General features: G+C 45.3%; 6 protein-coding genes and 1 non-coding gene across 9 annotated transcripts; 2 read left to right on the top strand and 5 right to left on the bottom strand.

Moving 5' to 3' along the window:
* Window positions 1-2522: 2522 nt before the first annotated feature.
* Window positions 2523-3676, bottom strand: LOC128304246 (phosphatidylinositol-glycan biosynthesis class F protein). Its single transcript, XM_053041405.1, has 2 exons — window positions 3614-3676; window positions 2523-3551 (listed from the first exon to the last, which is right to left on the bottom strand). The coding sequence occupies exon 2, from the start codon at window positions 3527-3529 to the stop codon at window positions 2792-2794; it is 738 nt and encodes a 245-aa protein (XP_052897365.1). The 5' UTR covers window positions 3530-3551; window positions 3614-3676; the 3' UTR covers window positions 2523-2791.
* A 1465-nt stretch (window positions 3677-5141) lies between these two features.
* Window positions 5142-16381, bottom strand: LOC128300991 (protein lingerer). 2 transcript variants are annotated; one of them, XM_053037270.1, is made up of 12 exons: window positions 16344-16381; window positions 11384-12813; window positions 10046-11299; window positions 9788-9963; window positions 9270-9457; window positions 8913-9050; window positions 7904-8002; window positions 7141-7241; window positions 6628-7055; window positions 5961-6227; window positions 5719-5880; window positions 5142-5623 (listed from the first exon to the last, which is right to left on the bottom strand). In XM_053037270.1, exons 2-12 carry the CDS (start codon window positions 12777-12779, stop codon window positions 5519-5521), a joined length of 4314 nt encoding a protein of 1437 aa, XP_052893230.1. In that variant the 5' UTR covers window positions 12780-12813; window positions 16344-16381; the 3' UTR covers window positions 5142-5518. The 2 variants fall into 2 exon arrangements, with proteins under 2 accessions (XP_052893230.1, XP_052893231.1); XM_053037271.1 differs by lacking the exon at window positions 7904-8002.
* Window positions 16382-16748: 367 nt separating this feature from the next.
* On the bottom strand, window positions 16749-18220 carry LOC128303011 (uncharacterized). Its single transcript, XM_053039864.1, has 6 exons — window positions 18104-18220; window positions 17906-18032; window positions 17447-17842; window positions 17149-17377; window positions 16982-17090; window positions 16749-16910 (listed from the first exon to the last, which is right to left on the bottom strand). Exons 1-6 carry the CDS (start codon window positions 18218-18220, stop codon window positions 16749-16751), a joined length of 1140 nt encoding a protein of 379 aa, XP_052895824.1.
* Window positions 18221-18753: 533 nt separating this feature from the next.
* Window positions 18754-19832, top strand: LOC128305985 (probable 28S ribosomal protein S16, mitochondrial). The gene is made up of 3 exons (XM_053043643.1): window positions 18754-18908; window positions 18975-19134; window positions 19209-19832. The coding sequence occupies exons 1-3, from the start codon at window positions 18792-18794 to the stop codon at window positions 19343-19345; spliced, it is 414 nt and encodes a 137-aa protein (XP_052899603.1). The 5' UTR covers window positions 18754-18791; the 3' UTR covers window positions 19346-19832.
* A 101-nt stretch (window positions 19833-19933) lies between these two features.
* On the bottom strand, window positions 19934-30597 carry LOC128305984 (receptor expression-enhancing protein 5). 2 transcript variants are annotated; one of them, XM_053043640.1, is made up of 5 exons: window positions 30495-30597; window positions 29650-29804; window positions 20965-21197; window positions 20796-20895; window positions 19934-20703 (listed from the first exon to the last, which is right to left on the bottom strand). In XM_053043640.1, the coding sequence occupies exons 2-5, from the start codon at window positions 29777-29779 to the stop codon at window positions 20621-20623; spliced, it is 546 nt and encodes a 181-aa protein (XP_052899600.1). In that variant the 5' UTR covers window positions 29780-29804; window positions 30495-30597; the 3' UTR covers window positions 19934-20620. The 2 variants fall into 2 exon arrangements, with proteins under 2 accessions (XP_052899600.1, XP_052899602.1); XM_053043642.1 differs by lacking the exons at window positions 29650-29804; window positions 30495-30597 and adding an exon at window positions 22165-22495.
* A 494-nt stretch (window positions 30598-31091) lies between these two features.
* Window positions 31092-41251, top strand: LOC128304162 (RNA 3'-terminal phosphate cyclase). Its single transcript, XM_053041314.1, has 7 exons — window positions 31092-31238; window positions 31303-31547; window positions 31623-31947; window positions 32014-32138; window positions 32203-32461; window positions 32525-32658; window positions 40831-41251. The coding sequence occupies exons 1-6, from the start codon at window positions 31092-31094 to the stop codon at window positions 32627-32629; spliced, it is 1206 nt and encodes a 401-aa protein (XP_052897274.1). The 3' UTR covers window positions 32630-32658; window positions 40831-41251.
* Trnak-cuu (transfer RNA lysine (anticodon CUU)) lies at window positions 36929-37001 on the bottom strand. Its single transcript has one exon. It is a non-coding gene; the product is annotated as a tRNA-Lys (tRNA).
* Window positions 41252-60948: the final 19697 nt, after the last annotated feature.

Here is a 60948-nt window from a genome sequence, read left to right as displayed (position 1 = left end):
AGTAAACAAATACAGAGTAAACAGGACTGGATTACGCCATCACTGGACATTATTATCACCGGACACGTGCGTAGTTTACATTTCGTTTAACGTTGTCGCATTTCGTTGTCAACTGCGGCAGGATGAAATAAGACATGTGTGCAGATAACAATACCATTTCTTTTTACCATTCGGACACAACAACTGGCACACGGCACGTGAATCTGTTTTGTCCGCGGTACGCTTCATTTGTCTTTGAGGATGTAACCTTTTCCCCAAAACCGTGTCACCGAAACAAATGACCACCCATTTTGTTTCCCCCCTTGGTTTTTGTGGGGGTAGTGGATGAAGGATGAAGGATGAAGTTCCAGGCCCTGTACGCTGCGGGGGTTACACATAACGGGCATGGCTTTTCTCTTCCCCCCCACCTGTTGATGCGGTAATCGTAGCGCAAATGCATCGAAAGAAAAGAATTGGCCCTTATCTGATTGCGGTGCGATCGTCGTGCGATCGTCGGCACAATCGGAGCACGCGGACCCGGTCCGGCGTTACCGTTAGTGCGAACAATGTTGATTAGCAACACGTCCTCTCTGGCTTCTTTCCCTTTCCCACCCAATGTTTGCAGGCAATGGGCCGAATCCCTTCGAGTGTGCACGGCCCAACGCTGTGGCCAGTCTGACGCACGCGAAGTTCCCGGGTGTGAGCATGCCCAGCGAGCATACGGCGGGCACACTTATGTAAGCACCTGCGACCCGCGACAGAAAAGGTAACTAAAGATAAAGATTTACGCGACAACAGGCACTCCCCTCCCCTTCCGTGGCGGAGAAAGCTGGCGGGAATGGGGCGGGTAATGTGAGTCACGACCGGACGGGCGGGAGGTTAGTGTCACGTAGTTCGTGAATGAGTTCATTCCATTTTTGTTCCACACTTGGCAACGGCGGGCTGTGTGGGATGACGATGGTTCGGAGAAGATGTGTGTATATTATGTCCCGCCGATGGTCGATTGTAAAAATCCTGTCCTGAGTGCGGAGAAGCGCCGGTACAATCAGATGTAACTGATCTTCGGCAAACAAAGGGCAACACTGTTCATGGTCATCGATCGGACGCGCTCGCCCGGCAGGAAATTCCAATATCATCCCATCATTGCAAAATTCAATAAAGGCCCAACATTCCGAAAGTTCACCGAATGATGAATGAAACGCCCGAAGACCTGACCTACGGTGGTAAAACGATACTAATAAAACAAGCTGGGAGTGTAACTGCGTTCGGTCGGACGTGTAGTTACCTGATCATTACCTAATACAGTCAGTTGCGAACCAATCGCTGCGGTGCGTAACAAGCATTAAACTTAACGGCAATTATCCCCCAGTTCTGGTGGTCAACACCACCCTTGAGGCACGTACAATTTTACATAAACTCCGATAACTCCAATGTCCATGTGCGAGTTGGCGTAGCAATTGCTGTAACTTATTCAATCAAGTCACATGTTTGTATCTCCAGAAGTTCCAGAAGCGTCCCTAATAGCCCGTGGCTGCGATAGACATCTGGAGTGCACGCTCATGCAATCGGATATATATCTTTATTTATGATATCGCAGCAGCGAGAGTCGGAACTGATGCTCCAAAGTGCTCCAACCCAATAGGTTGCTCAGTCAGATAAGGTCATGGGGTCGTAGAGGAGTTTGGCTACCTTGGTACGATCGTAACTGCGAAAAACAACGTAAACAGCGTAATCCGGAGGCGAATTGGGGACTCCATAGTCCCCTACTTTCCAGAAGACTCCCACAAGACATCTTAATACAGCATATATCATACCCTGATACGTTCGGTAGACCTCTATGGCCTTGAGTCTTGGACGATACAAGGGCGCAGGACGCTAACACTCTCGCCATTTTCCTGAAGTACCTACTTAAAGCGAGATCTTCTAGCATTGACGATACCCAAGCGGCCACAGGAATAGAACCACAGACATTATCACCATTCATTAATCAATTTACCGGCAGCTAATAACAACCGCATGATAGTTTACAAACATGCAATAAATAATACCACTAGTTTCACTCAACTTCGATAAATTTCCACTTAAAATCCCCACAAAATTATAATGCAAATTTTTGAAATCGTTTTGCTAACATTTGTTTTCAACCACCCTGTAGTCCTGCGGTTAAATATCACCTCTTGATTTGGATGCTCTCTTGTTACATGAAACGCAGCGCTGGTGCAATTTTTGTACGCGTGAACTCAAACTTTCAAGTTCCATACAAACGAGCCGATTTTCGATTTCCAACACCAAGAGAGCATGACATCATGAGAGGTGACATCAATTCCCCTCCAGCGAGCGTGACAGACGATCCTCTAATACATTGGCTACCACCGCTATCGCATACAATCAAACTTGTGAGAGCGATCGCTAGTGCAAGTGAGATAGATGACACGCCTTCTTTCCATAAGGTTCTCCAAGTGCTGATAAGCACGCACACGATAATAACATACAGGAGATGAACTGTTACAGGGTGGTTATTACAATCCGTTATCAGCTAACTATTTTATTATCTCTACGTTTTTAATAATAGTGAAAGAATACAAGTTTTATTAGTCAATAACTCCACTAAAGAGCGGATGACTTTTTATCCACATCTTCGCATGACCTTCTCAAGCACGTGATTTGCGGAATAGCATATCATCTACTTTATCGGACTATGGCAATCTTCTTTTACATTTCATACAATACTTCTTATAGTTGGTATGAATTAAGGTTTATTTTGGCTTACACGACTAGATATGCATCCCTGTTTGGTACGAATACTGGAGCGTTACTGAGTTTTGGTCCGCCGATTACGATACATGCTAATGTACGCCGTGCTCAGCAGATTAAACACACTCATCCCGAACAGTCCTCCTATCGAGCCGACCACATTCGGGATGGGGTAGACCTGCCACGGTCGATCCCAATCCAGCGGAGCAACCACCGACGCACCCCAAGCACCCAAAATAACACCTATGCAGTTGTTCTTAAGCAAATTTAGATAACTATTCGCAAGCGGGCTCTTCAGTTCCAGCGTTTCCGAGAGCAGCAGTTGATAGGTTTGTGATTGCCCAAGAAGCAGCATGATCGGAAAGATGGTTACCGTCGTCAGTGTCACTGCCAGGGATAGCGTTTCTTCATACTGATCCAGTGGTGCGCCAACAACAACGCATATGAATGCATAGAACAGTGTGGCCAGGGCAAACAGCACTCCTGAACCGAACCATTCACTCCAGCGTGCTTTGGTGGCTTTCGCATTCGCCGCTCCCGAGCCTCTTCCCGTCGAAGACTGTACGGTGGATTTCGGCCCGGTTTCTAGTTGAAATGTCCTTTTTACGTAGAGATGTTTTAATATCTCCGACAGTGGCAAAATTAACAGCACGAACGATGAACAACACCTTCCCACATCGTAAAGCCGGTTACTGTACAGCAAATAACCAAAAAACGACGAGTTCAGCGCAATCGACAGAACGCTGATGTTGATAAACATCTTCGACGCTATAATGCTTTGCTGTAGTGCATCCATGTTCTTTACAAACTACTAAACTCTGAAATATAGACACCATAGTTAATGAAACATGAAACTTTTAATGAAAAATCAAGATCTTACTTGCACTACATTCGGAAAAAGTGTATCAGCAAAGTGTAGAATTTCCAGCTCACAAAACTTTTGTTTATGTTTTAGCGTCTGACGTTTCTGAATTTGTGTACCGAAACGTCTTACGTCTGATGGGTAGAAAATGTCGCACCCAAGCAGCAAACCTTAGGCTGTGACTACACAGCACAACAGGGTTTGCAAAAAATGCAGGGCTCGCTGTTGAAGCGAAAACATGAAACCAGCCCTATTCTCGACTTCTAGCGATTAAAAATAAATTCTATCGCTATAACCTATTGCAAACTGTTAGTATACTCATTCTCTTACTAATGCTAAACCGAGGCGATAAATGGTGATATATTGCAAATACAAACTGCATACCCACCTTTCGACTAGTGTACCGCGCAAACATTTGATTACCAACCATCCGCGTGACCAGCCAGCCTCTTTATTTAGTTCGTACAGGGGGGAAAAGAAACACTCAATTAGATAGATTTCATTGATTCAGTCTGTATTGTAGCGCCAATTTCATTATTTGATTCGTCATTATTCTATCATTAGTCATTCAGATTATACGTCATTCCTTACTCCCAAACACAAAGATGGATAGTGTGTAGCATTCGAATCGATTCGCTCCATTCCGCATTCCAGAGATCACGTAGTGTGTATATATATAGTTGTGTGTGTCTGTGTGTGTGGAGGGGCGGGGTGCTTTTGTGTGCAAGCGCGATATGATATCGCTTCCCTTTTTCATCTTGCCATATGCATATTGTGCATTTATATCAATTTACAGCAAGCACACATTGCATTTGTAAGTCGTTGATGCGTCCGATGTAGAGTGGGTATGTTGTCGGTTTTTACTATCGTCTGACAACGGTTATCAGTTATCAGTGAAAGGAAAACGAAAACGTTTACAGAAAATTTCCCAAATACGTACAACACACACACTTAAACATAAAAAAGAGAGGCAATGATCCTCTACGGTGACGCGTTTGACAATTACACCAGTTCAACCTGCGAGGAGTGTCATTCTATTCCGTGGGTAATGAACTATGTCAGATCTCATCACCAGTAGCCCAATGTACTGTCACAAAGACAAGCCCTGTGATGGATTTCCATTATTAGTGACGAGTACCGATGTCAACATGATACCGACAACTGTATCCGCAGGACACAGAGATAAAAAAAACGACAAAAGAAAAACAGAACCAACTTCTCTCGTCAGCCTGTTGCTTGGAACCATATACTTAAGGCTCTTTGTTACCGGACACACTTGATCTACTCTTGTCTCTCTCTCTATCTCTCGCTCTCGTACAAACAACAAAAATGGCCATTCGCTCTTGGTGTGGTTTGAATTAAGTATTTTAAATTTGTATTTGTTTGCTTCTTCCGCTTGTCTTTATGTATGAAAAATGTGTTTATTTTTTATGTACGATACTATCTCGAGTTCATGTATCATGCATATGCCGTATGGTATGTTATGCGCGAGTTATAAACGTAAAATGGAACCATTCCTTCCGTATAAGAGATCAACGGACACCGATGATCAGCTGACACTAAATATATTATGTCCTGCTTCCTCTGGCCTCTCGCTATATCCTTCTCTGTCACCTTCATGCTCTCTTTCGCTCATACATACTGTTTTTAATCGCTTCGATCTGCTGCGGTTTTGCCATCTTTCTCTTTTTTGTTGTCCTTTCCATCGGTCCGTATGTATGTTCGTTTGTTTGGTTGTATGTGAGTGTATGTGTGATTTTTTCAGTTGTGTTTTGTTTTTTGGATGTGTGAATGTGTGGTTGTGTTTTGTTTATTTTTGGAAAGAATCTATCGAAAACACACTACCACATGTTTTTTTACATTATTATAGCGCTCTCTCTCTCTCTGTTCTAGCTCGTGCTATTTTCCCTTTCCCTTACGACTTTAATTCTGCCCAGTCCAATAAGTAGACGACGAATAGGCTTGCTGCTTGCTGCCAGTCTTTCCCTGGTTGTTAGTCTGTGGTCTTTGACCACTGCTGTTGGAATCCTTGGATTGGAAAAGAAAAGGTTTGCATTATGCCCATTGAGTTGGGAGTGCTCCTTATGCGGAGAAACGCAACACGGTCATTTGCGTCACTTTACCTGATGCATGTTTTGATGCATATTGATATTGTGATGCGTAGCCATCGTTGGTATGTACGCCAGATGCTGCCCGTAGGGTTGTGCGGAAGTAGTTCCAGCCGTCTGTGTTCCGGCAATGTTGTACGGCGGCGGTGTTCCAGAATGGAACGATTGTTTGTCATACTGGAAAATGAAGCAGAACGCAAAACAATAATCAATTGAAATCCGACATGGGTACCTTCCGCCCACAAAACTCTACTCACATTGACTTTGTTAATTGCCACATGATTTTTCCCATACATGGACGGTGCCATGTCGGATCCACTGCCAGTGCCGGATTGTGGATTGGCCACCGTTTGACCCTTCGATTGCTGCTGTCCAACGATCGACGCTTGGTATGCATTCTTGTTGTAGTCCTGCCCCGACTGGCCGAGTGTATCGTACCCGGTTGCCGAACCATATCCTCCCGTATTATACGCAGGCTTCTGGAACTGACCGCCGGATGTTGCCGCGTTTGTGGGCATCTGTTGCTGTTGGTGAGGATGATGTTTATGGATGATGGATGGTAATTTGTTTTTGACAGATAGGTGTAATTTTGGTGTGTGCAATTCGAATCGATTTTACGGTCGGGATAAGGAAGTTCGGAAGATTTCGTAATAGGTTGGTTTGGAGGAGTTTGAGGTTGCGTTTTTGATGGTTTTTTGGTAGGATAGAGTATACGGTTCCATCATATCCGGATTGATGGCGGGCATCACATTCGTTGATATACGGAGGGCGTTTTTCCGTTGGCGGTGTTGGTTGGCAGAGATGAATTGGTAGGAAGTTGTTTGGTGGATGATGGAGAAACATGCAAAAAAGATACAAAACGGTCAACATTTCTACATTCATATGCGCAATAGCGTACGTTACTATGAGCTAAATACTACTAACAGGATAGACAGGTGTGCCATATTGGAAGCTGCTGGCCGGCATCATATTGCCGCCGTAAAAATAAGCGTATGGCAGGTTCAACATAGGACCACCAGACCCTGTTTGTTGGGACAAGGAACTGGGAACATTACTAACAGGTGACGAGTTGTTGTCGGTTCGCGTGAACCGACCATCGGACATGGTCGAGTACGCGACGGAACCGAGGTTCGCATCGCGTACACCGGCCGCGCCGAGACTCGTAGGCGTCTGGTAGTTGATGTCGTAAAAGCCAGGCACATGCGGCAGACGCTGCTGCATTAGCTGCAGATCCTCGTACGAATAGACGGCGGCCTGCTGATAGAATGGCATTCCCGGTGCCTGAATGTACGGATTAACCAACGGCATGTTGGTGACCACACCGGTCCCGCTAGTGCTACTGCTGCTTTTCGCTGCAGAAAGAAAGGAAAGCAAAAGGGTTAGACATTGTACTCCGCACGGCGTGCAGGGCGCTGTTAAACTATTCCTCACACTTACTTGTCGTGGATACCACGGAACTGATGGGCAGCGAAGACGAACTGGTTACATTATTGTTGGAATTATTCGTACTACTGTTCGAAACCGTACTGGACGCCACACTGCAACAAGAAAGTTCAAAACAAAACACATGAGAAACAAGTTTTCTATTCAGTTACGACCATGTCACACATATACTAACGTCCAGGGAACATAACTACTAACAACAAATAAAAAAGGTCTTTATAAAAAATACAGTAAAAACGTTTGAAGAAGCTATATAAATTAAACACAAATTATTTCTCTATTATCTATAATTAAGCAACATAAATTATTTGTAAAGAAAACGCTTAATTTTTAAATCAATCAAGCGCGCTTCAGCTGTAGGTATTCGACTTCGGCAATATTTGACAATTCGTGCAGATTGTTGCCTAATTTTTAACATATTTAAATATATGGAAAGTATGGGACATTGCGCAAAAACGACACGCAACAAAAGTCTTACCCTATATCGGTAGAACAAAACATAAATTAAAACAAATAAACGGAAAAGGAACCGAAGAATGATGGTTTTTGGATAGCAAATGATGAATGTAAGTGAAATAAAAGCGTCTTACAGATAGTATATGTGTTATACATTGGTGAACAGCGTAAAACATTGTTTTAAAGCCGAAAATCAACGAGAAACGAGAGAAAACAAAATGCACCCACATGAATGGTAATAGCACATTAATATAAAAATAAGGAAACCATATGATACGAAGTGACAACAACACAAACCTACCTTTCGAATGGCGTTGAAACCACCGGCGTGTCCTTCAGTTTCGACGAGCTAAAATTACTACCATACTGGCCGGATGTAGTGTTTGTGCTTCCGGAATACCTAGAGGGGGGGTTCGAGTGGTTGTAGTGAAGGAAGCGATTATGTTTTCGTAGGGGAAGTCAAAGCATTTGGAACGGATTTGTGTTTCGTTGCGTTTTGCAAACGTATTTAAATGTTTAGAAATTTTGATCTTTTTTCTCTTTCTCTCAATATTATAAAAGGCATGATAGCAAAAGCAATCGAAATATTTTGTGTGTTTGCCAATCACAAAAGTGAAAACGACCATGACACGATACATGACCAACAAATAAATAAAGGATCAATGGCTGTGCGTTAAACATGGACATAATAAAAAATCTATGGTTAATGCGAAAGATGATGAATGATAAATGTTGCAAAGATATCCCCTTCCTTCGACGGTTATGATGGTGGCGGTGTGTTTAAAACAAAACACGCTCCAAACAGGTTACAAAGCATAAAATATATAATAACAAATGGCATCCAATGTAAATCGATCACGCGAAATATGCTGTATGGATCAGTTTGTTTAAATGCCACACTTTTAAACTAATACAGCAAAGTAACGTTTGTGCGAAAATACATGTTCAGCACGACACGGAATAGGGATGTAACTACTAACAGCAAAACGTTTAGAATAATTCTTTGCCTATTAATTGACATCCATCTTCGCCTGATCGACTGGTTACCAGCATATAGGCAACAAATAGAAGGATAAATAATATATATACATCCGCAAACTTAGGGGCGTAGGTTGATCAACCGGGAAAGCTATTTACACACACACAAACAGGCATACCATACCGTGTTCGAGACTTATCCAAAGAGTAAGAAAAGTAGCGAGTGCTTAACAGTATGATTTAACCCACATCACATCTTCACAAAGCAACACACAAAACAAAGCTCGTTTAGTTCCTACACGCCACCAATAACTTAAAGCTACCCAACTTACCCTGTGTTGCCGCTGAGTCCGGCATTACCGTACACGTTCTGCGAACTGTTCTGATAGTTCTGCTGTGACGGGAAGGCAGACGACGTCTGGCTCACAGGATACTGGCTGGACAGGTAGCCACCGGAATTATTGTTCGAGCTGCTCGACCAGAAACGACGCCGGCGACGCACATTCACAAATAAAACATTGAATAAGAGGATTGCATTTTTGTTAGATTCAAACAGTAGGATTTTCCATTCGTTTCGTTGTTTAGAAAAAGGGGCAGAAGGGGCTTAAGTTTGGAGGGCACTGATGTCAAACTGCTAGCGACACGCAAGGGGGGGAAACGATCGATCGAGTCTCTTAACTCGCACTCACCTGCTGTTCACGGCGTTGTTGTTGACCGGCAGGTTCGATTGATTCGACACACCGCCGACGGAGTTGCCCGTGTTGTTGTTCGGTACAACGTTGTTGGTCACGCTGCTGTTGGGCGGCTGGTAAGCATTCACATTACCCTGGTTGTACGAACCGTAGTTATTCGTCGATGGAGGATAGGCGTTTGTAACCTGAAACGTTTACAGGGAAACAAAAACACACGTGCTTGTTAATAGATGATAACAGAACCTAACCTCTTTTATAATTAAAAATTATTTACACGACAGTTTCAAAGATTTTTTTCAATAAATTGCTCCAGGCGAGGTTGTTTAGCATAACAGTCTTCAAACTGATACATAATGGTTCCAATTCCTTGCACAACATTTGCTCGATTAAGGAATCTAAATCAAACTCAACCCGATTATTCCTTTTGACCTCTTAAATTCCTGTTGTTTAAAAGTTTTTCGAGTTTGGTGCATGACGCAAAAAAAAAAAATCGTTAATAGTTGTACTGTTCTTACCTGGTTACTAGAATAACTCATGTTGTTGTACGCTTGTGGCGCACCGGTAGGAGGATATGACTGCGCTTTATTCGTTTGTGTTGACGAGTAAGGTGCGTTCTGGTATCCACCGGTCAGGGCCGTATTTGTACCCGCCGATTGACCGTACGGATCCGATTTCGTCAGCTGATCTAACGCTGTTAAAATAAAAAAGGACAATATTTTTATAAATTCCCGATTGTTGGTTGAATTATAATCGTATGTCAGATGGATTCTTACCCGCAGCCGCATTGCTCATGGAGTTTACACCCGCACTAACGGACGTGGACACCGATCCGGCTGCATTGTTACGCTGCGAATAACTGTTGGTAAGCGCATCGTTCTGAGCCGAAAGCGCTTCCGCTGCACCCTGTCCAGGCATAATCTGTGACGATGCCAAACCGGGAGCCACGGGCAGGTTGGACGGTTTGGGCTGCAAATTGTTCGGCACAACAACGCTACCCGTTACTACACCGCCACCAACCTTCGATTGGTAATCGTTCACATCCGGCTGCTGGACGGCTTGCTGCGGAGTTTGTGAGACGACTTGTTGCTGTTGCTGCTGCTGCTGCTGCAACTGGCTTTGTGTTGGTTGAGGCTGCACGCCGACCGTTGCCTGCGGTACCTGCGTTCCTTGCTGCTGCTGTTGCTGCACTGTCTGTGTTTGGGACGCCTGTGGCTGACCAACGGATTGCGTCGCTTGCGACACCACTGAAGTTTGGCCAGTTGAAGACGATTGATCCATCACACCACCGCCACCGCTGCCTCCCGTGGAATTGAACTTATCCGACACCACCGCGTCGAACGAATCGTCCGCACCGAAATCGAGACCACCGAACTGCACATCCAGGTAACCAATATTGTTCATATTGTCGCCTGGCATTTCGACAGCACTGGATGGGATCTTCGATGGTGGCGGTACCCTTGCCCGTTGCTGCCGCCGCACTGGCGGTTGCTGGGTAGCCGCAGCCGCGTAACTTGTCGGCGCCCCGGCAGCCGCTTCGTTCGTTCCCCCAACGTAAGTGGTCGGATATTGCACGGAATTAGATTGGGGCGGCTGGGCCTGTTGCGCTTGCGGGACCGACGTAGGTTGCTGCTGGGACGGTACCGCTCCTGTCTGCGACTGTTGCTGGAAACCGACGGCGCTCGACGTTGGCTGGAGATTGGAATTCTGAGATGATAATGTGCTAAAATACTGACTTTGTTCTGCCGAAAGGGATGAGGACGTGTTCATCGGTGGCATGTCGAGCGCCTGCCGCAAGTGCTGTGCGGCCGTTGACGCGTTCGGAGTGCCGGCGTGCAGATCCGAATACTGAGGCACAACGCCAGCGACACCAGTGCCGGTAGCGGCACCACCACCGGCTGCAACCGCAGCAGTGGCCGTACTCGATACGACGGTCGTGCTGTACTGCTGCACTAGCTCCGTATCCTTAGGCGGCGGTGGATTTAGTACTTGCTGCTCCAGCCCCGGAGGTGCCGCCAGTTCCGTAACATCTAAAAAAAAAGAGAGAATTGATCATATATTTCGTTATACGACAATCGCCTATATTATTAATATGCAAACATTGCGCCACTCACTGGAACCCGCCGTTGATACACCGGTCTGCGTGGATTGCTGCGACTGCTGCTGCTGTGCGCCTGTCGCAGTAGACGGGCCCGTTCCCGCAGTGCTGCTTGCGGTAAAAACTTTGGTATCCGACAACGAACCCGTATACTCCTCGTTGTCCCAGTCGCCCCACGTATCGGTGAACGCCGAACATTCTTCCGGTTTGAGATCGTTTGCGTTTGCCGGTGTCGTGACCGGTTCCCACGAGTCGATCTCCTGATGATCGTTATTCATCATCCGCGAGCCTCGATTCTGGTCCCGCGAGCCAGGTCCGCGAGTGCCAAGTCTTGGGCCACCACCACGACCACCCCGCGATCCGTAGTTGCCGCGACCTGGACCACCCGGTCCGCCACCATCGCGACCACCCCGCATACGACCACCGTCGCCTCCGGTTCGGTTACGATAGCCGCCTCCCTCGCCGCCCTTATCGTACCCATTACGGTCACGGTCCCTATCACGATCGCCACCGCCGTCACGATAGCCTCCCGCGCGCCCACCACGACCTGGCCCACCGGCAGAACGTTGGTTGCCCGGACCGCCCCGATTGCCGCCACGGCGCTGTTGCTCCTTCAGATCCACATTGATGCCGCCGAGCTGAACACCGCTGCCACCGCCACCAGCAACCGGTCCAACCGTATCCCAATCACCGTTGTCATCGCCATCTTTCTGTGCCGCCGCCTGAGATTTGCTCTTTTTCTTTTTGGACGTAGTCGCGAACGCACCGACTGGCAGCGTCTCTAGCAGAAAGATGACGGCCCGATCGAGATCGCTGTCACACTCCTGCAGCGCGCAGCACACCTCCTCCTCCGACCGTTGGGTCGTTTCCATCAGGCTTTGGATTTTTTCCTGAATCTTCGGATCATCCATGCCGCTCTTGATGTCTGTGATCTGAGCAATGCGGATCTGTTCGGCGGTCGGTTGCTTTGCCTTGACCGCAGTGTGAGTAGCGGATGCACCGCCGGTACCGGTCCCAGCACCACCACCACCACCGGAGGCTGCTCCTGTAGGTCCGCCGGATTTTTCGTTGTTGGTGCCAGCAGTGCCACCGCCACCGCCAGTTTCCTTCTGCTGCTTTTCCTTCACATCAACAACCTTCGGTGCCGCGTTGTCTGTGCCCTTGTGGCCTCCGCTGCCCTTCTGTTTATGATGGTCGCCTGCTTTGCCGCCGCCAACCGCAACCCCAGTTCCAGCTGACCCATCATTTCCACTGACATTGTTCGCTGCCGAACCACCACCTTTCGGATACTGCTGTGACTGGTTCTGTCCTTCGTCCTTGGCCAGATTTTCCTTGTTTTCATGATGTTTGGCCTTGGACTTGTTACGGCCGCCGCCACCGCCGCCACCTCCAGAACGGGTTTGTGTACTCATCTCGCTATATGTACAGTATGTATTTACAAAGTAGCTGAAAAGTTGTAACAAAAGAGAAAGAAAAACATTTTCATTACATTATTTGTGAACTCTTTTCTTGGTTTGCTACTCTGCAAGCAAACTCATGATTTGCTGCGGTATTGGTTAACGGGATTTAATCTCTGGTGGAGTACACACGCTCGAACGAACACCACGACACGACGTCCGGAAGTATATAGCAACAAAAACACACACCTGATGAATTTCCCTATGTTGCTATGATGAGCATAGAATATTTATGTAGCAAACTATCCTAAGCAGCCTATTGTTCGCAAAAAATGTTTTAATGTTGTTTCACATCATACCCATCCCCACATGTGTTTTCCCCTTCCCGCTTTTTATCAATGATTACAGTAGTTGTAACTGTTGCTTGAAAACACACCAGCAACACCAACCTCTCAGCCAGCGCCGCACACACGCCGTCGTAACGCCGTGCCTTTGTCTGTTTGATGACGAATACGTCTCCGTACGAAACGTCGAAACTTGCTAGCCTCGTCAAAGATTGCAACAAAGTGCACCCAACTGTACAGACGGCTGCTCTCGCGCAAAATATTAATGCACACAACGCACTCTCATTGCTTCTCGCGCGGCGATGATGATGATGATAATGATGGTGATGATGTATTCCACTGCGCGCTGCTCCACTTCATGTGTTTTTCCTTTCTCTCATGCGAGATAACACACACAACATGTATCCATTTTGCTCCACATTATGTACGTCCAACTTTAAACTGCTGCTTTCATCGTAAAGCCTTAAGAGCAACAGATTTTATGACAATTTTGGAGAAAAGAAGAGAACAAAGATAATGGCAAGAATTGAGCAGTCTGCTTGTCCTCGTGGTTGATAGGTCTGAAGCTACCTTTTAACAGCGTCAAACCCCCACGCTACGTTGGGCGTCTAGTTTCTGATAACTAAATTGCCTTGGCGATACAGACAACAAACTCTACGCAATGCTATGCTCCTAAAGCCCAAATAAATAAATAAAATGCAATCCAGGAAATTAAACTCTTTGCCCTAAATGACTGTGCAAAAAAAGCAACAAAAATCATCACTCTGGCATATAAAAGCTCGCCTACTTTCATTGCATTTCTTGTTTTCCTTTCCATACACTGGTGTGAGGAAAATGTTGTACCATTTGCAAGAAAGTTAACGCAACGCGTACCGGGGTAAGGCACAACTCACGCATACGCGCTGACTCGTTCATTCTACAATGGCTACAATGTGTACTAACTTAATGACGGCAAACTTTCTTGTTAGTAAAAAGAGAACAAATCCCAAGGTAGCAGCGCTTGAGTGTTGGGACTTGGAAATGTTAACACAGCGAATGGCCCTTTAAAGTTTGGGGGGAGCACAATGAAGACGGTTAGTCCGTAACGCGACCTTTAAAAAAACAGCTTCCGTCCGAAATTTCATCCAAATCGTACGCAAATCTCATTATTGCGTGCCGCAACACTTCTGTCTGTTCGGTTCGTTGCCTTCTTCTGCCGTGTACGGAAGCGTTTATCAATTGATACTGGAAGAGTAGGCTGGATCGATCCGGAGATGGTGCGTTAGGCTAAACCGTTTCCTTGGTGACACACAACTAGCGTTGAGCTGAACAAACATCAATATCTCGTTGTCATTGCATCCGTTTCATAGACCACTTTTCGCTGCCGCGTTAATTATCGATTGGTATAGGAGAATCCATAGCACTCGATCACCACCGGAAAGATGGATAAATGTCGGAACCGGACGGGGACCAAGACCAAATCGAACGCATCAACATGTCTCTCCATTGTTGCGCTCCATCCATTCTCGAACTGACAATCATCTTGACACGCACACACTCTTGCACTCCCGTAACAGCGTAACATACTCTCGCAGTGCCGTTGCAGAGTCGGACGTCCAGTCTAGGAGAGCCCCGCACGTTCTCCAATGGGCCAATTTTCCACCACAGTTCGTCGTAATGTTGCATGAAGAAGAAAGCAAACTGGGTCCATTCATTATCACACGCACGTAACCCGGTGAATGAGGTTGAAATTTTGGGCGTAAAAAGACGGTCCCAAACAATCGGGTTCTCCCCTTTGTATTTTCACACCACATTACAGCCATGGAAAAACCATTTTTTCTTCGTAGCAGGCTAACAAAGATTTTCCACACTCATGCACACACCACTCCTACTTGTAACACCGGAACACACCATCGCGCACACGGTCAGCTTGGCATCTTGGCAAAAGGTTAATGAGAGCAGGCAACGTAAAACCGGTCACTTCCGCCTTTTGCAGCTTGTTTCTCATTGCATCTTCCAAAATCGATGTGTTTCCGGTAGGGAGCGTTTTGCAGCATGTATTACCGACTGCCAGCAACGCCCGGGTGCGGAAGAGGAAGCGCGGATCTCCAAGACGGGGAAGGCAGAAAAGGCACGACCGACGTGATTCACACATCTTTTATCACGACGTATTCCACGAAATCCAACTCGGTGGAGGTTTTTCCCTTGCCAAGCGACCATTAAAAACGGACGCTTCACATTGTCGCTAACACAAGGAGGGAACAAAATGAAGAACCATGTGCCAAATTTCGCTTACTGCTGCCTGCTGCTGCTGCTGCTTTTGCTGCTCACACCACTAATGCGTACGCTCTACTACCTCCGGCCGTCTGCTTCGGCGAACTAAAAACTATCCTTGTCGTTGTACAGGTTCAACGTCGCTCAAAAACCAGACGCCATTTGTAGAAATTTAAGTATGCGAAGTATCTCCTGCCCATTCGCGTGTGTGTGCGTGAGCTTTGGTTGCCGCTTCAATGTAGAAGTGTGTGTCTGTGTGTGTGCGTGTGTTTTGTGGGGGGCGAAACTACATTCTTAATACTTTGGCTCTCTCGCAGCGCAGCTAGAGGCGCCGCATGTTGCAAATCTCCAAATTTTGCCGGACTCAGCACCGAACATCACTCAACAACCGCCCTCATTAACGTCATTGATTTATGCCGCCTGGTCGGAGGTCAACGGCATCGCCTAGGGCGGAATAAGTGCGTACTGTTTTACCGTTAAAATGCAGTCAACCATTCGACATAGCCGCTTTCGCTTAAAATCCGCAGTAATATCTCGTTCTACCCGCTACTCTCAAAAAAAACCCCAACGCGTTGGCTTCGTACACACGCACACAATCGCACAGACGCATACTACACCCGGCAGACGACGCGCAGCCTGCACCAACTCACTCACACTCTCGCTCGATAGGTGCCCCACCGTGTATACATTTTAACGCACACACACACACTATTAATGGCTAGCGCGCGCACATCGTGTTACAGGGCACGAGAGAGAAAGAGAGCCGTTCGGCTAGAGCAAAAATCGTTCGCTCGTAACAGGGAGAGAAAAGAACAAGAAGCCAAGAAGACATCCGAATGGAGGCAGTCCGAAACCAAATCGTTCGCTTAAAAACGGCGTTGCGAAACGTGGACAAACGTAAAGTAATCAACGCTCGATACGCATCGATTCGTCGCTAACTTCCACCAGATTCTAAATTCCTTCCAATACCGATTTTTCTCACCGTTCACGCGCACTAGATCTTCTTGCTTGGATTGGGATTGAACCTGAAAACGCTGGTAGGTAAGGAAAACTTGCAGCCGTCAGTTTGACAGTTCTGCAAAAAAAAAACCGACACCACTTCAAGATAGGGAAGGTCCTGTCATCGTGGTGTACGCACGCCATGTTAAACTTTCATTTGACAGTACTAAGAAGCATTATTTCAAATTCATTTGTATTCCGTTGAGGCAGTTCGTTAGACAAGCAGTGTTAATGCAATCTTGATTGTGTTAAAGTTTACTCTGTCTGCGGACAGTCTTTCAAATCAAATCCATATCATTTCAACGTCTTTTAAATTTTAAAATATAATACAGCAAAAGCCGTCGTATTGCACGAATTAAATAGATTAACAAATACGAACTAGTTAAAATCACTGGCTTGGATATATTTGCGCAGAAATCATCAGCTTATCTATGATGGACTTCTGAATGTTGGAATACGATTTATTCCCATCAACATGTATCGTGACACAAGAAAGTTGTTGCTGCAGTGCTTCAAGCATTGGTTGATGATGAATATCGTAGAATTTTAGCTAAAAAGCAAGAAGATACTAGTAATGTCCAATAACTCAATACAGGATCATGAAGAAATGGAAATGATTACCTCGGTTTCGAACATCATTCTTTGCCAACAGTCGTTCATTTGGCCACATTTCCTTTGTGATAATTTCCTACGCCGACATACGGGTTCTTCGGTGTCCATGAACAGGGCACTGCAATTTCGCATTAATTATAATTAAATTGCTTTCAGGACAGTGCTAAAATACTCACATTTTGGGTGATATCAACAGCTGGTACAAATTTTTCACATCATCAGCGTTGTTGGGAAAGTCTACTAATATCCAACCACCTTTAAGACAATCCGGTTGAAGTAGTCGATGTTGTACAATGGATGTTACTAGCTCGGATGTGTGCACATTTTCTAGCGACCCGCAGCTGAGAGCTTTACCGAAGCAATCCCAATTTCGCTCATGTTGTGCAACTAGATCAGATACAGATACTGCAATTTTGAGTAACAATGAATGAAGAGGTTAATCCCCAAAACTCGCAAATTTATACCAAACTGTACCTAAACAAACGTTCAATTTCGTTGCTAGCCATTTCGCCACTCGATGTTTACCACAGCCAGGGCGACCTAGCAGCACAATGCGATGCGCGTGTTTGATAACCGAATGATGTGGTTCCATCAGAAGTAATTTAGTGCGTTCGATGATATGTGTATGCAACTTTTGAATGGGTTTGATATTGGTACCACGCAAAGTCTGATGAAAATAGAAGTGTTTTTTCGCTTCACTCAAATGTTTTCTATCGCCCAGCATGATTATATTTTTATCATGCAAATTAAGATGTTTGAGTCGATCGTTAAGCGTTTTAATAAATGTTTTCGTTTTTAGTGATTCTTCCAAATTGATAACGGGATAGTATCGTTCACTTCGTTGAAATGTGCGGAGAAAGCTTTCGGTATCTGTAAATCAAGTTTGAAAATGATTAATATCAGGAATCATCTTATCTCTTCGAGACGGCTTACCAGCATTATCCGCAAGGCTTACGTACGTATTAATTTGGCAATATTTCTTGGATATGGCGACAATATGTTCGGCAGCATATTCTTCAATGTTGGCTGGGCGGTCCTTTTGCAACATAATCAACAAATCCTAGATGAAAGGAAAATCCATAATGATGGGTGCTTATGTCTACCATTTCACAAATCTTTCCGTATACTCACAAAAATGATTTCAAAGATGTGATGTTTTTCGAAGTACAGCATCAATTCTGTAGAATAGTACGTCAATCGGTACGAGTTACCGGTTTCGTCCAAAAATTTATCAATTAAAATATCCATTTTGCAGAGGAGTGTAACCTAAAAGGCAGCTGAAGGAAAATTATTCTAATGCATACGGTATCAATGCCTCCTCATTTATGAAACATACCTAAACGGCCACTAGTTTTTCCGTCGCCAACAGTCCACTAATGATTGTTTAGCTGCAACTCTTTGCCGGAGATCAGCGTTTTTTATTTCTATCATCAGTTTCTCTTGTTTCTCCAGTATCCGAGAGTTTCGTTTGCTTTCTGTTCGAATTTTGTTGGCAAAATGTTGTTCACCGCGGACGGATTTCATGCTTGCTGGTTAGTTTTCAACTTTTCATTGAAACTACGACAAATGCCCGTTTGAATCACGACAGGCAACGTTCACTAGGATCATTCACGTTGCATGCATTCGAGTGCACGTCAAACGCAAAATTGTCATCCATGCGATTGTATTCATTTCGCTTTCGTAACTACAAATTGCGTCGATGACGCAACGAGCGTGACTGTCATTTCAATGTTGTTTTCCTTGCCGGCACACGGATAGTTTCCAGGATAAAAACAACACGAAAAATTGTGCAAAAAATCCCTAATTCCTCCAAGTAAAAATGTCGCTAGCTCCAGCCAGTGGTACGGGAAGGTTTTGGGCTCGATCGGCGAAAATAATACGCTTTGTTCGTCAAGGATGCACCAACAGACCGTTTTTCCACATCGTGGTAATGGAGGTAAGAGCTAGCGCGCATTTCACTAATCCGCTACAGAACTTCGCTCAACGACAACCATATTTACAGCGCCGCAAAGACCAATATCAACCGGTTATCGAACAAGTGGGCACCTATGATCCGATTCCGAACGAGCATGATGAACAGTTGGTATCGTTTAATTACGAGCGCATTCGACATTGGATTGGTAGTGGAGCGCTCATTTCAAAACCGGTGGCGGAATTGTTAGGTAACAAAACACAGACGCAAACATCGTCGACGTTTAGTTCCAGTCAATGAAACATTCTGTTACTTTTGTTTTAGGAATTGCTGGTTTGCTTCCAGTGCACCCACACACCTACATGACTGCATGGAGAAACAGACAAATGGCTGAAAAGCTGGCACAGATTGAAGCAGTTAAAAATGCAGAACAAACAGAAAACAAGACTACCAGCAGTTGAACATGATTTTGTTCAAAATCTACGTATTATTGCGCCTGTAGACAAATTTGTACCAAACAATTTGTTGGATCTTTCGTGAAGACAACGTGTGGCAACATTTGAATAGTGCGAAGCGTTAAAATTGCACAGTACTTGAACCAGCACTTGAATGGATCCAACTTAGAATTTGACGTTCAAGTCCTCACGTGTCCTCATTCATTAGTAATAAACGAATATTAAAATATTTGAATGTGCTATTCGTATTAGTTCCATCATTAAAAGAAACCAACAGTGGCTCTTGTTTCATAATCCCTGGTTGGACAATCGCAAACGGTTTGTTGAGATAACGTCCGTAACCCGTGAGATACGCTTTCATGTTTCGGGCAACAGAAATTTTCGTCAATTTCATGTTAAGCGTGCCAGATTTCATTTCGGATCTATGTAGAGACCGACTGTTGTGAGAATACAAATTTGCATAGTGAGATATCTCAAAACATCAAAAAATTACTCACGCTTCCACCTTCAATTATCCACGTTACAGCATCAACGATTCACAAAGTATTACTCTTTTGTAATTGTTTGTTAGTTAGTACACAACTAAAAATATCGTACTATTCTCTATCAAGCGACAGAGATCGATTCATATTTGATTCATCAACATCCAACACCTGTAATAACAATAATGCAATCAATAAAAACGTGTTCTTTTTTTGTTGTTTTGCTTGGTGATAAAATTCCATTCTTTTTCATGTTTTCTCTAATTTGCTGTTCATAGCTATTGAACACTTAAAAAATAATTCTTGCAACTCGTCTTTCTGCCTCTCCTTCTCTCTCTACTATCATTTCACTATCAATACACAATAAAGCTGCTGGGCAAGCAAATAGGGGATCGGTTTAAAAGCAAAATTTAAAATTAATTTCACAAATCGTTTTGGGGCCGTTTGTTTGGGTTCGCCTCCGAATTACCAACAGAAACGGGTGTAGCAGAGAATTCAGCTAGGACAATGTTTCGTTCGCGTTATAGTAAATCAAAAACTACAATGTTGGTGGTTTACGATGGCGAATGACTTGTATAATTTTTCGTCTTTCTCAATACCCCAACTACGTCCATTTGCTAACAGTTTTCTTTTGCTAATGCATGTCGCAAAGTTCGATCGTCCGTCATCGAAAGAGGGTTGTGTTAGAAGAGGTCGGGAGGGTCCTTTATATCTATATGTGTTGGTGTGTATTTGCGTGTGTGCTTAGTGTGTGATTGTTGTGTGTGAGTGTTGTTGGGGGTAGTGCAAGATATGCAAGTTAGGTCGATTTGACTTTCGAGATCACTTCTCCAGCCGTCTGCTTCAGCTTGTCCGTAGCGTCGCTGATGAAGTTGTCGGCAACTGCGGGGTAGAAAAGAGAAAAAATGCACAATTAAAACAATGTAAAAACTAAACAACCAACGAACACACGTCCAACAATAAAATGTACGCACCGCTTTCGTATTTCTTGAAGTATGGCTGAATAACCTTATGGTACATGATGGTGGAACCGTTGTTTTCCATCGGAACCATACACCATATGTGGAACAAGCACTGTAATAAAACACGAGAACTATCAGCATGTGTGTTTCGGAACTGGGGGAAATTTTGTATACGGTGTACCTTCAGCAACCAGTAGAACGGGATGATCTGAACCAGGAAGAAGGAAAAGTGCTCAAACACCGAAAGCACCCCAAACGTTACCCAGTACGTTAGCCATTTGGTGTCGTCCTCTTTAGTGCGGGTTTCAATGGCTTTCATCGAGATGTAGGCGGGATAGGCAACTCCAATCACGTTGCAGAGGATCTGTGCTCCATAGCCGAAGGCAAGGTACAGAATAACGACGGCCACGCCACCTAGAGAAAAGGCGAAACGATAACAGAAAGACATCGACATTATATTTTCGTTCCAAACATTGTTCTTTCTACACACGCCATCTTTATTTAATTTTTAAAATGTTATATCGTTATCGAAATGTGTGTTGCGCTAAAGAGTGAAAAATTGGGTCAGTATTTCTAAAAGTTATTGTACACAAACACTTCTCGACTGAAACAGTAATCCCATACTTGAGAGAAGCTCGTATTTCTCATTGCGAAAGCGAATCATTATATTTTAAGATCAATTTTCATCTTCACGTGACAGGGATGATGATATCCAATAGCAGCAGATTCGATTCAACGCAACCAAATCAAGCGTCTCGTTGCGGTTGTGCAATTTCTACGGCTTTATTCAGATCATTGCACCAAGCACGGTCTTGCCCATCCCAAATCGTGACATTTACACACACAAACGATGTAGGAAAACGATGGAAAAATCTCTCACACATCCAGAATTTGTTTTAATTTTCTCGACATTCATGTATGCGCCAAATTTTAAGTATATCCGAAAAATATGCGAATAGTATGCATGCGACATGAGGGCGCACTGCAACAGGATTGGGGATCAATTCGAGCAGCAAACTCATTAGAGACAACACCGGACACGGATCAACGCGTGCGTCCCGATCTAATAAACTCCAATGTCCCGCGGTCGAACGGACCAAACCCCAAACGGTTATAAATAGTACGTCCTGGGTACCCTGGCTGCCCCGTCATATAAAGCATCACATCAAGCGCGTTGAGTGAGTGTTGTCTGCCAGCCCGGACCGGGATATAATGTGGGGCGATGAGTGAGGAAATACGAAGCGAAGTGTGTGACCGGACCGCGCAGAACAAAAAGCAAATCGTTTTATCCTTGATCTTGCTAAATATCTCACACAGCAGCAGGACGGTTGAACTGATTGATGGAAGATCTATCATCTATGACACCGAATTGGTTGATTACCTAGTGCAATGTAGCCCGAGTTATCCTTCTGCGCGCCAGCCTCTGCTCCTTCATCGCGGCGTCCACTTTGGGCTGGCATGTTCACTCGTTTATTCCAACCAACTAACCACTAAATTACCGAGATCTATCGACCCAGTACCGATTCCAAAAGGTGCTTAAACGATATCGCCGCAAATGCCGGGGAGTTTACCGTACTATTCTTTATCTATTTTAGAAGATCACAATTTTTCCTGAGTTGAGGGAAAACATTTAGTACCGAAAAAACCCACTACAACCGTGTATAGAATGCTCCCGATCACTAAATGCTTTCCCGCTCGATCAGTCTTAGAGGTCGCCGTTGAATGCTGGGGGGGCTGGCTTTGTTTTAGGTTTGAACAAGTGATTTTAATTTTACTGACGACATGCGCATGATTACGCTACCACAACCCCCGCTACACATCATACAAACGGTTAGAGCTAAGTACACCGGACCCGGTTCACGAGGTTCTCTTCATGGGGCCGCCGGTTTTTTCCTTGTGTTGCATTTTACTATTCTACGCCACGCTTGACAACACATACCAGAAACAGATACAACCGACAAGAAGGAAACAAGCCGAGCTGGTGGTAACAAACCATCGTCCACACACCAGAAGGAAACGTGTCAAAAGACAAGCATTTGCTGATCATTAAAGCCAGTTGGCGACTGGTGCGCCTTCTTTGCCTAACCAGATTTCAAAGGCAAAAAGATTGGTTTCGCACAGCTGCTCTGCAGTTTGTCAGAAAAAAATTAAACATACCATTATGAGCAGAACCACATTAGCGGTAAGGTGAGCAGGCACTGTTGTAGACACGATTTGGTGGATTCTAATAATACAGTGACCTATGATCATAAGGCAAAATCTGTCTCTTTGCTAGAAAATTATGCCTTTGGGTAAGCTGAGGGAACTTAACGAAGATCTGCTCATGATCTGCTAACGATAATTGTTGTAATGGAAGAAGATATACAGAATTATAGACGAGAAGGTCGTCTTCGAGGACGTTATTCAAATATAGCAACCGTCAAGGATAAGAAGATCATTTGAACAAGATCACTAATGAGCAAGGGGATGGAGGACATTATAATAAAGTCTCATTCAATGTCTATACTTTGGTAGGAATTTGTAGCTCTACATTTGAAGACTAGCTTCCACACAGACTCGACCTTCTTCAGGATCACCACATGACTGGGATTAAAATTGTACTTTATTAAAGGCAAATATTAGTTATTTGAGCCCTGATGGCTTCATTCGTCTCTTACTCCATTTGTTTATAAACCTTTTAGACAGACTGGCGGTATATGTGCAATTTCTTCAGCATATTAGGTTTTATCGCAACAATAGGCTAAAGTTGTGTTCCTCGAACTGAGTATTGGAAACAGGGAGTCAAGTCAAATCGTTCTAACTTTTCGACAATCACATACAGACATTTTAGAACTCTTGGTGCGAGTGTTGCATTGACACGACTCTTCGTACCTTCGAAAACATTAACCAACATGTGATGAGTCGACCCATCGGATAACTCAAGTGTTCCTACTATCGTTCGAATGGCATTGTTTCGTTTTCCCGGCGCCATTACATGTACTTCGTCATTCATATGAATCTTTAATGAAGAGTCATTCAAATCAAGAATCGACTCTCAAAAAAATCATGAATTCCATGGGGTTGTTGGGGGACATTCCCGACTCTTAGAGGATTCATAAATCTTTAAAATAGAGATTCAGATTCATTCAGATTCACGATTCAGAATCAGATTCATCCAACACTGGACACGGCCTACATGGGGTAGTCCATAACCAAATGGACACCTGTTTTTTTTTAATTTATCTCAAATCCGTAATAGATAGATAAAATCAATGTTAAAATATCTTGATTGAAATTCCATCTTACATCTTTCCATAATAGTTTTCTCATTCCGAGCATTATTTATTGCAACCTCAGCGGTTCCCATCAGGAAGGAATATTCATGAAGAAAGCTTTTAATTTATTCCTTTCGTGCCACATCTACATATGAAACACGGTTGGAAAGCCTTTCACTGAGTTTGTTTGTTGAATAAAAATACCACCACAGTACATTTTGTTTCTCTAGTTACAACCCAACACACATGATGCCGCGTTGGAAGAGGGAAAATATTACCCTTCTCCACCGCACGGCAGCGAGGATCAGATGTTGTGTGCTTTGGATTCGATACAGCTCTACAAGTTTAATTTTATTAACGCCCGAATGATTTTCGACGTCCTACAGTGCGACGAAACGGACCGAAGCCCTGTTTTACATCAGTAACGATCTATCTACTAATTAGCAAAAACTTTGCTACACACTGCTCAGCTGTACTGTATGGTAGAGTATTTGTTTAATAAAAATTACCCTTATGCGCTTAAAAATTAATCCTGATTTATATACACACACACACCTTCGTCAGCATACGTGTGTGTGTGTCGACGGAAGATCATTGAGTGCAACGCGGATCACCCAACGATCCGCGTCCAAGCAGGAATGTAAGCGTCTCCTATTTTCATTCGGCAAAAGGCCGCTTTTTCTTTTCATTACCCATCACAGCACCAGCGACAGAGCATTTGGCATTATAATCGAGGCATATGCACTGAGAAACAGTAACACGCCTAAAAATAGCGCTCCTCATAAATCACTGCCGAATGAATGGCCGGTAAATTATGCACCGCGTTCGGCGAAAATTTTCGGGGGTTTCTTTTTGTTTGCAGAACGGCGCACACCGAGAATTGATGAAAAAGACCTCACATCTGCATTTTTTTTATCAAAAGCTTATACACCTAATACAACAGCACCCGCAGCAATCTACTATTATCTAATAATGGCTTGCACACTTGAACTTGAAATTCACAGACAGACCCTCCTCTCCTCGCCGTATTAATCACGCGCACCACACGTCCGATCGTTCCGTGATCCGAAAGCAACAAAAGATGCATCGCCAAGCGCATAGGGCTCTAAAGGTTCATTAAGAAGCCACTCATCCCACAGCTGATTAAGACTGTGCCCTATCAACGCCACACTACTTTGCTACGCCCCATGCGACCCCATCTTGCTCATTATCAATTGCAGTGCACTTTGGCGATAAGCGATCATGAATCGAGTGGTACTACTGTTTGCCTTCGAACGCTGCATCGGACACAACATTTCACTTTTAATTGGACGCGCACAACACAGGCGCCACACCACCACACATAGCTCACACTCAAGGCGGAAACACGGTTAAATGCTCCAGTTCTTTTCCTTTTAGTTGTGCCATTTTTTTGGGGTTGTGATTTATATAAGTTAAAGTTTATTTTTCATGTTACGTGGCTATCGGCGGGGTGGAAAGTTTTCATTTTTGTTTTGTTTGTTCATCTTTGAGACGTTCGTTTGGAAAGTGATTCCTATACGGTGCAATGCGCTTGAAATGGAAAAAAGATTGTTTTACGCCCGGTACGATGGTTAGTTACCGAAGCGTACAAATTGGGTCGCGTTTCATTCACTGTTTGGCAAGATGTTTCAAAAACTTTCATTTAAATTCCAGATTCGTAATAGGAAATGGTGTGTGAAGAGCTGCTTAACTCAGGTTGCAGATAACAAAACGATGATAACATACACAGTAACACCGGACCGAATTTGATAAATTCCCTCCAGTTTTGCTCGTGTTACTCTGTCTCACTTTGTAAAATCTTGACACACTTTGCGACACTACAGATCGTCTAATTCCCGCACTGTAACGTGGCCAATTGATCGGTTATCCAACGGAATAGTTTTCCCCGCGTGTTTGAGCACAATTTTTGATAAACTAAACCTTAGATTGGCAACTGTTTGCGTTCACGGCATAAAATCAACAAAGAACCTCTGCCGTCAATCCGTATCGGTCAGATGCCCCCGTTACACAGAGCCCCGCACGAAGCCACGTTTACACACACGGTGAAGCATGTTTGGTTGGGGACGGGTTGATTCACTCTGCGCATTTGGGCTCCAGCTATTAGCTCTGCGAACGAATTCTTGCTGGCGTTCTAGCGCGATCCACGATCGACTGGGGGGTGAGGAGCCTGTGGCTGCTAGCGGTAATTACAGTCGGTTCCATGGACAAAAAACCAAACCGGTCCGGTATCAGCGCACAACGGAATGGCCGAGAGGATCACTGACTGCCGCGTGCCTTTTGCTAGCCACGGACACTACACACATCAACAAACATAACCTCGAAGCTAAGGGAGTTTGCGTGTTGGCCGCCCTGTGAATCGTGCTGGGTTTATCAATATAGATGATATTTTATCAACAACCAATACACAAATGTTTCTTCAAAGAATGAAAGTGATATTGTTAAAACAGTAAATTCCTTTCCTTCACAATCGATTGATGGGGAAGAAACAAAATTAAAGTTTCTTTGATAAAATTCGGGAATTATATGGTCATATTTCCAAAGTAGAATACACCCTAGGGTATAGGAGGATGTAGCACAGTATCTCCGTACGATTGAGACCCTCAATTGTAGTACCCTGAAGTAAAGATTACGCACACAAATGCTTCCAAGACTGGGGAACGATCATTTTATTCACGCGATCACAAGCAACGTTCATTGTTTAGCGAGCTTTGTGTCGCATTGTTTTGCCCCGAGGTGGGTAAAATGTTTCCCAGCTACGTCACTGTTTTCCGTAGCTAGCTTGCGAAAAGTTCCAAGCTATACGTACGCACCGAGCGAATGCATCTGTACACACATACACCATCGGTTTCAGCGACCCGCCTTGTTGTCAAGTGCAAACGCGGCATAATTCAGGAACCACCCTCGAGGCCTAAAAGTGAGCTTGAAAAGTGAAAAAGGCAATAAGGAGAATAAGAATTTTACAGCACAGCTATAACTGAAATTGATTCAGCTTCCCTGTGACGGCTTTGTCGGTGGTAAACCAGATCGATTGATCGATTTGGCATACACACGATGTGTATCGTCGTCACCATCGTCTCGTTGGCACAACGGATTTAGCTATGTGCTTATCAAGGTTATTTCCTATCGGTGAGTTGGCTCCGCACCACGTCACAGGCCCAGGCGGAAAGCGTGAGTAGCATACAGCAACGGAGCAAAAATGGAGTGCCTATACTGTGCGGTATCACCGGCAAGCCGATCGCAGTTAATTACGCTGATGACTAACATGAGACGCACACCTTGTACCAGTTGTGTATCGCGATTAAAACCGGAGCAAAAAAAGCAATTCCTAAAACGGCATTTAGGACCGAATGTGTGTTTTATGCATCACTAAAACGGGGAAAACAAAGACGATCGGAACGGCGCCATTGGAAGCTTCATTAGCAAAGGTCAAAAGGGTTGGAAAACCTTCAATTAAAATATTATTTAACACGGCCATTGCGTTCGGAACCATTGCACGGCTTAAATTTAATTAAACAACTAACAACAAAAGCATTTTGTTTGGAGAGAACTTGATTATTGGTATTTAGCAACATGTTTAGATTCTAAAGGAACTCGTGATGTAAGTACAATTATAATAAAATTTGCGGCAAAGTCTGCCTCTCTAGTATTCATAAGGCCGTAATGTTATACAGGGCTTCCAAGCCTTTGGTGAAACCGATCGATTCTAAGTGCCTACAGACGGTAACGATAGGTAGACAGCCAGCCAGCATAGTGACGCCAGACAGCAAGTCGCCTCTATTCGCATTTAAAAATGTATCAACTTTGGATGGTGTATTATTGCTACTAACTAGTACTACTGCTCATTCTGGTATTCTCTGATCTTGCATTAAATGTCTCTATACAATGCAAGTTCATATAGCACTCTTTAAATACTTTGCAGTTCTTACGCAGCAGATGCATTGTTCTATTACTCATTGACGTGTCATCAGAATGCAAATTTTAACTAAGCACCCTAATGGTGACTACTGGCAATAAAAGCCAATTATTGACGAATACTTCTTTGAACAACGATAGCATTATCATGCACATTTCAGTCTAAAGACATCCCACAAAACTTGTCTACGCCCCTGACACGAATGACAGCATCCCACAATCACAAGAACACATCATTAACAAGATTAAGCAGGTTTTTGCTGTAACGCAGGGTAGGAACCATGACATGGGCAAATTGAACGATTAGGTACAACGATGTTATGAAATACGGTTGCTTTCAATCCCTCTAGCCTCTTAACAGGGAACAAGAATTTGGTTGAACGGTGTGTACCTTCAACGACAGTAAAAGCACCAGGAGTGGTTCGCGCAAGGTTCTAGAAGATTACCCTTATCGTTGAATTACCCCCGAAAGATTAGATAATGAGGAAAGTTTGCAGCGCGAGATCCGTCTCTAACGGAAATGCAACACTGCTCAGTCAAGTTGGAACATTGGTATTCATATTCTACACATTAATGAAACGAAATCACAATGTCAAGGACGAAACGTGTAGCATGGTCAAGTGCAAGTATTCTTCTTCTTTTTGATAAGCTTAACAGTTGTACAGGTCGTGCTGACATGGTCAGACTACAAATACGACTCCAGGAAAGTCGATTCAAGACTGCTCTTCCCAATCTCGGACTGCATCTGCTCCCGGGCTGATTTTGTGGCTACTTTAAGCTGTTAGTATCGATCAATTCAACATTTTTGAAACGATCTAGAAAAAGAGCATGATTTGCACCGTTGCATACAAAAAAAAATCTCGTAGAATAGCTTAAACACCTTTACACGACCGTGCGCATTTTGTGAAGTGTGTGCGACAAAAAAGCCATTAATATAATTTGCACGCGGAGTGAGCACCGTTTTTTTTTTTTGTATGGCATCTACCCGTTGTTGATTGTCCATCCGTCTGTACCGTCATTCGCATATACGTACGGAATGATGATAGCAGAACATGGATGCATGTGAGCGGCGGTACACAGAGACAATTTTCATCGGTTGTGTAACACACAATCCGGATGTATGCACCCCTTATGGTAGCCGTGTGTGTGACGATAATAATAATGATTATAAAGTCAAACAGGTACTGCTCCTAGACACAATACACCACCGCTACAGAGGCGGTGATGCGTTGTTGCTTCTGTTACTGCTACCGATCGATCCCCACACGATGTGAGCATCTGGATTGATTATTCTATTTCTATCATATCAAACAGCATTAGGGTGGTGCGATGATTTAAGTGGATGAATCTCTTCGCTTTGCCATGTGCGTGCCCCGTTGCTACTAGTGCTGCATCTCGTACCCCGGAAAAATGCCATGTTAAACACTTTTGTTTTCCGGTAAACCGGTGTTCAACTAGCACACAGTGTGCTGGCTCGCGTCCTAAAAATATCTTCAGAAATTCTGCTCCACCTCAAGGTACGTCATCCGGGCGACGGGCGACCGACGCACCCGCCCGTTTTGCCATTTGTGGGACGGGTTTTTAGCTTGCGGTGAGTACCCCGGTCACGGAGAGGGATTTACCCCGATGGGGAGGGATTTTTTTCGACGAGAATTCGCTTCATTACTACCACTACTTACCCAGAAATATGTATAGCCGGGGGACGTTCGTTTTCTCCTCGGCGAGCTTGAAGAACTGCGTCCATGGTTTCGACTCATCCTTCAGTGATGTCTCGATCGATCCTCGGATTTCTTCCACTTTGCTTGCCATGGTGAATATTTATGTGCTTTTCTTACTGCATTCGAGAAGGTCCGGCGGTGCGCGGTGGCCGTTTGTGAGGCACGAATTTCCCGCAAAGATGATGTAATGACATTTATTGTCAATTTTTCCCCAACGTATCGTATCGGATTCGAAGCACCGGCGAATTAACGTTGTCATCGTAACACCGATACCGGGGCAATGGGATGTTGATAGATACATACGAAAATGGGAAAAGAAAGCAACAAAAAAGGACGTTACTGGAGAGCGTCAGTGAGTGAAAAAGAATGTGTAAAATATAAATTAAGACCCCTTTCGATATGGCGTCACATAGACTCCATATGCAAGGAATGCATGTTCGAAGCACATTATGCGACAAAAATGCTACATGGTAGCATGTAAACGGATCAAACGTTTTTTAAATCTTTAAATAGCCAGTATCCATTCCATAATTTAAAAATGCATCCCACACTCCCAAATGCAACACCGCCAATGGGACGTGGCTGCGCGGCTAGGCATTATACAATGGAACCACAGCAACGCTCCTTCAAGGACACGGCTTGACAAGACGTTAACACTGACGCATCGCGCCGCAAAGGACTCGCAGCGCGTAAATAACTAAATTTAGACTGCCAGGAACGCACTCTAGCCAGGGATTGGTGAACATTACAACGTCAAGTAACAATAGGATGCACCGTAAGGTAATTCGTTGGATAAATTTACGCACTTGAGAAATTTCCCGCCGGCAAGACTGACACCGTTTCACTACTGGCGCGCACACGAGAAAATGCGACCGCAACGGGATGGATTGATTCACGAAAATGGCGAATTTGTTGCCGATGTTGACAGCCGCACACATTTGACAGCGGCGCTTCGTTTCGGGTTGGGCCATACCGGGATGGGATACAGTTTGGTTCACTCGGAACAATTCTCTCGCTATGGAATGGTGAAGAAAATTATCGATATTGGCAGACAACTATATTATAAAATTATTCGTTTCAGTTAAATTGAGCAATTTCAAACATGAGCATATCAAAATGGGTTCTTGAGGGACGGTTTATAGCCGTTTGGAATCAATCTGTCAAATGGCACACGGCCTTTGATTGTCACATTGGGAAAAACGGACGCAGCCTATTTTTTCAAGTTGGCGGTATTTGAGTGCAGTTTTTAACTACATTCGTAATTTATATGCCGTAATATTTCTAATGATAAATGTATAACCTTTTTAACTTATGTTTTTCTGGGTTTTCAAGATATTTGTTCAATAAACTGTCACCGGTAGAGTGTCCAAAATTGCGCAGACCGATTGATGTGCACAGCCGGTATGTTTTGTTGTGGTTATGGAGCATTGAAAACATTAAGCACAGCTTGGAAATACTTTTGCAGCAGAAATCTCTCAGCCAGCATTAAACGGATGAACCGATTAACAGAAAACCATCTATTCGATATAGATGGAAGCGTTCTGGAAGGGGTGAGTTATAATGTTTTCTATGTGTTTTGGTTTGGATGTTTAAAAATATACACTTCATTTACAGGGCGGTCAAATCTTGCGGATGGCATTATGCTTCAGTGTGCTCACCAAAACGCCGGTACGCATACGAAACATTCGGCAAGGCCGTAAAAAACCTGGACTAGCAGCACAACATCTGGCCGGCGTGGAGCTGATGCGAGACATCTGCCAAGGTCGGGTGCACCAAGCTGCACTGGGGTCAACGGAGATCGAGTTTTACCCGGGGCACATCGGACATGGAAGATTTGTCGGACACATACAGACCGCAGGGTAAAAAAAATACGATCAAGAGCAAAGAGAGGCCCAAATTTGCCTTAATACGTTCGTATTCGTTAACCATTTCAGAAGTATAGCCTTGTTGCTACAAGCTACACTACCCGTGGCCATATTTAGCGCAGGTCCAGTAACGCTGGATTTGCGTGGAGGTACAAACACGGATCTGGCACCGCAGGTGGATTTCTTGACGGAAATATTTCGTCCCAATATGGAGCGATTTGGTGCCAGCTTTGATTTTGATTTGATGCGCAGAGGTTATTTCCCAAAAGGTGGAGGACAGTGTGTGGTGGAAGTAAGACCAGTACAATCACTACGTCCCATCAGTTTGGTAGAGGTGGGCACAGTGAGCAGATTCTTTGGATGGAGTTTCGTCGCTGGTGTGTTACCGTTGAAGGTGATTTGAAGTTCAAAATGTTACAATTTTGTTTGATTAAGATAAAGCTCTATCTCTTTTTTCCAGATTGCACATGAAATGTCCAGTGGCGCAAAATCGATCCTCAACCAAATTACCGGCAGCAGAGCAGATATTGAAGTTTATAAAGAAAGTGTAGACATGGCACCGGAGGGAAATTGTTCGGGTATCATGTGGGTAAATTGTCCGTCCATCGTTCAACATTTGTATGTAACCCGGTGTTTTTTGTATATGTAGCGTCGGCTGTGAAACGAGCACCGGAGCCATCCTAGGCGGTTCCGCACTCGGTGAGGCAAGGAAGAAAAGTTCTCAAAGTGGCGAAGAAGCAGCTCGTGAAATTCATAGCGCCCTGTCGGTTGGTGCCTGTGTGGACCGGCACGTGCAAGACATGATGATTGTTCTAATGGCCCTGGCGGACGGAACAAGTCGCATCCGCACCGAACCACTGACATTGCACACCAAAACTGCAATCTATGTGACGGAGTTAATGACGAAGGTACGTACGCAATGTGTAATCTGTTGGATTGGACTGTATGACAATGTAATCGTATGGTTTCAGGCTAAATTTAACATAATTGAAGGAGACGGCCGAAATGTAATCATCGAATGTGCTGGCATAGGTCTGCGCAATGTAAATCTTCTTAACACCTCAAGGACGCACTGAGGTTCCAATTTCCAATGATTCCAATTCGGGTAAGTGTTGAGTAATACAATATGGTCGAATGGAATGGTAGTTGGGTTAAAATTGGCTGCTCTTAGGTGCTTTTACGTGTCCTTAAGAGGATCCTGTAAGCAGGTTAATACGCTTTTTACAATGTTACATCATTATCAAACTTAAATCTTGAATACGTGTTAGTTTTGTGACAATTTTGTCCTCAATAGCTCTTCTACTGTCGACTGTTGATATAATCATTAAAGATTACCACTTACATTATGATCAGCTGGTTTGCCTCCTCACAATCTGTTCGAACTACGGAATGCCCGTTGTTATATCTAGAAATTTGACTTTTGAATCTATGCAGAGATTTGAGGGCCAAGCAATGAAGTTTATAATTTACAGCCTTGTTCTTACTAAACACTTTCACAAACCTTAGTCTTTTGAATAACAAATTAAAATGTCAATTTCTCAGAATGTTTGGAACTTTCTGACCTTTGCGAGTAATTAGAACAGATTGCCTCTTGGGACAGTGTGTCCAGCTTTCCGGTGTTTTACTCAATACCAAGCTTACCGTCAAGTTACGGCTCGGTTAGCTAATGAGAGCGATCGTTAATACACCCCGTAAACCTTGCGGTCTGCTTTAAATATTCAGATCCTGATGCACACTACCTCGATCCTTATTTTGATACTGGATGATGATCCTTTTATTGGATGTTCTATTATACACTAGGATCTTCTACCCCCGAAGAAAGATATCTTGGCATATGCATGGGAAATTTGCATGTCTATCACATGATTGGAGTATAAATATGAGACTTTTGATTGTTATATTTGATGCACATTTCTTCTGTACTTGCGCATGTTGCATCTACTGGTCCTTAGCCGTGGACTTGTGCCCATTGATATATAAATGCTCTTCGTCCTAACCCATGAGGTCATTCGATCAGTGTCTTGTCGTCCCACTGGTCCTTTCGGACCTTTGCACATAAAAAAATCTATCGATGCAACCGATGCAAGCAGCAAAATGTTGGTGTGGATGTCTTGTTCTCTCTCTTTCACTCCCTCTCCTATTTCAACGTCCGGTCCTCAAACCATCGCGGTCGAACTTTCATCTCGTCGCTAAACATGATCGACCGTCGAGCCGTCAACATGTCGCCCCGACACGGCTTCATTGACCGAATCGGACGAAAAAAAAATACACTCATCGTTCAGTGCCAGTCGCCATTGTCCGTAACGTCCCACCGGGGATTTGGATCCCGTGCGGGGGATTCTCCAACATCCGTCAAGAGCATCCACTTAAGATGCCCTTAAATTTCACGCCACCGTCTTCCACCGTGTCCGTGGCGAAGGGGGTTGGTTGGGAAGGGGAAGGGCACACTCCCCTCCCCCAACCCCAGCAGCACCCTTCGTGGGTGAACATAGCGCGTGCGCATCGGGCCGTGGCCACGCTGGCCTGGCTTGATGGCAGCGTTGGGGTTTCGCTGTGAATGTGTGGTTTTACACGAATCCGCCCGAATAAGTATGCGAGACCGAAACACTTACGTAGGTGGATTCTCCATGAAAGGCGGCCTGTGGTGTTGCACGCCACCTTCTGGGTTCACCTTCCCATCCGATCCGTTACTAATAATAACACATCGCGCATCTCGCTCATCCGGACCAGTCCCTTTTCCCTTGCTCTCCGGATTGCGTTTGTGTGTGGGCTTTGGCTTGTCATGGCATCCGTGTATGCGTGTGTGTGTGTGTGTGTTTTTTTTTCGCTTCTTTCGACGACCCACCCTGTAGGATACAGTCCACATGTTTCCCTCCACCCCCGGATACCGTTTGCAAACCGGGCAAAGCGTTCCTATTTCCTGTCGCCCACGATGGCCCGGCATCGGTTCGTTCGGTCCCGGCATTCAACGCCGCACTACCAGTCGGAAGTGGAGGTGTTTTTTCCTCCCTCGTCCTCCAGCATTGCCGTTCAATAACATCCACCACACCGAACGGCCCACACGCGACACAAACAGCGGCCGTATCGTCTGTTAATCAACCCCCAAATCACGCCCGCCATCGCTTCCGCCCGACGGTGTGCTTTGGCGTTTGCATCAATGCATCGGGTGATATTTTTAGCGTTCGAATAAAAGCCATTTTTACTACGCGTGACAACCCTACCCATACCCGAACGGGTGGGTGACCCATAATTGAAAGTGCCCCCGGTGCATTGACAGTGTTTCGGGGCAGCTTGTTTATCCGCACTCGGCACTATCGTTGGATTTGCTAATCACAAAAGGTTCATTCTTGCATTTCTTTCGTTTGTGATTTGGGGTTGAATGAAGCCGGGGGTTTTGGTTTTTTTGTTTGTTTTATTTTCGACAGCAGTGTTCGTTACGTCCCCTTTACCCGGCGACACTTTTCATAGGTTAGTTTCGATCTCGATGGAGATGATCATCTCATTAACGTTTTGTGTATGTTTTTCTTACCATATTTACTGCTAAAGGGGGTATAATACTGTAGCGGCTTAAAAAAAATGTGGCTTTTGGGATATTTTTAAGTTAAAGTATAAAAATAATTAATATTGTAAGCAATAATATTGTAAGTATTACCATGGCCCACCAAACTTTGAAGTCATGTGTGAGCAGCAGTTTTGCGTAGCGTTTAGGTAAATTTGATTCAGATTCATGAATCTTAGCGAATCTTTAAACTGAATGAATGAATCTGAATCGCTATTCCAATCCTCAAAGATTAATGAATCTTCGGAGGATCATAAACCTCTAGAGATTCAGATTACAAACTTCAGAAGTAAAACGAATACAAATAAGCCTACAATCATGCTTCCGGAAAGATTCTTGAATCCTTGAGGATTCAATCAATCTATGAGAATTTACGAAAATATAAAAAAATTAATTCATTAATCTTTTTAAAGTCGAATTCTGATTGTTGGAATGACTCTTCACTAAAGATTCTTTAAGCACAAATTAAGCCTAAAATCATGTTTCCGTAGAGATTCACGAATCTTTGAAGATTCATACATCTTTGAAGAAGAATGAATCATTTTATAGCCGACTCCTGATTTGAATGACTCTTAACAAATGATTCATTACAGTACGTATTGAGCTGTTATGAATCCTGGCTCGGATACTTACCATTTACTTTTACTTCCAGAGTGTACTAACCGCCCTCGAAAACACAGTCGAGATGGGGGCTGAACGCCCCTAGTACATGTGTATCTAATTCGTTCTCTCACTGTCTCTTTCAACGTTTGCTGTCATTCATACTTAAAATGGTTGATAGGTGGATCCGGATGTTTCTTATTTTACCATCATCTGCATCTGCTCCAGCCACGATCTCTGTCTTTGCTGCCCGGTCTTAAAGTATGCGTCTCACATGTGTGTGACGGGTTTGTGGAGCATCTTCTGCGTAGTTTTGCTGTACCTCCCAAACAAGCGGTACGAACAAGCGGTTTTTTTCTTCTTTCTTTCTTCAATTCCACCCTCATACACCACACACGCACATCAGAGGACGTTTCCGTTTGCTAGTACTAAACCCCCCAGCGCACAGGTCGCAGGTGAATTCAGATGCGTAGAGTAGCCGAGAGTAAAAGCATAGAGCAGCGATCATGCACCGCAGCGAACAGGGTTGGTAGTAGGAGCACAAAACCTTCCAAACGTTAAAACACAAAACTGGACTGTGAAGACAGCAGCCGTTTTATGTGTCGCACGCGGAATGAACGAGTAAACGGAGAGATGATCGTGTAGCCATTGAATGCAGCTTCAATTCATGGCAAGTGAAGAAAAACATCAGGCTCGTCTAAACTCACCATTCACTCCCCTTTTTTTCCGGTGGCTGATGCTACTTTTGCCATTGAGAAGTTTTGTTTCCCTTTTTTTCGCTCTGCGTGCGTGTGTGTGTGTGTGTCCGGGAAGAATATACAACACGCGTTATTTATAAATATCGTTGCATCGGAAAATCTGCCTTGGTAGTAGCATATACGAGACCGGAAAAAGTCATTCCGATGTACCGCGGGACCCTCTGAGATGTTCCAAAAGGAGTGCGATGAAATATGGACACGAGCATGTGCCCCATGTGCGCCCCGACAGTGTTCCACCCCTTAACAAACACACACACACACCAACTGACTGTTGTGTTCGTGTTGATCAAATGGGGTGTGTGTTTAGCTAAAAAGCGTTTGTTCACTCGATAGACGTCCTTTGGTCAATCGGAAATCATCTAATTCTGGTGAGAGGATAGATAGGGAAAAGAAACATGATAAATGGAATTATACTTTCAGATTGCTGCGGGAAAAAGATGCTGAAAAAAGAAAGTGCGCGCCCAACGTGGGGCTCGAACCCACGACCCTGAGATTAAGAGTCTCATGCTCTACCGACTGAGCTAGCCGGGCGTTGCTGAGGGGTGGCGTGATCGTGACGGTTTGCCTCGCGCGATCATACGCTTTCCGTTCGTTGGGGGTTGTGTTTTTCACCACCCAAAGAAAAGTTTGCTGTTAGTTATGATTGTGCGTTTTCTTTGCACTTGCAAATCTCCCATTTTTTTTCGCGTGAGGAAATGTTTCGATCTGTAAAAAGATCGAGAAAGCTAAGCGTTCTGCCTGTGTATCATATGGTCCAACACCATATGGCGTTGGATGTACATATTTGCTTTAAGATATGATTTCCTCCCCCTACTACCCCCCTCCGTTCTCCTAATATAATGCCACCCACGATCTGTCACCATAGTCACGAAGCAACCTGTGCAAAGCAGTGTGAAATATTTCATTGAACTCCTACATACACATCCTACCACATCCTGTTTTTGTTTTTTTTGTTGAGAAGGTTGGGAGCTGTGGGAGGGGGTTGTATTTCGAGAAACGTCGTCGAAACGCGGTTTCAACTTCATTCACGTTTCCACACGCTGCCTGACTCTGGTAAACGGCCTCCCTCTCCTGCCCGTTTCCTTCACCCTGTAGAAAAAAAAACCACTCATAATGGGGGTAGTAGTAGTAGGCTTCGGAAAAGGAAACTGTTTGTAACCGTGGTGGTATGGTAGGGGTTGTTACGGGTGGAAAAATTGACAGCATTCGTTCAGTTTCTCATAGCCTGACTGTGTAGACCACAGGAAAGGTGTACGTAAGTCGTTCAAACAAACGGTCACAACCCACACACACACGCACACACACAGACGAAGGCGTGCACACGTACTCGCGTCTTCATCCCCATTCATCTCTCGTTTCTGACCAAAACGCTCTTCAATTCATCTACCCCCAACAAACTCCCATTCAACCCCTATCCTCCCTTTACTGTACCATTCAACCACTGTCATCCGTTCCAATTGAGAAGATGTAAATTTCAATGAAGGCACACCGCTCGTTTCGCCCTACCTCCCTCTGGTTTCTCCCCTACACAGTATGAACACCGATCGCGGAGTAGCTGCCGACACGGGGACGGGCCCTAGTAACACTTTGTTGGCGTAGAAAAGACGTCTTCGACCGCCCTTGTGCTGATTTCTGCCATTTGCTCTCTCACTCTCTCGCTCTGTCTCTTTTACCCTGTTATAATGTTCCCTTTCCTCACTCACTGTCTCTCTTTCTCTCCTCTCGTTCATTCTCATCTCAGCTCACGAGATGTCATTTTAGGAGGCTACCCCTGACTGAATACTCGCCCCTTTTAATCGAGCCGTTTTGTGGCCGTGTGTGTTTCGGGTCCCCCTTCTTCTTCCCCACCCCCCGCATTTACGCACGTGAAACAAATGGCCTGTCGCACCAAAAACGTTCATCCGGTTGGTGGGGCGAGAAAAAAAAACACACACACAGAAAAAAACGCGATCGCGAACGGCGGCCGGCGCAACGTTTCGCGCAGCTTGCGGCTTGGCGTAGTTGCGCCAACGTAATCATGAATGAATCGAGCCATATACTATAATACACAGCGACACGACGGCACACACAACCCCCCCCCCCCCCCTCTCCCCCATCTACAAGCCCCTTAAAGCACCTTTGGCAAATATCGGCCCCACCATCTACCCCCTCCCACACATCCCCCGACAAGCCCTCTGCCCGGGTTGTGGCAAATGGCACACAGCTGCCACCGCTGCTTGTGTTTGTGTGCCGTGTCTCTCACTCACCCTGTATGTGTGCGAGTGTGTATGTGTGTACATTTTTCATCGGGGGGGTGGTGGGAGCTCATCGCTCAATAACCACACCGCGCGGTCTCGATTACTCGGTTCCTCCGGTCTTCCGGTTGATTTAATTTTTTTTTCTTGTTTTTTTTTGCCACGTTTGCCAAGCATGTGTGTGTGGTTTTTTTGTCTTCACTCTCTCGGGGTTTGATGCGCGAATTTGTGCGCACGCATGTTACCGGGAGGGGGAGTGGAAGGCACACACCTACACCAACCGTTTCGCGCGGCAACAAAGCAGGCGACACACGACGACGCACCACCCATCCGCTTTTACGCGAGTGCGTCCCACGCAGTCAGCCGGAAGGGAGGAGGAGAGGGGGGAGGGGGAGGTGGATGGGAGTTCCAGTGCCTACGCCCTACGGCTCACTGCTCCATCTACGCCACCTACGCACATTCATTGCCTGCCCAATGTGCTCGATCGCTGCCCCTTCTCTCTCCCGCTCCCCAAGCACCATCCCTCCCTCTCAGCCTGACCCGGGCCAACCGGGCCATTGATATTGTACGACGAGTTGGCACAGCGACCCACACGCATGCACGGGCATGCCGGGGATCGCGGGGAAAATATGGACATGAAAAAGAAACACCCGCTCCGTTTTTCCGGCCCCCAGCTCCACGAGGGGATGATGCCCGGGCGAGAGCGAGACAGGGCCGTACGCTCGGAACGGAAATGCGAACCGGTATGGGACGGGTTTTTGGTAATAGATGGCAAAGCTAGGCTAGAGAGAGAAGCCGATGCCGATGTGTACGAAACGGGCACAACAACCTCCGAAACCGTAAAGAAAGCAAGCGACAAAATTTCGAAAGCCGTCCGTGTACGACGGCCAATGTGTATGGATTCTTCTCTGTGCAGTTGGGTTTTGGACCCGGCGGTACTTGGTGGGCCGTTTTTCCCCCGGTGCGTGATGGTGGCGGTGAAGCACACTGCGTGTGGATTGATAAGTGCTTTGAGCTGGACCGGTTCCATCAAATCATTAACAGACTTTTGCAAATAAGCAACAGTGTGATACTTGTTCGCTGTTTTAAAGCAGCAAAGCGTCTTTTTTCAGCCTTGAAGCTGTACTATGGCTTCGTTTTGAGCTTTGATTCGTACGCTGTCATTTGGAACACTTTGTAAGGTTCTCTATAACAAGGTGTAAGATCAGGTATCAATCCCAAATAACTGGCGTGAATAAATTTAAAACTCATCTGTTAAATATGGGCGCTTCTGGAATTCATTGATAGGATTTATTGAATAATTTTATCGGTGGAAATCACGAATTATACCGGCAGGATGCTATCAGAGCAGTATCATTCCGTTGTACTATTTAAAAACATAATATTTGAAACTTATTATAATCGTGCTTTTAATTCCTTGCTGTCTAATTCAACTGAATCGCAACAGAAAAAATCTGTCAATGATAGTCAAATCGGCCAGGTTGTTTACGAACGGGTGGATTCAAGAGTAACCCTCTTTAAAACACTGTATAAAGATCTAGGAGTAAAACATTTTTATCCACCTTCCATCTCGGGATATCACGTAACAGAGTGAAAACACCATTTACCAAGACTAATGACTGTTTTGAGAAGAATCATTCATATCAGGAATCGACTCTCGACTTGGAAAGATTCATAAATCCTCAGTGCAGTGGAGGATGGCGGTCATAAATGTTGAATACTTTATGCAGCTTAGAGGATTCATGAACCTTTTAAATATTTCAAATATTTATTCAGATTCTGACGCAACACACAATAAGACAATAATGACATCCAGTAATGACATAAGCATTTAACGTATAACATTCAACAAAAATCATGCTTTTACACCTGTCTAATTTCGTTTTATCACAAATTAAGACAATATAGATTCTGTTGGATGGCAAATACAAACATATTTGTCATATGATATGACACTAGCACAAAAAGCACACTGTAGTTTGAGAGATATAGTAGATATAGAGATATAGTAAGAATATTTTAGTTTTTTTTTATATCATACGCTGGGTTTGCATGCAAGCTACGTGCTTTGTTAATAGCCTAAACAGTAATTGTAGTTAATAATTAATTTCTCATTTATTCATCAGGGGTAGCGATCTACCTGTAACCTCTACTAAACCAGACACGCGTCGCCTGTCAGCTGTTTCCAAGAGGATCCAATACTCCATCCATCACAACTTGTTCCTGCTGGTGGTGTGCGGATATATTGTAAAACACTCTGGGATCGTCCAGTGGAATTCTTTCGCAATTATCAATCCATGCGAGCCTGAGAAGTATTACCAACTGCACAATGCATTGTGATTCTTGAGAGCTATTCAGACGATCAATCGAGATTAGCTTTTTTCTATTTAAATCGTCGATAGGTGAGAATCTGTAGACGGATAAATTAAAATTCTTCTTAGAGTGGCCTGATGCTGCTAATAAGCACTTAGCTTATACATTCGTCAATCGTTTGGTTCCAGACAGTAACGGAGTGTAGTATAGGGGGTAACTAAGGAAGAGGGTAACACAACTAGAATGTTTATGAGTTAAACAAAAAAAACAAATTGCTTGTAACATATTCCAACAGAAAATAATCAAACAATTATGTGATCGAAATGAACCGAAGCAGAACTGTATGCTGTTGAAAGAAAACGTACCGTGCCGCACCGTTCTAGACGCTTATCAAACCAGCAAAGGCGTAACCAGTGGCGGGAAGATTTTGTCCTCTCCGGTTGACACGAACCAGCGCGACCCGAACGGCAGCGCGTATGATGGCATGATGGGACGGTTGATCGGTGCGCGGAGTGCGTTTATGCAAAATACAAATTGTGTATGCATGTATGCGTAGGTAACCGGCCCCCGCGAACGGCCGTTCCCCCCTCCCCATCTCATCGTCAATCTCGCACGAATCGTTCCACAATTGTGTGCCGCTCGTGCAGCCTCCACGCACACCGCTGCTCCCACCCAAATTCGTGCGTGCGTATACATACGGAACCGTACGTCAGAGGGAGAGCGACGGTTGATGACGACGTTTCCAGCTTATGGGCAGCTTCCTCCTTCTTCCCCTTCCCCCCCACCATCCTTCCATCCATCCATCCATCCCCTACCCTTGTGGTCCCGTTTGTACAAACACAATGCTCCCCAAGCCAGCTCACTTCCTGCCGACGTTCGATGGCCGATAGTCGACGGGCTGTGCGCGCACTCTTAAATATACACCCATTAAAATATACGCGCATGACCGGATGTACTTTCCGGCTTTAGTTAGCAAGTTCGCCCCGCAAACTGCCCCCCGATCATCCCGCTGCCGCTTACGTTTTTTTTCCGTGCCGAGAGCGTGCGCGCTCTCTCCTTCTCTCCCCGTTACGTCCACACCCCTTCTGAGGGGTTGTTCGGGGTTTTTGGTTTAGCTTCAAGCCCAGTGCACAACATGTTTGCGCAGCGGATCAAAATAGTCGAGAACTTTAAACAAGGAGTCGATCGATATCAACCCCCCTCCCCCCCCCCCTCCCTCCCTACCTCCTACCCCTTTACACACGACGTGCGTCGAAAATGGGGTAAAAAGGGAAACGAGATGTGTAGCGCGAGATGCGCGAGCTGGAACTGAGTGTTTGAGGTTGATGAGCATCATTACAGTGGGAAAAGTTCCCCAAAAAGTGTGATAAGTTATGTTTTGTGAAATTCGAAACAGTTTAGTTTGCAACCCGCACTAATGACTAACGCTGTGTGTTGTCTTTAAGAAATGCATCGAAACTTGAAGATCAACACACTAAAGCGCTTTTAAAATTCAGTTTGTTAAACTAACAGTCACTGCAGTGTTCCTATTGTGTTGTATTGCGTTGAGGATCAGGTTCAATATCTAATGTGCACACTTAGGTCTCTGTAGTTTTTAATATTAATTCGAATTATTTCAATTTCATTATTTCATTTAATTTAATTTTGGAATCAAACACATTATATTTTAGGCAAGACTTTTTAATGTAATCTCTTTGAAAGCCCTCCATGAAACCTCGTCTAAATTCTGGTAGTCTTAAGGTGAATCAATCGTGTAGAATCATTTAGTGGATCGATTGTCACTAATACTTTATTAACTACAGGAATACAGACTAAGCTCAGTGAATCAATTTGGAATTAGTGAGACGTACGAATGAGTTATCTCTTTAAATCACTCTTTTTATAATGCGTGAGTTACTCTAGAGCGATAAAACTCATTAATCATATAAATCAATGTGAGTGATCGTGATCGTGATTCCAAAGATTCCGAAGTCCAATCAAACTCACTTACTCTTACTTGGCTCACTAGTGAGATTTATTTGTCTGAAGTGATTAAATTTGTTTGTTGGAGAGTTCCATTGAATCATAACCTTTTCTTTTACAGAGATTCAAATTAACTCACTCACTCACTCCTTCATTCACTGCACTGTGAGGTGTGTTAAGTAGTCACTGTACTACTGTATTATTATACACAAGTAGTCATGGATGGATGCGAAATCGATAGTGTGAATCGTGGACAAGTAAACCGTTTTTGCGCACTGGGCCAATGTCTGCTACCATTTTCGGTTCACGATCATCGCTGATGATCATGATCCTCTTACACGTCTGCCGGTTGTATTCAAACCGGGATGATTGGGCGAGTTTTACTCCTGCTTGATGATCGTTTAGCGTATGTACAGAGTTTGAGACGAGTTTTTGCTGTTTTGTTGTTGCCTTCCTTCACCATTTTCTTACCCAATGAAGAAAAAAAACCCCCCCACACACACACACACATTTTAATCTTGCTCGGACATTAACGAACGGCCACGCAACGCTTTCGGGCAGCATTGTGCGTGCACGGATGGGGCAAATGGAAATCAAAGGCACACTAACTTGTTGTTGACGATCGGAATGGGAAAAAATATGGAGAAGGTTAACGAAGCAAAGAAGCTATCCTTTCATCTGAGTGAAGGAAATTTAGACATGTGTACTAAAACAGGGCTAGTACGCAAGTTTCTAATGTGACTAGATTAGACCAGCCGGAAACAGCAAACGGAAACACAAATTTGCTCCAGTTTATCCAGTCCAAAAAAACGAAAAGCTCTAAAATGCTGACATCAAGGCAAGTTACAGCTGAATTTGTTATTTTTAAGGCGTATAACTTGTCTCGTGAGGAATTCTGGGATTTATATTCCTTAAGTTAACATAAACTTCAATCTGAATAGGAAAGGTGAGAGGAGAATTAAGTGTAATGAATGAAAATCGCTTAATAATCAACAGACAACGCAAGCATCCCTGAAAGGAAATATTTCCATCACGAAAATAAGATACAAAATTGTTGCTTCATTTTTAGTTTTGATACAAAATTGAACTAACTGCTACCTTTTACCATTCTTCGTTAGACAGTGTGTTCGCTGCGAGTGTTTCGAAGCTACGAAGCAGCAGATGTGGCTTTCCTTACCGTGCGTTTTTGTATGCGTGGTCAAGAAGCAACAGCAAGAAGAAGCTGCTGAGAACTTGGAGAACTAACACACAGTTGTGGCAGATAAGCGAGCAAGATGTCCGATGGAGACCCAAAGCCCACAGTGATAAAAAACAGCTATCCGGCCACATATCCACGCACGCATGTGTACAGACCGCTCGATGGTCTTATAGGCGATCGCACCCAAACAAGATCGAACAGGGGCCGGGAGACGGACGTGGCGTTGAATGTACAGCTCTCTACGTGTGCGAGGAAAAGAAGCAGATAGCAGGATAGCGAGAAGAAACGAGAGAACGAGAGAGAGAGAGAGAGATAGAGGGAAAAAAGCGAACGCTTGGCCTGGTTGTCGCTATCACCACCGGAAGTGGCCAGTTTACCGAATGATTGCGCATCGCATTGTATAACGGCATCGTTGCGGGGTTAGTGTCGAGAGCATCGAGAAAAGGCGCTCGTACACGAGCGGGTTTTGGAGAAATGAACGTACGAGAATTAACGAACAGAATGCCGTTTTAGAGACCGATATACGTCCAAGCGAAGTCATGCTACGGAGTCATCCGAGTATTAGATGGTGAAATCGTCTTTTCTTCATGAGAGCCTAAAGGGATTTTAGGTTCGTTGAAAAGGTTCTTCGAAAGTTCGATTATGAGTCGCAATAGTTATAGTGCGAGAGTGACAACGAAAGCAAACATGGCACGGAAAGGATAATTTAACAATTTGAGGAACTCTAAGCAACTTATAGTGTTAGGATTTTAAGAGGTTTTACTGAAGCTTTTTTTTGCAACATGCAACCAACGATTTAACGAAACAACTCTATCGTTTTTCCCCTTAACAACAAACTATAGCTCCGCAAGGAGAGCAGCAAAAATTGTGGAATCTATTTCCGGTCCACAAAGCACCCACAGTCACAACACTCCGGCACCCGAGTCCTTCCGCCAGATGTGTAAGGGTGTTTTGTTGCACGCAGCATCAAGCAACCCAACAGCGGGCGACATCGACTTTCCCACGCTTCTTTTCACTCGCAGCATCCTTACGAACTCTCAGGATCGCAGGATCAAAGGCAGGCAGGGCACCGGTGGTTGTGGTGCCACTGGCAGTGCCTGCCGGGATGGGCCGGGATGCACAGGATGCAGCCAATTGCGCAGCTGAAGCTCCTGGGTGTTAAGTGGAGTGGAGTGGAGTGGCCCCGGAAAAAGAAAAAGGAACCGAGACGCTTGCAGACGCACAAAGAGTGCAACGGTTTGCCACAAGTTCCAAACCGAGGGTGATCGGTAGATGGGAAGGAACAAGAAGAAGAAAAGGAAGAAGAAGAAGAGAATCGGTCGTTGAATAATAAATGAGGGTGTAACGCGTACTGTTTCATTCAGCTTGTCTCACGCGAAGGCGAGCGTCGTGCAGCGGTGTCGACCTACCATCTCCCATTCATGATCCTTTTAGAGCCCGCGCGCACTTGGTTGTTTATCGCACCACATCAATATGCTGGTACATTTTAAAATGGCTAGCATTAAATACGAATAAAGTAGCAGGGCTCTCGACTGTGTTGTTGTCGTATTTTTTTTTGTCATGCGCCCAAGTGTTTACCGTAACCGGGACATCTATATGGATCGGTTCTGTGAGGTCATAAAAATCTAAATCACAGCCTAAGTGTATGTGTTGTGGAAATGTAGGATGAGTGGAGTAGAGCACATAAATCAGTTCACATTGGTACGATTGATTGACTCATAAGGACATCACCAGTACGATACTGATCCTCATTTGTGTATCATAAATAATACATGAGAGACTCATATAACTCATCATTTGTTGTCGAACATGTTCGATTAGTGGTTAATATAGTCCTCGGTCGATGGACATAACATTGATCACATTTCAGTTCTTTAAGGAGTGAGCACTGTTATGGAACTGAAAAAGTGAATATCAATATGTATTCCTGCTACCAATCGAAAGAGATCATCTCCGTATCTGTAAGAATCTTCACGAAAAGAATTCTTCCCATCCTGGATGGATTTTTGCTGCATCCATTGTTCCCAGAATGTCTTTATCGTAATACTATTCCAGATGTACTCAAAATTTCTCATCAACTTTCCTCACAAGTGAGACCATTGGCCCTGAATATTGCGGGATTCTTATCTACTTAAACCTTACACGAAGGTGTTTCATCGGAAATATACTCTCGGCGTCACTCGGCTATTTCTTAGCTGTTGGAGTTGTACCCACATTAGTCCGTATCATAACTTTCGGGGTAGATACTTGATGGGATCTATTCAATGAGTTGTGAATCTTCTAATTCTTCGATATGCTGGACATTCAAGTGAAAGAATAAATGCCCAGCGTGGAATAAGTTTGCCCATCACTATTGTATTGCATACTATCAAACCCGTGAGAGCGATCGCTAGTGTAAGGAAGATTGATGAAACAGAAAGCATCCTTCATCTCACTCAAACTTTCCGTCGGCTGTTACGAAATTCCATACAAAACCAGCTGTTTTCAGATTTCCGATACCAGGAGAGCATCCACGGAAGAGGTAGCACCTTGTACAACAATTTTGGTCGAAAACCGCCGAAAGGTATGCAATGTTTAAACACTAACTTTCCATACAAACCAGCTGTTTTCAGATTGCCGATACCAGGATAGCATGTTTTTCAAGAGGTAACACCTGGTACCAGCCGAGCAAGCACAAATCACGCGCTTCCCGGTAGTTGCAATTCCAAGTTGTTGCATGTAAGATGTTGCATGCCAGATGTTGCGCAACATGTGTTGCGCAACATATGTTGCGCGACATATGTTGCATGCAAGGTGTGGTGCAACATATGTTGCGCAACATGTGTTGTGCAACATGTCTTGTGCAACATCCTGGTACTCGGCTGGTACCAGGTGTTACCTCTTGAAGAACATGCTCTCCTGGTATCGGAAATCTGAAAACAGCTGGTTTGTATGAAAAGTTAGTGTTTAAACATTGCATACCTTACGGCGCATTGCATTGCAAGTTGATTGCATACCTTACGGCGCAGTACCAGAAGCTACCTCTTCCGTGGATGCTCTCCTGGTATCGGAAATCTGAAAACAATTGTGTGCGCGACAACGGTATAGTGGTTTTTCGCAGTTGAGTGAGTGACCAGTTGATTTTGTCACTTGACAATTTTGTCAGCATTTTGTCAACTCTCGTGGCCCTGCACCTAATAAGAAGAATTATTTCGCACTATCGTACCGATTGAGCATCGATTCTTTGTTATTTGTGAGCTTATTAGGGCTCATGTACATGTCATGAGTACCAAAGATGCTGCCAAAGAAAGAATAGCTTAGCTGGTCCCCGTTGCGCACAAAACTAATCCATTGAAATGCATGAAATACTACAAGAAGAGTTAGTCTTAATGTTTAAAACAAATAAGTCGTTCTTCTTAAGTTGTTCACTGTTACCAAACTCTGCACCGTTTAGGCAACGGCCATTATTTTTTTCCGCGTGGACTGCGCGTGTTCCCAGCTCCCAATTTGGATCGTTATTCAGCGTTACCGCAACTAATGAACGCACAAGCGTTCTGTTTGCTGAACATACATCCGCCCGTTTGCCCACGTACGGTTTCGGGCCACATCCGATCGGGTGCCGTGATCGTAGAAAACTAAATAGAAAATAAAATAATCGTGTACGTGGCAACGCGCGTTTGCTGTGTCGCTGGTAGACATGCTGCGCTGGAAATGGCCGCGCTAGACGTACGGTTCGCCTCCGAAATGGGATAACCGGCGATAAAAAAAAATCCCCGGCACCGGGTGTGGAATAAGGGTGCGTGGAAACACACACACACACACACGCTCGGACCAACAAAAAAATAAAAAAGACAGGAAAAAGGAGACCCATTTCTATCAATGTATAAATTTAATTAATATCTACTCTGAAGGAAGAATTTCATGAATATTAAATACATTTCAAGCTATCGAATTGAATATTAATTCGATATGTTTTGTTTCCTTCTTCGCCATTGATCTCCCTTTCGATTGCGTCCGTTCCCGCCCCAACACACCGGCACAACCTTACCCTTGCGCATCCCTCCCCCTTCCCACGAATGCGCACACCTACGATCACTCGGTGATCGGTACGATACGATCCACGGGGTTCGTATGCGTCGCTGGACGATGAAGGTGTCGCCGCGTACCCAACCAACAAAAAAAAAAAAACATCCCAAAACACCGATCGGCGGACGCTACAGGTGCCCGAATAGCTGCGGCGCGCACAATCTCTGCCCTCAGACACCGGGCGGCGACGGTGGCTTTCCTTTCCTCCATTTCCTTTTCAATAGCAGAAAAGAAATTTTGAAACCTCGAGCAATCCTTGTGCCCTCCCTTTGAGTGTGGTTGTCGTCGGTCCCAGGTCTCGTGGCCGTGTGCGGCTAAGTGCGGATGCGTTAATCGCTTCTCGATTTCCTCCCGTTCTACCCCGGGTTGGTGGCTGCGGACCGATTACGAACGGTTCAGGTTTTTATGGTCCTGGTTTCCCGCGTGTTTTCACTTTATTTTTACATTCCATTTATAAATCAGTCCACACACACACACCGCTGTCCAACTGCGGTGGTGGACAATGGAATATTTAAATGATGCCTTTGCCTCGCAGATCGCAAACCTCTAGCGACGGATGTTACGCACTTTGATTTCTAACCGTGGGGGATCGATTGGGACGGAGAGAATCTTTAGTTGGTCCTGTTTTTTTGTCTTGTTTTGTTTGTGGAGTCGGATGAATCGATCTTCTTATGGCAAGGTTTACTTACTAGACTTCGACTTTAAATGCAATTTGTTGCAAGAGTTTGGCAGTGCTTCTTCATTTTCTTTATCGGCACAACAACCTCAAAAGGTCTAAAGGCCTTCCATTTTTGTTTTTTTTTACTTTCCTGCGTCTGGAGTATTAGTCCGGATTCAATTTTACGTATTTAATCGGTCTCCGGTACAAATTTTCTTTGCTAGACTTAGACATCGAGACTTTAGATTGCATATGCTCCAACGATCTTCACTGCAATTGATACGTAGTAGATCGAGTTCTATCGCAACTCGCTGCAAGAGTTGTAATTTGGAGAAATTCAGTTTTTGGATACTCAAACGATCTTCTTCGCCTATTTAATTTACTAGGCTTCCACTTCAAATGGAATTCGCTGCAGAAGTCGAAGAATACAGGCCAAGAATTGTGAAAATTGCCCTAAAGAACTCGATAAATCCACGACGACTGTCGTGAGTTAGACCGAGTTTTAGTGTAATTCGATGCTGCTAGACTTATATACTCAATTGATCTCCACCACAATGTTCAATCATTGGAGAACTTAGAGAGAATCATGACAACTGAGTTCTGGTGCTATTCGATGCAAGACTCGTCAATCTAATGAAATACGACTTGATCTAGTTATAAGATGACTCAAACACCCATTTTTTAACGTTCAGCCCCGTTCTGCCTTACTCGACGCACGGATCGTAATAAAGGAAGATCCTCGGGTCGCAACTCGCCCATGAACTCTCTCGTCCTTGAATTGATGGGACATGATTGTTAGGTCCAGCTCTCGATCTGCAGTACAATTGTGTGTACTACGCCGAGTTCTCGCCACATTCGCTGCAAGAGTCGTAACACTAAAGAAATTCGATTTTATATACTCGATCTTCTTTAACAATTCAATTTATTAGCCTTCCACTTCAAGTGCAATCCACTCACTGCATGAGTCGAAGAACCCAACGCCCAAGCCAATTCGTAATTAAATAAGGCACTCAACAACGCTTTTGGATGGTTGACGACGCTGCAGCACCCCCGGTTCGGTTGACAACGTTCCAATTTGCCGTGAATCAATTTCCACTAACGGGAAATCCTTCTGAGGATGCCCGTCTGTGCCCCTGCCTTCCCTCGTTTCGGCTGCTCTACCATGGGTGCCGGTTCTCACGGTTCGCACACTTCCGGTCCCGCTCCGGGGTGCTTGTTGCTATCGAACGGTGAAATATGATGTCGCAAAATCGCGCTTCTTCAAAACGCTACGAGACCCACGAAAAGAAATTAAAGAAAGACAAAAAAAAGCACTCACAAGAAACAAACGACACAGCAAAAATAAATAAGAAGCCGACAACCTGCCTGCCGGAACTGCTGCTGCTGCTGCTGCTGCTGTTGCTGCCCACTGTCTGTTCACTTGCTCAGTTCCCTTTTGGTTGCGGTTGTTGCGGTGATGTTTTCCATCCGTTCCGGAGGTCCCCTCTCACCCCCCCTTTGGTTTCGTGTTGTTGTTTAAATCTTCCTTTGCCTGTCCCGTTTCTCGCATGCAACCGTCCATTTTGTACCGTCCTTCGTTACATACCGGCCGAAGGTACCAATTGGTGACATCCGGTGGTGCTGTGCCTGGTGGAACGCGCTTCGAAAAAAGGTGGCTAGTGCGCGCCTTCCCCGGTGTGTGTCTTTTCACCTTTTCTTGCTGTGCCTTTTTGCATGCCACACCGGAGAAAAGGAGGAAGGAGGTGGTGCAATCGTACCGGCCATCAACCGGTGTGTGGCTTCCGGTTTCCGGTCCTGGCGCAAGTCGATCGCAGGCGGATGGGCCCCCTGGATCGCTCCTCGTGGCATCGCTTGACGCTCTCGACATCGGGCGGAAGTCACATCTATGGCCGATGCACCGGGCCAGATAGCTGCTGGCACTAACACAGCAGGCAAATAATGTGTGTGTGTGTGTGTGATTCTATCTCTCTCTCGCTGTCCACCCCCTGCAGGGAAGGTAGAAAGCGTACAACATCCGCCGCACGACGGATGTCGACCCAATTTGTCCCCGTGTCCGCTGCGTGAGGCAAAACCGGGTGGGGGGGGGGGAGGAGAAAAATTGAATCAAATCCAATCTAATCACTAGTGGCGGCCGCACTGCGAAACTGCCGGTGGTAGTATGCAAAAAAAAAGCAAAACCAGGCGCTCATTTATCAGCGTGCGTGAAGCCAAAACTCTCTGCCGGGCCTGTTGTGTGATGGCATGATAGAATTACATCATTTCCTTACATTCATAATGCACTTTGCAGTACATGCACCGTCACACGGTGGGCCATGTGCAGCATACAATGTTGAACAGAATTTCTGTATTATTCAAAATTTTATTTGATGATCTTTTACTAATTTTGGGAACTTTAGGTATCCGTGAGTAAAAAAATGACGGCTAGTAGAATAGTTTTGAATTTTTGAACCGTTTAACCGGTTGTCCGAAGAGGATCTTGAGCATTTTTCTACAAAGAGTTTATTAAGTTAAACTCTATGGAAAATGTTCCATATTGTTAATAAACAATTACTTTTAATACTTAAAGAAAATGTTTAGACTGATTTTTGGGCGCTGTATGTGTGGAAGGACAATGGAAGGGTCGCTACAATGACGACCTTAACGAGCTGTAGCTTACTGCTGTACAGTGGATTAGACTTGTCAGGCTCCGGAAGACTGGTCACGTCATGAGACCGACATTGAACGACCCAGCCCGTAAAGCATCGTTTAGGTCGTCCACATTGACAGAGGAATGATTTCGCTAACGCGATGTTCTGCTATTTATCGAACTGCAGCAATTCGTGCATCGTACAATCAAGTATGTTGCCTAAAACGATCTGTAGTAATCTAACCGCCTGCAAACTCATAAATCCGCTAGATGGCGTTAGTGGTAGCATCTAGAGTAACCTTTGTCGCATTCAACTAGATCCTTCAGATTGGCACTATTGGAAGCTGTACATGATCGCGGATATTCGACACAGGGCAGCGCATAAACAGACGCCCTTAACGGCGTCTTCGTTGGAATGAAGTTAAAGCTAGTTAAGTTAACTAATGGTAATACAATCAACTACTGTCAGAGTGCCTTCAGATCATTTCAAAATGATTATTGTTTGTTCTCGCGCGTCTACCGTGCTGTATATCGTTGCATCGGCAATACGCGGTTCCGCACTTGGTAACGCTCCCGAGCACCATTCACACTTCTTGCTATCGTTAACATTAAAAAGGTGCATAAGGCGCTGGAAAGCAATCGTCATCGCTTTCACGCGCCCCCCGTCTACCACGTCCCGCTTCCCGCAGGGTAGCTTTAAATTACGACTCATTCAATAGAACGATGCCGGGGCAAACGCTGGCTAGAAATTGGAGAAATCCGTCAATCATGCTCACTACCAGGGAGAAGGGCGTCCGGGGGGGCGTCCGCTAAATGCGCTGTGCCCGGGCGACGAAGAAAGAATTATAATCAGTGTGCGGTCGTCGCGGGCGCACTGCAACGCCGCTAACGGTAATGCTGGGTCCGTGTATTGTTTTCCTTACACATTTCCCTGTAAGCCCGGACAGGACCCCCCCTCTCTCTATGCAGGCGGCGTTCACATTTCGCTTGCATCGCAACTTTGGCGGTGCCGATTTCTCCGAAAACCCGTGCCCATTAGGGAGTGGCCAACAGCGAGGGACAGTGTGGTCCACCCGCGGGAGGAAGGGGGGGTGGAGGTTTTGCGTGCGACTTCCGGTACGGCCTCAAAAGCTGACCAAAAACCGGGGACCGTTTTTTGAGACGTCGGCAAAACTGGACAACCTGATGTTGGCCAGGGAAGGTAATGTTTCACTTGCTTACAGTGCCGAACGTTGGGGCACTTCGGTAAGAAGCTTGGACACTCGGTGACACTTTTTTAGATTGGGAGGGAAGGGAGAGGGATGTGGGGAATAATGGAAAGCATTAGACCCGGTGTCAGCAAGCTGAAATGTGAGCATCCGGTTGAGAGCGTATGATCGTTATTGAATCGGCATCGCGCATATTACGTGCGCAAAGTTGAGAGACCTGCAAATGGTGAAGTTGTTTTGTGCTGGACACGAAGGGATTTGATTGCAATCAAAACCTTGAAGGATTTGCACAGGAAATGGGCGAATCTCGGTGACGGTGACACTAACGGATATTGAGCAGCTTCAAATTCCTGAGGAATTCCCGATGTCCGTTAGAGCGATCGAGTCGAATGAACGACACAAACATAAAAGTCCTCCCCCCCCTCGCTTGAGCAGGATGCAAAAGAAAAGAAAACTAACTGCGTTATTATTCTGTTCTGCGCAGCATCAATATCAAGCGAGACGAGACGCGCGTGAGAGGTACGCTCGAAAAGCCTTGAACGCCACTAAGCGCGAGACCTCGACCTGGAAAGATTGGAGCGCAGTAGAATTCGATAAAAAAAAAACTGTTCTGTTCCTGCGGAGCGAAAAAAAGGGAATTGAAGAGAGAAAAAACCCCAACTACGCAACGAACAAAACCTCCCCTTCTGGAGCTTCAAAAACAAGACATCCGCCGTCACACCCAACGCCGAATCATCCATCCATCCGAGCGCTTCGTCCACGATCAGCGCGCCAAGGTACACAAACAGCAAATTTTGAGGAATTTATTTCGCATTCATGCAAGATGGTGCCAACCTCCCTCTCCCGATTGGACTCGTCCATTCTTGGAGATGGATGGGCTGGAAACGGGCGTTGGTTTTGCTTCCTGCAGCCGGGCATCTTCCACCGCACCGAACGGATTTGCCCTCCCCTCGCCGTGGTGTCGATGTCTCCGCCTCCGAAGACCATGGGAGCCCCTCGGTGATGTGCCGAGAGGAAGAAGACCCGCTGCCTTCTTCAGTAATTTATGTCGAATTCGTTGCATTCCAAAGCGATGAATCATGCAGCCAAGAGCCTAAAATTTCGACGCTCCCCCCGTTGGTAGGTAGGTGATCGTGCCGATCGTTCGAGGATGAGAGAGCCTCCACTGGCACCAACAAAAGAAGAAAAAAGAAACCATTCCCCCGGGGACGTTCCAGTGCTGGGCCTTCACTGGGTGAAGGTTCTCGAACCGGCTTCGCATGTAGACCGCGCAAGATGGTTTTCGGGTATGGGAGTTCGCGCTAGTCTTCAACGGCCAGGCTCTAAACGCCCCAGGTTATCGTAGAGGGTCTCCCCACCTTGATCGTTCGTCCAAGGAGGGGTGGAAGATATTTTCGCCCACGGAGAAGATTGCCCGAGCGTTTCGTTTCGGTGGATGGGCGGATGGACAGAAAATGGAACGATTTTTGGCAATTACTGCCAGGTTTGATCATTAACTTTTCCCGGATATTTCTCTCTCTCTCTCTCTATCGCTCTCTTTCCCTCATACGCTCACGACACTTATCCGCTTTGGTGCGATGTGATGCCTCTAGTTACATGCGCGCAGGTGCTGCGTTGTTGCGTAGTCGATCGCAACAGCAGAAGTAGAAATACTCCTCCGCCCCGAATGGCGCACCCTAGAGGCCGGAGGTCTCTACCGAACCCATTACACGGTCCTCTACCCAGTGCACGAAATTGGTTAATAGCAAAGCGTATGCAAAAGTCCGCCCGGGGTTGGTGTGCGGATGTGTGTGCTGTATGTAGATCGATCAATCGATCGTTTTGCATAGACGATCGGGTTCTCTTCCATCGGCCCACAGCGCAGCGAAGTTTTTCTGTTTTTTGCTCGATGAAACTGTAATGCTCCACAAACACTGTCCTGTGGAGCCCCGGTAGAGACACACGCACTCTGCATGCTCAAACAAAGGAACTGTGGACGTTGCAGCCAGGGATCGATCCCGGGCAAACGACTTCGGTCCGCGGCCTAACGGTGAATGTTTGGTGTGGATGTAGCGAAGGCACCTGGTTCCGTGCTGCTGCCACCAGCCACATTGTATCACCAGCTGTGTACTACCGGCAGGCGCAGTGGATCGCGAGATTAGCGTTGCAGGGTTTTACAGTCGATTGGTTACGGTGAACAATTTACGCGGTTCCATGGCCAGGTTTTGGATTTTGCGATTCAGTAAAGTGATTTGCATTTCACTATCAAACTTCCCGCTTATCTTGTTCGCTTATGCCCGATAAGTTGTGTTCGCCATATCCTATCGATCGTAAAACCCTGCAAGCAACCCTGCTTACCCGATCGGACTCGGGACACCGGCCGTTGTTAAAGGGACAGAGCGCAGAGAAAGCTATATGGAACAACAACAACCACAACAACCACAATCTCCGGGTGGATCTCCGGGTGTTCTGGTGGGAACGGGGGTAGTACAATGGGTACTGAAATATGGCCACGATCGCAGCAGATTATAGGCAGGAAACAGGGGGGGGGGGGGGGGGGGGGGGGTTGTAACGGAAACTCGACCAACTGCGAGCATGGGGCATCAGTTATGGGGACCAGTTTCATCGCAGCCTCAATGACCCAATGCCTCAAACCTCCGTTCCGGATTCGTTCGCCGGTACGCCGGTTTGCCCACGTCACAGTGTACCGCAAGCCGTCAGACGACCTTCTCTCTTCGGTGTTTCTTTTTTTTTTTTGCTGTCCCGCCCGTTCACGGTGTAGTTCTTCCTCTGAGCTATTCCCATTTTTGATCCAGCTGGGTAAGGTGTCACTCTGCCTAGATGGTAGCACACTGTTGGCAAAGCCCTTTAGGCTAGGGGTGTTTTGGGGACAAACACTCTTCCTTTGAGATATCTCGATCGATCGGGTCGGCACCAGCGATCCCGCGTGTGGTTTTTGAGGAACTGCAAGTTCCAAGCTGGATAACATTGTTCTCCAATTCCTCCGATGAAGCAAACGACATCATCATCACGGTAGAATTCTTTGCTCCTGCCACGATACACAGTCACCTCCACGGCCGCGAGAATGCGCTTGCGAAGAAGCACCGGACGATGGGAAAGAACAGAAAAAAAAAACAAGACACAGCAACTTCAAATCTCTGCATGTCGTCGCCCCGCGTTCGGACCATTCCTGTAAGGCAGCGGCCCCTGGATTGCTGGCTGGGCCTCTGTCTGTTCTGTGCTACAGAGCGTTTGGTATACTGCGCAACGATCACCATCATCGCCATCATCATCATCCACTTGTCGTCCACTCTTCTTCGCCAGAGCTGCACGCTCACTCTACGGCGCGGATGATGCAGGGTTCGAGCGCGCGAGCGCGTTCGTTTCTGTGTGGTGGTGGTAGGGATGCTGAAAGAGAGCGAGATAGAGAGACGAGAAGACCCTCGGAATTCAGCGTGCGGGCGCGCATCCGTTTGGACCCGTCCGCAAGCCAAAGGGAGGGGGATGAAAAAAAAAACAACATCAACATACATAGGGCTACCGGCGTTACGCGTTTTGTTTTGTGCGGCCCCTTGTTGTGTGCGCGGTGTACAGCACCAACAAAAAAAACCCGGCACGCGGACGAGCGACCCGTTTCGAGCCGGTGAATGGACGCGGGCGATCGCGACCGATCGCGACCGATCAATGTGTGTGAGAAGGGCAAACCCGGCGAAGACAAGCGGCCGCGGATAGGGAAAGGGAGTGAGCGGGATTCGAACCGTTCGTTCGCTCCATAAGCACCACCACAAGCAGCGCAACACAACGGCAATCGCGGCCATCGGGTTTTCGCGGGTGTAAGCTCGGCCGGTGCCGCGGTCCCCGTTGTTGTGTGGACGTAACGCGCGTACAGAAGAGAAAAAAAAACGGAACGAGGAAACACTGTCTGGAGATGCAATACGATCGTGCCTCGCGTGGTGTGTTTTGGGATGCTGTGATGCTGGCGTTGTGGCGTGGAGCAGAAATTGAATACCAAAATACTCAACGAGCCAGCACGGAACAGAAATAACAGAAAGAAGAACACGGTGTAGCATACATACACACACACACACACACACACACTCACATGTATACAAGGCAGTTGTTTAACATAAAGGCCATGAAAGAAGCCTTGCTTCATGGCACTTCAATCTGGTCGTGGTAGGCGACGATTTTGTTTTGTTGAAGGTGTTCTTTTTTTTTGCTAGAGATGGAATGGTGGAGCCCATACATCGGGGTATGGATAGGAATATCAGCGTGCTTCTACGCAATGGGATTACGCGTCCCAACACCGTGCAGGGTGTGTTTTACTTTACGTGTATAACAGTCTCTTCTGCAGACGATTCGAAACGGAGCTTGCTGATCTTTAGAATATTGTTAGAATGAATCTTTTGAGAAGAGTCATTTAAATGAATCTTTAGTTAGGAATCATTCAGGAATCAGGAATCGACTCTCAAAAGACCCCATGAATCCTCTTAGCAGTGGCGAATGAATCTTCGGGGATTTATGAAGCTATGAAACAGAGATCCATTCATTCAGGTTAAAGATTCACTCAGATTCATGAATCTGATTCACCTTCACTTACAACTACTTCGGATAATGTATTCTTTATTTCAATGTAATCCCTAGCAAAGCGTTTTTAGCTAATGCAAAGTCCTCTTCCCAAGCTCTACAGCTTTACGAGATGAAGTAGAACACACGCCAAGCAGCAGATCAGCGTGCGTTGTACCTGACGGACGCGTTCGATCGTAAGGGTATGAGCGAAGCATTAAAGATTATCAAACGAAGGCACCCTCGAAGCACGCGCACGGCAGGTTCGACGCGAAAGCAAAAGAGAGAAGCATAACAACGACCACGCCAAGAGCAGTGGAGATTATTGGCGCGCTCCTGACGGCCAACAACCGTTTGCCAGCAACGAGTCAGAGGCAGCAGTAGAGACGCAAAACAGCCAGCCAACATCCATCGGCCATCATAATTTTGTGCGCCGTTGCTCCATCGTTGCCGTCATGGGGCGATCAAGTTCCTGGTGCGCATACGGGCAGGAGGAGGGCGACCGGCGCAACGCGCACTGCTCGGCGCAATCGCAGTCGATCGCCAACAAAACCCGCGTAGCGCGTCGCGTCACTCTCCTGGGGGAATCGGGTTTTGTGAAGCCCGGTAGCTACTGTGTGACCCGGGCTGCGTCAGGAGTCGCTTCGTCGCTACCAATCGCTCTGTCACTACGCATGGAACTCCTTCCACATGCCGCTGCTTTGGAGTCCACAGTTCCATGGGCGAAAAAAAAACAACCGACCCCTAGCTATCGTGTCGGAAGTTGGAAACGTGCTTCTCCACCGGTTTTGCGTTCCTCGCGGGCCCTCACAGACCCAAAACTTGTTCGTCATGTTCTTGCTGTTCTTTCTCACTCTCTCATTTCGATTTCGCTCTTCCTCCCTTTATCTCTCTGTCTCTCTCGTTTAGCCTCTAGAGTTCGAACTAATTCTTTCTTTTGCCCTTCTTCGAGTGGACTAACAGTCCGGGCCACGCCACGTATAGACCCCGCTGTAGGCTGTAGACGTGTCAGTGTGTAGTGCCGCGCGGCGCAACGTTACTACCTAATGCTGCTGTTGCTGCTGCTGCTGCTGCTGCTGCTGTTCCCGACTCTGTGGGCCCTTTCCACATCGAACTCTGTTGACTTTTTGAGGAGCAACAATCGGTTCGATTCTGTTCTATTGCAGACCCCCACCCTCTGGTGGAAATGGAAACAAACTGAAATCTGATTGTATCCGGGGACGACGGTAGTATTGGCATTGGGAGAAAGGGGCACGATTATGTTTTGGAAGTAACGCAGCGTAACACCGAAATCGGTTAATCAACTCGAGTCGCCGAGGAACTGGCACGTTTCCATGTCATGGCATTGATTACGCGAAGTTGCGCGGCTGATATATGATTGATCGGGAGACAAACTTTTTTTTATCAAAATCAAATGTCGTAGGGATCGTACGCAACACATGTGCCGGATATTTTGAATATATGCTAATAATTGTAAAGTGTTGGACAAGACTTAATTTTTGGAATGAAGTCATCTTACAAACAGCACAACTGAGCTACTTCTGAATGCTCTTAGGTTTGATATGGTTTTGATGGGGGAAAAGGATGTATACAACTACTGAGTAGAGCTGGGTAAACACGATTCAGATTCATGAATCTTTCAATTGAATAAATGAATCTAAATTCTAAATTCTCAGTAATTCATGAATCTTCAGATATTCATCAAGCTCTGAGGGTTGAAAGCTCAGGAATCTTTCCAGAGTCGACTCCTGATATTAATGACTTGAATGGAAATACCTTCGAATAGATACGAATAAATCCTTACCCTTTAACGACCAGAATCATGTACTTGGATTCCCTAGAAATGTGAACTCGGAGTTGGAAGAAATTGCAAACAAGAAGGATCTAATTTGGAACGTTCAGAAGTAGCTCAGTTAATAGTCTAGAATCTATCGGTGCACAGGGAAGTCACATATGCACCGAAGAACTCCTGCAGTCTTAGCAGAATTCCAGGACAAGGTTTTTGTACTAGAACTTCAGAACGAAGACACACTGAATATGTCTCAAGTATGGATACATTTCAGTTTTCATCTAAATTATATTGGAAAGAGCCATTATAGAATGTGCTGAACGACTTAGACTTTAAAGTGGATCTTGAAACTCAATAGAATAACTCGTCGTTAGAAAGTTCCAGTGTCTTCCAACTGGAGTCATTACCCAACATCCGCAAGTTCATCACTGTAGCCATAAAGCAACATATCCGAATCGCTTCAAAGTGTTTCAAGCAAAATGCATCCAGTTTCATTTGCATTACTACTTCCGCACGGACACCTCAATGCAAACGCTCGGTCTACACCAGCATCTACTACTACGCATTCAGAACATTCATGTTTCTCTATTTATCTTGCCACCGCTCCACGTTGGTTTGCAGCAGTGCGCAAAGGGACAACGTACGCACGGTTTAAATTTAAACTTTCGAGAAAATGGCAGGTGCTACCCTCCCAGAGAGCACTCGTATGTGTGTGTGTGGTTGTTGAGGGATTTGAGAGGTGTTTGTAAATGCGTCGCTGGAGCGACAGAAAAGGAAATGTCTCGAAGGAAGTGTCTGTACGAGAGCCAACAAGTGTACGGCAACGAACACGCCAACACTTTGGCCAACGAACGTATTGGAACCGAAGGGAAGGGTTGGTTCGGCGATGAGATCGACTTAGTAACCGGTGATTCGTGATTTGTCTGGGTGCAATGTCAATTAAAGCAGGCGAGCAGACACATTTAGTTTCTTTGCGTACTAGATCACTTTAATTTTGCAAACCAAAAAACGCTTGTCCAACTACTAGCTGGGTTTTAATTTGTTTTTCCCGTGTGACGTAACTTATTGGAAACAAAAATATGTACCACCAGACCTCCGATTAGAGGACAGTACAGAACAATTTGACAATCAATTATGGTGCCTTCTGTACGATCGATTCCATTTTAGTTCGTTCATCTTTATCAAACAGCCAAAAACAAAACCAAACCATCCAAAACGATTATCAAAAACATAATTATGGGACCGATGACTGTTCTTATCAAAAGCAGCAGTAGACAGTTGTACGAATTGACGCTAAATCTTAGTACCCGGGCTCCTTTACTAGCCCCTGAGACTATTCTGGCCCAAAGCCGTTCTATTTCGTTACAAAATGGAATCAAGTTTTTGCCAAATTTTGATATGTTTATGGGTTTTCTAGAACGACCACGCGGCGAAATAAGTGGAAAAAGTTTCGGTACGGTGCCTAACGAAATCATCCGGCACAAAAGTGCGTCGATGACGAGCGTACGCTCGTACGCTGATAACCTTCTGCGGCCAACCGAGATGATCAACCCGTTAATCCAGTTTTCCAAAAACCGGGGACCAATTATTGTTGGGGACAGATTACGGACCGAGCAATATATTGCAACAAAAACTACCACAACCGGAAGGGGAATGGCACCACACTTCAACAGCCAACACAGCGGATGTGCTGAGTTATGGAGCTCGCTTTTTTTATGCCACGCTTGTTGGCAGCCTTCAAGCGTACGGTGGTTGTGCTGATTACACTAATGAAATGCAATGAAGCGAAACAATTGCTTCGCTAGTTTTGTAACGGTCAAACTGTGTACAAGCTGTTGGATGGGTTTTACTTTGAAAAAAGGGACAAAGTGTCACGAAGA

This window comes from Anopheles moucheti, chromosome 3 (genome assembly GCF_943734755.1).
Source record: "Anopheles moucheti chromosome 3, idAnoMoucSN_F20_07, whole genome shotgun sequence".
Lineage (NCBI taxonomy): Eukaryota > Metazoa > Arthropoda > Insecta > Diptera > Culicidae > Anopheles > Anopheles moucheti.
This window is presented reverse-complemented; position numbering and strand designations above follow the sequence as displayed.

Coding starts and splice junctions, on each gene's coding strand:
- LOC128304246 (XM_053041405.1), bottom strand. CDS start 3,529: ATGGATGCACTACAGCAAAGCATTATAGCGTCGAAGATGTTTATCAAC.
- LOC128300991 (XM_053037270.1), bottom strand. CDS start 12,779: ATGAGTACACAAACCCGTTCTGGAGGTGGCGGCGGTGGCGGCGGCCGT. Junction 9,964..10,045: donor CATGAGCAATGCGGCTGCGG/GTAAGAATCCAT, acceptor TTATTTTAACAG/CGTTAGATCAGCTGACGAAA. Junction 7,242..7,903: donor GTTTCAACGCCATTCGAAAG/GTAGGTTTGTGT, acceptor TTCTTGTTGCAG/TGTGGCGTCCAGTACGGTTT.
- LOC128303011 (XM_053039864.1), bottom strand. CDS start 18,220: ATGGATATTTTAATTGATAAATTTTTGGACGAAACCGGTAACTCGTAC. Junction 18,033..18,103: donor ACATCTTTGAAATCATTTTT/GTGAGTATACGG, acceptor CCTTTCATCTAG/GATTTGTTGATTATGTTGCA. Junction 17,843..17,905: donor AAGCCTTGCGGATAATGCTG/GTAAGCCGTCTC, acceptor CTTGATTTACAG/ATACCGAAAGCTTTCTCCGC.
- LOC128305985 (XM_053043643.1), top strand. CDS start 18,792: ATGTCGCTAGCTCCAGCCAGTGGTACGGGAAGGTTTTGGGCTCGATCG. Junction 18,909..18,974: donor TCCACATCGTGGTAATGGAG/GTAAGAGCTAGC, acceptor CCATATTTACAG/CGCCGCAAAGACCAATATCA. Junction 19,135..19,208: donor ACCGGTGGCGGAATTGTTAG/GTAACAAAACAC, acceptor CTTTTGTTTTAG/GAATTGCTGGTTTGCTTCCA.
- LOC128305984 (XM_053043640.1), bottom strand. CDS start 29,779: ATGGCAAGCAAAGTGGAAGAAATCCGAGGATCGATCGAGACATCACTG. Junction 21,198..29,649: donor CCGGCTATACATATTTCTGG/GTAAGTAGTGGT, acceptor CCTTTTCTCTAG/GTGGCGTGGCCGTCGTTATT. Junction 20,704..20,795: donor CTTCAAGAAATACGAAAGCG/GTGCGTACATTT, acceptor TCTACCCCGCAG/TTGCCGACAACTTCATCAGC.
- LOC128304162 (XM_053041314.1), top strand. CDS start 31,092: ATGTTTTGTTGTGGTTATGGAGCATTGAAAACATTAAGCACAGCTTGG. Junction 31,548..31,622: donor GGACACATACAGACCGCAGG/GTAAAAAAAATA, acceptor TAACCATTTCAG/AAGTATAGCCTTGTTGCTAC. Junction 31,948..32,013: donor CTGGTGTGTTACCGTTGAAG/GTGATTTGAAGT, acceptor TCTTTTTTCCAG/ATTGCACATGAAATGTCCAG.